General features: G+C 31.4%; 5 protein-coding genes and 1 pseudogene across 7 annotated transcripts; 4 read left to right on the top strand and 2 right to left on the bottom strand.

Moving 5' to 3' along the window:
- The first annotated feature begins 9,908 nt into the window (after positions 1–9,908).
- Positions 9,909–13,611, top strand: LOC118058580 (universal stress protein PHOS34). 3 transcript variants are annotated; one of them, XR_012168986.1, is made up of 3 exons: positions 9,910–10,820; positions 13,094–13,141; positions 13,339–13,611. XR_012168986.1 is itself a non-coding variant. In XM_073407168.1 (2 exons), the coding sequence occupies exon 1, from the start codon at positions 10,075–10,077 to the stop codon at positions 10,783–10,785; it is 711 nt and encodes a 236-aa protein (XP_073263269.1). In that variant the 5' UTR covers positions 9,909–10,074; the 3' UTR covers positions 10,786–10,820; positions 13,339–13,611. The 3 variants fall into 3 exon arrangements, 2 of the variants coding, with proteins under 2 accessions (XP_073263269.1, XP_073263270.1); XM_073407168.1 differs by lacking the exon at positions 13,094–13,141 and having other exon boundaries at positions 9,909–10,820; XM_073407169.1 differs by lacking the exons at positions 13,094–13,141; positions 13,339–13,611 and adding an exon at positions 11,002–13,087 and having other exon boundaries at positions 9,909–10,820.
- A 4,260-nt stretch (positions 13,612–17,871) lies between these two features.
- LOC118058618 (uncharacterized) lies at positions 17,872–19,341 on the bottom strand. The gene is made up of 2 exons (XM_035071342.2): positions 18,496–19,341; positions 17,872–18,318 (listed from the first exon to the last, which is right to left on the bottom strand). The coding sequence occupies exons 1-2, from the start codon at positions 19,054–19,056 to the stop codon at positions 18,058–18,060; spliced, it is 822 nt and encodes a 273-aa protein (XP_034927233.1). The 5' UTR covers positions 19,057–19,341; the 3' UTR covers positions 17,872–18,057.
- A 10,423-nt stretch (positions 19,342–29,764) lies between these two features.
- On the bottom strand, positions 29,765–30,109 carry LOC118058575 (calcium-binding protein PBP1). The gene has a single exon (XM_035071288.1). The coding sequence runs from the start codon at positions 30,107–30,109 to the stop codon at positions 29,765–29,767; it is 345 nt and encodes a 114-aa protein (XP_034927179.1).
- A 7,265-nt stretch (positions 30,110–37,374) lies between these two features.
- On the top strand, positions 37,375–43,861 carry LOC118058576 (G-type lectin S-receptor-like serine/threonine-protein kinase SD1-1; annotated as a pseudogene).
- A 3,529-nt stretch (positions 43,862–47,390) lies between these two features.
- On the top strand, positions 47,391–51,085 carry LOC118058619 (G-type lectin S-receptor-like serine/threonine-protein kinase At4g27290). The gene is made up of 7 exons (XM_035071343.2): positions 47,391–48,809; positions 48,915–49,046; positions 49,446–49,606; positions 49,686–49,896; positions 50,000–50,237; positions 50,375–50,525; positions 50,618–51,085. Exons 1-7 carry the CDS (start codon positions 47,534–47,536, stop codon positions 50,921–50,923), a joined length of 2,475 nt encoding a protein of 824 aa, XP_034927234.1. The 5' UTR covers positions 47,391–47,533; the 3' UTR covers positions 50,924–51,085.
- A 2,541-nt stretch (positions 51,086–53,626) lies between these two features.
- Positions 53,627–57,290, top strand: LOC118058577 (G-type lectin S-receptor-like serine/threonine-protein kinase At4g27290). The gene is made up of 7 exons (XM_035071291.2): positions 53,627–55,060; positions 55,265–55,399; positions 55,614–55,774; positions 55,846–56,056; positions 56,157–56,394; positions 56,514–56,664; positions 56,860–57,290. The coding sequence occupies exons 1-7, from the start codon at positions 53,782–53,784 to the stop codon at positions 57,163–57,165; spliced, it is 2,481 nt and encodes an 826-aa protein (XP_034927182.1). The 5' UTR covers positions 53,627–53,781; the 3' UTR covers positions 57,166–57,290.
- The last annotated feature ends 14,799 nt before the right edge of the window (positions 57,291–72,089 follow it).

The raw sequence follows: 72,089 nt of genomic DNA on the forward strand, positions 1-72,089 counted from the left end.
TTTTCATTTTTCATATAATAATGGTTTTGATTTGGATCACAATGGATTTTCTTAACTGCTCTCAAACATTTCTCCATGAATTTGGAAGGAAAGAAAATGTGGTAATGGTTATAAATAAACACACACAAAATATGAGTTTTTTTTTTTTGTACTATTATATATTAACAATTAGATGATTCACTAACCTATGAAATTTATAATCGAAAATAGGATATTGAAAAAAAAAAAAGTGTTTAACTTCAACAAATGTTTCTTCGTAAAGAAGTAATTCACACTATATGACACCATGTAAAGAAATTAAAGAAAAACATCAAAACAATAATTAGGACATTTAGTTTCCGGTTTTTTTGTTGAATATTTACATGTGTTTTAAATCATGTGGTCAATTTTTTATCTTGTAATTAAAAAAATTAAGCTTTAGTGGTATTTGAATTTTGAAATAACAATAATTGATGATGTTGTCTATAAAAAATTACTAAATTGAATCTACATGAGAATATAAGAGAAAATACTTTAAAACTATACAATGATAAAATTGACATACTAGATAAAAATTCTTAATTCATCATAGATAAATAATACATAATTATATGCTTGACGAACCTTTTTAAGTGGATCCATCATTATAACATATTTATGGCAGAACTTTACACACACACACACTTCACACACAAACATCTAATTTTGTTTTTTTTTTTTTTTAAATTAGAAAGTACAAAAATTTATAAAGCTCTCAACCTCTTGAATTAGATAATCTTGCATTTACAACCCTTAAGGTGCATTTTGATACATTCAAGAACGATCATAAATTACTTATAAACTTATATACAATATTGATAATAGTTTTTATTATTAATGTAACTATCAATTAAAAATTTAAATTTCTATTAAAAACGAGTTCATCACAATCAAATAATCAATTATCATTTCTAGATAAATACAATGTAAGGTTCAAATATAAACTTAAAAATCAAATTAATTAACAACAAATAATTGGTACCCAAACTAATTATCTATTATTTGTTCAATTCAAATTTCTTTAACCTAAATTATTACCCTTTAATTATTATCAATTCTACTTAAAAATCAATTTTCTTCAAATTTTTCTAAATTTTTTACTTAACAATAAAATTGACAAAATATAATTGATAACCATTAAATTACTCATCACTTCTTCAATTATAACACACTTAAATTATAATATCAAATTCAATTTGATAGCAAGGTGAATAAATTCAATTTTCTCTAAATATCAAACAAACCTTAACATAAAAATTATACATTATACAATAAAATTATCTAGAAAAAAGTTGAAAAATATTTAAATATACAAGCAAATTACAAATACTATATAAAAATTTCAATAAATTAATCTAAACCATTAATGGGTTATAAAAAAAAGAAGGTAAGTTTGCTTACTTGGTGTAGTGATATTTCATGAAAAATCAAACCAAGAGAGAGATATGCTGACAATACGGATAGATGTATGTTGACATTGATGAGTTGGATTTGTGAGGATGGGGGAGGATTTTTTAGGTTGGGCCACTATGTTTTTGGCTGAAAGAATAAGAAAAAAAATAAACGAGAGGCGAGGGGAATTGTTGGTTATTAACTCCTTTAAATTTGCTGACTAAAAATTTTCATTAGCAATTCAGACTGAATGTACTAACGTGTTACATTACCGATTGAATTTTTATTCCATTAGAAATTACCAATAAAATATATTCCATCATGATGGAATTTTTATTTAATTTTTATTCTGTTAAATTTCCATTAGTAATTCAGACAGAATATACTGACATGTCATATTATAGTTGAAATTTTTATTCTGTTAAAAAATATCAATGAAATATATTCCATCATGATTTTTGTGGAAACTGAATATTGATTTGAAATTATATTTTTAGACATGGGCTGACACATGTCATCATATAATTGGATAAACGTTAATTAATTTATAGGATTTGATCAATCGAACATAACTGGCAAACGAGAGGCCAAACAGAATAACAAAAGGGATGTCTTGTGCTATTCAACTAAAAAAAAAACACTTGTATAGTTAGGCATGGATTATAGATATTTAAAAAATAATTAATTGCTACAAAAAAAACACTTGTATAGTTAGGCATGGATTGTAGATATTTAAAAAATAATTAATTGCTACAAAAAAAACACTTGTATAGTTAGGCATGGAATATTAATTGCTACAAAAATTAATAATTAAGCATTAGTTAAACTTAAACATCACGAGATAGTATTATTTATTAAAAGAAGCTACCTCATGGAGTCAGCTTTTTGATATTTCCAAATATGAAGAATCATATATAGGCATATACATGCATGCATCCATCCATCCATCCTCACACACACACACACACACACACACACACACACACACACATATATCTTACTCTGCATGATTGCCCAAAGACTGCTCTTTTAATGTTCTTGATCGGGTGGACCAATTAGAATTGTTGAAGGTCACACCACCATTACCTGGTGAGTCCGAACCCTAGCTAGCTGCACCATGATCAGAAGATCATAACCATGGAAGTATATCAGGCAAGAATTAAATGTGGAAGAAACACAGCGAACTGGTATATATATTTTTAATTGTTCTTTACAAAAGCAATGTTTATTGTTCTTTTTTCAAGAGATTTAAATGACAGTAATGATTTTTTGCTATTTTTGATAAAACTGACATAGGGCTGCGTCCACCTGTTTTGCTCTTCTTAACATCTTCTCCACAGGACAATACCTTTTAGCTCCGACCATGCCTGATGCAATCGGCTAAGTTTTCTCAGATCTTGATACGTGTTCGTGGGACCATGTGTATGATTCGGAGAGCTCTTTTATCTGCCTTTTCCACTCCACGCATCTCCTTCTGTGTTTACAGTTTACACAGTGATGAAAGAGGGAGGATTTTTTAGGTTAATCATCAAACTAAGATGGAGCTAAAATCCAAGAAGAAAGAAGGAAAATATGCTTTCGTTTTTCCTTGAGTTTCTCTTTCTATATATCATACATGCACACTCAGCACTCTTGCATCTTATCTTTGAAATCCATGATGTTTGTTGATTTATTTTAAATTAAAATTCCTTAATTTGTGGTGTCACATGGCAACACCCTGGTTAATCAAAACCCTAAATCAACTAATGGTGTACTGGAGATGGTAAAAGTTAAAGCAGAGAGTTCCAAGGAAAAGCAAAGGGAAAGCTATTTTTATTTTCCACACCCATGCTTGACTAGCTCCAAGGACTATGGATCGACTTGGTTGGCTTGTGTTGGATCAGTTTGAGCAATGATCTCCTTCATATGATTATTTATTTATGTCCATATTATAGACTAGAAAAAAGGTGTAAATAACGAGAAAAAAAAAAAAACTAGCTAGCAAAGAAATCGCCCCGCAGACAAGACAAATATTGGCAAACCCAACAAACATCCACACAATTGCATAGACATGGCCATGTCCTTTTGGCATTTCACCCTGCTTCACAGTTCACACTGCTACTTCTGTCCTCTCCCTCTCTCACTCTCTTCTCTTAAGAACACAACAAAACTCGTATCCAACATTCTTTTTCAATCTCAAACCCCAAATCCTCTGTTCATCATCTCCACAAGAAGCTATCTAGCTACCTGCCTAGCTCTCACCACTCTTTATAAACCCATCTAATTCTCTCTCTTTTATATATATATATATATATATAGGTCTATGCTTCCAATGTAACAGTACCTTTTCTCTCTCTATAGATTACCATCAGTTACCTTTTCTCTTTTAAGACCCACCATTCTTTCATAACCCCCTTCAAACTCATTTTTCTTTGATCTTTCTCGAACAAAAAAACCTCTCAATGGCTACCTCACTTTCACTTTTTCTCATGCCTAGCGATGATAGAAAACAAGAGTCCACCCTGGCCATGAGTACCAAACCAGCTGAACCCACAAGAACTACTACTACTACTCGGACCAGAAAGCCTACTGCCAATAAATGTCAAACTCGCAAGAAACAACCTCGAAGAGGAATGGGAGTAGCTCAACTTGAGAATTTGAGGATTCAAGAAAGATGGAAGGCAATTACTGAGACTAACCAGATTGGGTCTCCCAATCTCCAGCCCACCAAGCAGCTGCACGTTTTTGACCCGTTTAATAATAATGATGATGATAATCAAATGGCGCAGTATGGTACTACAGTTAACTATGGTGTGCCAATGAGAAGTAATGGTGTTGTTTTTAATGGGTTCTTGGGTTGGGATCACCAGGGTGGTGTGGTGGTTAGGAGGGTTGATGAGTTTACTGCAAATAACAATGGTGGGTTTGGGTAGGGCCAGGTTTTGGTTAACCCGTACATGGTTGGATCAGGTCCGGTTCATCAGGTTGGGCCTCCAGCTCCTTCTGCTGCTGCGCTTGAGGCTTCGAAAGAGCTCTCTTCAATCCCAAAAGTAATGCAGCAGCAGAAGCAATTATATGAGCCTACTCGTTGTGATCTTTGCTTTAAGGTTTGTGTTTTTTAGGGTTCTTGATTTTCTTGATGCTATATGCACGCTTGCCTTTGTTTTTTTTCCCTGTTCGTTTCTTGAGGAATAATATAAGAAGGAAATAAATTAATTATAGGCTAACAAGGTATTTTAGCAGTCTGGAATTTCAATCTTCTTAAACACTGTGATTAAAATCTTAAATTTTTACTATTTTAATTTCTATGGACAGATGGGAGGATTCAGTGCCAGAGCTGCAACGAGTGCTTTCTATGCCAAGTATCACAACCACAACAACAACGAGGTAAATCTCCATCTTTCTTTCAAGTGGTATGTATAATATTTTGGAACCATGCTTCTTATAAATACTATATCTAATAATTTGTTTGAGTCTTGATTGGTCGGTAATTCATGTGGATTATGTAGGGTGTAGAGGCGATGGAAGCACACAGGAAGGGTAATAACGCAATGGGTAGAAAAGTTATCATGGAATATGAACTTTTCCCTGTAAAAAATGGTAAAAGCACCTGTTTCAAGGATATGGAATTTCCTACTGCAGAAGCTTCAGTTGCAGTGGGTACTGGTGAAGCTTCTTGTGTCACAACTTATTCTGATAACAGTGCATCTGATGCTTCTAATTCTATTGATTTGTCTCTGAAGCTTTCATATTAGAACCAAGAAACATGTCTAGTTTTGGTTTTGATGTCTTTTCTTGATATATGTGTGATTGCCTGAACCTAAACACAGCTTCTTATAATTTCCCTTTTGTTCTTAAACTAATTAATTAATAGCAATGCGAAAACAGTGCAGTACATACTCTTGCTTTATTTAATCTATCTCTGATCAGTGTCAGTGCTTTAACATTATTTCCCTGCTTTTATGATCTTGACATTGTTTTGCGCTGCACTTTTGCTTATGATCTATCTTGTTCCTTGTCAAGAATTGAGAAGCATAGCCACAAACGAATTGGGTTATTTCGAGGCATTTGGTCATTACAATACTAGCAACAATTATGCAGTTGTCACACTCTGCTGGCTTGTTCTAACTGTGTAATAAAGTGGGACAGACCATGATCTGTGTATATTTTGATCTGCTTAACCTCTAACGAATTCTACAATTGATGTTTACAATTGTCATATAGAAAACATTTAATTACAAATCTTTCTGTATAACCTGCTAAAATGACTTCACAAGGAGGCTCAAAACCCTAGCAAGGAGCATCTCTCTCTCTCTCTCTCTCTCTCTCACTTCTCTTTATTGTTCATGCTAGAGGACAGGTGAGAGATTTCTCTTCTAAACATTGGTTACACAAGGAGGGCATCTCTGCATTACTGTTTATGGGAGTCGAGCAACCTTTTAGGATGTGCTTTGAAAAACGTGAAAAAGATAGATGAAAAGCAAGCTATAAAAATGCTAGCCTTCCTTCCTCCTTGGCAGACACCTTGTGGTCGCTGCTGTATATATATGTGGTCAGTGAGTGGCTGCGGCCTGCGAGTCAGGACAGACCCAGCTACAAACACAATATTTTAACAATAATACAAAATCTGCAATAAGTATGTGTGTGTGTGTGTGTGTGTAGAGAGAGAGAGAGAGAGAGAGAGGGAGAGAGAGAAGGAGACTGCTAGTCTGTATTAGTCTCGGTGTTAAGTACTAGGACCGTGGAAGCTTTTTTCCAACTACTACTAACCAGCTTTTCCTTTTTCTTCCTCTCTTTCTTGTTTTTGCATTTTGGGCAAAAAGCAATAATTTTAATTAAGGAATGAGAAATTTTGTTTCTGAAAGTAAAAAATCCATTTTCTAATTAATTTATTTTTTTTAGAAGAGAAAAATATTTAATTTAATTTGTAGCTTGTTCCTAATTTAAACAAAAACTTATCTTCAAATAAAAGGGAATTTTTAAGAAAAACATATGATTATAATTTTTATGTGGCTATATTAAAAAAAATCAAAGAGTAATTATTCATTAAAACTATATAAAAATATAAAAGAATACTTAATTATTCTCATATCCATGTGCAATTTGTTTACAATTTATTATATGTTAGGATCATATATAATTATTAAAAAAAGCTATTATTAATGTCACATAGAAAGCTCTAGCCTCATTTAAAAAGTATGGACTAATCACATAATTATTTGAATAGCATTGTAATTACTAATTTAAAATGTATTTATTAAATTAAAAAAATATTTCCAGGCCTAAAGGCCAGGCTTGCACAGCTGGGCTCTAAAGAGGAAAGCCCATGTATGCACGTGCCTAGCCTAGCTTATCTAAGCCAACTCCTTTAGCAATTTTTTTTATACTAAGCGAACAAAGTATCGTTCGCTTACCATAAAAGAATAATACACATCGTCTACTTCACGAATTTTTCAGCCATCGAAAACTTGAGCTCAAAGTTTTTCCCCCCCGCTTAATTTTCAATCTGTTTCGTTCAGAAAACATTATATAAATCCAAATTAACCTATTTATAAGTATAAAACACCTGAAGAACAAACTAAATTCAAAATATCTTTAAGAGCTTTGATTTATTTTTTTTCAATATTATCGATGGACATTTATCGTTAGAGGTGATTATTTTAGATTTGGTTTTTATATGAAAAAATTAACTAAACTAAAATTATTATTTTTAAAAATTTAAAACCAAAACCAATTCAAACTAATTAATTTTGATTCAATTCAGTTCGGTTTTTATTATTGAAAAACCGATAAAACCAAAAAACAAAACTAGTTTCTATTGTTTAGAAACTTGTTTCAGTTTACATGATCAAGACACCATTCGATTCTATTTAAAATACAAACAAAACTTGAATTACAAATTACAACATAATATAAAAGGCAAAAACCTCAAAAATACCCCCACAAAGTATCAAGAAAAATATAAGTTGGAGATCAATCAAGACGGGAAGGGAAAAAAACCTGCATGGTTGATGTACTAGGGAAAGCAGGACTCCTTAAAGAGGTAGAAGAGCTAATAAGAAGCATGCCAGTAAACCCATATGCCATTATATGGGGGTCTTTACTCTCCTCTTGCAGGGAGTATGAAAACATTGAGATGATAAAATGAGCACTGAAGCTCGTGAATGAGTTGGATCTAAATGATATCTCAAGTTGTGTACTTTTGTCAAATGTTTATGTTGCCCATAATCATTTTGAAAAAGAATTGAGCAAAGGCCATCTTTAGAAGAGAAGATGATGGACAAAGAATTTGGATGGAGTTTGATTGAAGTGAATGACGAAGTTCATGATCAATTTGTTGTTGGAGGGAGAGAAGAGAGCGTGATGGAAAAGATAAGATGCATGGATTTGGTTTAGGTTGTTTAATTATTTATAGTCTTTTTTATTTTTTCAAAGTGATGGTTGAATCAATTCGATTTGGTTCAATCTGTTTTAGATATTTAAAATCGAAATCAAACTGAATTGTTTTTAGATTTTCTAATTAGTTAATTTAATTTTTTTTTCTTGTTTTGATTTTCTCGGATATGTTTTTTGTTTTCTCAATTTAATTAATTTTTCAGGGTTTTTGTTTATCCCTAACTACCATTGATCTCTCATCTTTATGGGAATTTATTGACATCAAGATTTGTTTTTTTAGTAGTAGGACCTTTTCTTTTTCTTTCCTCTCAAATTTTTAACTAACTTATCTTTTATCTCTTAAAATTAAGAGGTTAAAAAATAAAAAATAAATAAAGTTTAAGGATTGGAATATAAAGCTATAAATTCTTAAAAATTATTTTTAGAAAATGAAAAATCAAGATACAAAGACTAAAGGACAATTTGGACACAGTACTGTTCTGCTATAGTGTCGGGAATTGCATGGTTGAGAGAATGTTGCCTTAAAAATATTGAATTTAATATGATTTACAGTTAACATTATAACTGGATTTAGAATTTGATTTCAATTGAGGCCTTGACCAAGGTGGGGTTAATGAAAATACCCAGTGTTTTTATTGATATAAAAAATTTTCTTCAAGGATTTTTTTTATTAAAAAAATTTAAATATTGTCCATGTCAATTACATCTTGTAACTATAGATATCCACACTCCGAACTTGCGCAAGCAAAACCCACATGGTTTCTGGTCACACTCGATAGCCACTCCGGTATTTTCATGAGCTTAAATCTATATGTTAAGGATGTATTTGAGAACGCAGTATAAAAATTTTAAAATTTGTTTTGCTTAAAATGAAAAAATAATAATTATATTTTCAGATTGTTTTGATGTGTTAAAATTAAAAATAATTTTTTAAAAATAAAAAAAATATTTTAATATATTTCTAAATAAATAATATTTTAAACTGTAATCTTAAATAGAAACCAAATTCACTAAAAAGGAACATTAAGGAAGCTGTTACCTTTATCTCTCGTCCTTGAAATTGGCTCTGGACTTGAGAATTAAGCTCCGAACTTCTGTTGGGCTAATCTTGGATCAAGTGTTGGGCTTTTGGGACAGAGATTCACAAGTACTCCAAATACTTCGGTTGTTTGACTTTTGAGGCCCATGAGTTTTTCCCATATCATCTTCCCTTGAATTTAATACTTTTGTGTTGGAATTTCCAATTTCTATCAATTTCAAAGTTATTATCATGGCTATATATAAATTTTACATTTCTACTTGAATCCTTGAATAAAAGACCAATAAAATAATATTCTCTTTCTTTCTTATTTTTTCTTAAACAGACCTTCAAATAAATAAAGTTTTTGTGTGTAGGAGTGTATTTTGAATATAATAAAACATTTTAGTATATGATTTCTTGTATTTGAAAGTATTATGATAATTATTGTTTTTTGAAGTATTTTTGTTAGAAAATATATTAAAATAATATTTTTTAAAAAATTTATTTTTAACCTCAACAACATCGAAACAATTTTAAATAAAAAAATAAAATTATAAAAAAACACAGTTTTTATCGTGTTCACAAATACTACCCTAACCTGATTTAACCGAATTAACATATATTAAAGAATCAATGTTTATAAGAATTTATTTAAAAATTTTAAATTTATATAAAAAAAAAAACAAAACTTCCATTAAGAGATTTTTAGTCTCGATCATCCATGTGAGAATATTGAAATTAAAAAAAAAAAAACTATCTGTTAGATATCTTGTATTTGAAATGGTCATACAAATAGTCTAATTACCACCGCATTTTGGGTACCATCTCTCCAAATCAAAATCAATTGAAAACAACCTTTATTCCCATGAAAAGCACACCAAACCCCACAATTATCTTACCTATTTTTGGTGCATGTTTGTAGCTGAGTTACATTAGTTATTTATTTATTAAATTTTAGTTTTTTTTTAATTTAAATTAATTAAATTTTTTATTTTTATATCATTTTAATGATTCAATATTAAAATTTTAAAATAAATAAATTATTTTCATGTATTTATAATAAATAAAAAAACTTTATATCTCTAATATAATAATAATAAATCTCATATACTGTCCCCACACCCCTCAGCTCTCCTCCCCTTCCGACACTCATCACCATTTCCCTTCCCTCCAAACAAAGGAACAAAGACAATTGACAAATCCAATTTTCATTCTCAGTCAAGAAATCAACAACTACACAAGCAAACATCAAAACCTTAGCAGCGGCCATGAATTCTCAACAACAACAACAACAAAACCCGGTAGATCCTGACCAGCCGCTACTCCCGACAATTAAGATCAACCACCACCCTTCTCCCCCACGCCACCCTCACCCACCCTCCGCCACTCCTACTCTCACCCCCACCACTCGCCGCAAGATTGGTGTCGCCGTCGACCTCTCTGACGAATCAGCCTACGCTGTCCGCTGGTCTGTCCACCACTACATCCGTCCTGGCGACTCTGTCATCCTCCTCCACGTCAGCCCTACCTCCGTCCTCCTCGGCGCTGACTGGGGCCCACTCCCACTCTCCACTCCCACGCAATCGCAACTCGATCTCTTGAACAATAATAGTAAATTTAATAGTGAAATTGATAGTAAAACTAAAAATGAGAATAGTGAGAAGCCACAGCCCCGGCAAGAGGATGATTTCGATGCTTTCACGGCTTCGAAAGCGGCGGATATTGCGAGGCCTTTGAAGGAAGCGCAGATTCCGTATAAGATTCATATTGTGAAAGATCATGATATGAAGGAAAGGTTGTGTTTGGAAATTGAGAGGTTAGGGTTGAGTGCGGTTATTATGGGGAGTAGAGGGTTTGGTGCGGCGATAAGAGGGAGCGATGAGAGATTGGGTAGTGTGAGTGATTATTGTGTTCATCATTGTTTTTGTCCTGTCGTTGTTGTTAGATATCCTGAGGATAAGGATTGTGGTTGGGACTGAGCCGGAGGCAGCTGTTAATGTGAAGGGAACTAAAGGTTAGGATTTGTAATGTGACCGTTCATTTTTGCTATTGGTGATTTTGATTGTGGTTTGAAGTTTTGATTTTTTTTCTTACTTTAATGATTGATGATCTTTGTTTATGATGTTTTTTTTTTTTTTTTTTTTTTTTTAAATCTTATAAGTTTGCTAGTGTATGCTAATGATGGCAATGTACAGGAGGAGGATCGTTGTCTCGAAAGGAAAACGTAGAGATAGTTATGCACATGATTAGGATGCATTATCTAATCGTAATGCTCTGGACTGTATCATAATGTAAAACCTAATATAGATGTAAAAGAAATGTGTACATCATGTCTTAGGTTCTAGAGCATTTTATAAGTGGTCAAAGTTGCATATAAATAGGATGCACCGGGTTAATTTTGATTTTGGATGCTATTAATCTTCTGATGAATCTTGAAATTGTTGGATTCTGGAGAGTTGCTGAAATATTGCAATAAAGATGCATTAAATAGCTGAGTTGGTTTATGAATCCTGAGCGGAAAATCTGAATGGTGCTTGTAAAATAACAAGCTGTGGTGATGAAAGTAGGGTTGATTTGAGTTGGAGTCAGCATCTAAAATGTGCAGGTTACTTTGCTATAATTAAATGTAAATGGGTATTGGCCATTTCATTACTATAGAAAGATGACTCTGCTTATTTGGTGCGACAGGCTTCATTGTGCTCTTCTAATTTTAATCTATATTGATTAGTGGGTAAAGTTTTACCTCAACTAGCTGGTTTGATTGGTGCTTGCGTTTTGTTATGTTAGATGGTGGAATTTGTCATTGCTGGTAATGATTATGCTTGCCAGGCCTTTTTTCTGCCTTGTGGGATATTGGCTAATGTGGTTATGTTTATTCCAATATGTGATGACCAGTAATGCATAATCATACTAGGTTTTGGAGTTTTTTATTTTATTTTGTTTTTTTTATGAGATCGACGGTGCAGATAATGGTTTGTGTGAATAAAGACACATCATCCTGAATTTTTCATTATCAGCAGAGTGAATTGATCATAGTTAAAACAATATGTAGGAGCCTGTGCAGCAAAAGAAATTCGGAAATTACAATCGGTTTCGATAGCATTTATTTAGTGGTTGATGTTGTGTATAAATAGTACAAAATGGATCACTTGTGAATATGTGAGATTCATCTTCTCATGGTTGACATGATATTTTACATGGCTTGATTTGAGAGAGTTGCTGTGATATTGCAGTAAAGATGCATTGAATAATTGAAATGTTTGCTGAATTGTAAGCATAGCTTTGGAGCCTTAGGTACTTGTAGAATTTTGTTAGAGATGTGGTTGATATGATCTAGAGAGATATATGTCATATGAAATGTAAAGTGCAAGCAGTGGTGAGTCCGTTGCAACTGTGTAGCTATTGGTTCTTATTACCACGGAGCTTGATAGTGATTTGACCAAGTTATTGATGCCAATTGATAAGGCTTATTGATGAAAATTAAGTACTAAAATCGATATATGATGCTTGTTGAAACACTATTGCATCTCATTGATGCAATATGATGGAGGTTTTTAGGGCTTTGGATTGATGGATCCTTAGTTGTTTTTGTTTTTTATTGCAATTTTGATGGTCTTACTGGAGCAGATGCAGTAGCAATAACACAATTATTCGAGTATTAGACATTTTAGTTGGATCCATGATATTAGCGTTTAGCTTACATTGTGTTTCTTGAAGGCTACATTGGAGTGTATTGTTGCAACAATGGTTTGACTTTCATTGGCCTTGCATAGCTTTGACAGCGCATGAACAAGACAGTGCATAAATCGACTGTCTAGAAAATTGTTTTCCACTCCCTATCACAGTCTATTTATTGCTCCTCCCTTGGCTTAGTGAGGTTATGGGTTAGCTCCTCCCTTGGCTTAGTGAGGTTAAAGGCTAGCTCCTCAACGTTGTTTGAAATAAGATTTTTTGCTATGTTTTGTAATACTTCTTCTACCCATTCAGAATAAGTAATTTAACACTTATTTGTCAACACAATTGACAAATTTTTGTTTCATAGTTTCTCTTGTTTAACATAGCTGAAAGAAAACAGGTATGCTGTATTTGGCCCATGATTTTTGCCTTTTACTCTGAATGATCATGCTAGCTGTGCTGTTTCTGTTCAAGAATTGATTTCCTTAGACTGAATGCTGATGGCTGAATTGCTGTTCTTGCTATTGTCACTTGTGTTGTTTCACAGCTGTTTTAGTAAATAGTGGAAAATTTTTAAATGATGTCTCTATTTGTTTGCTTGTTGCCTGACAGATGCCTAGTTTGAACTACTATATCGTGACTGATCCATCTCCACAGCAGGTATGCAGCCGGATCTTGGTTTTTGTTCTTCAGTTTGCATTTATCTGTGTAATGTTGTCTCGTCATGCCCCTTCATTCCACTGTAATCATAGCCGCTGTTATTTCCTCTATTTTTGTGTGTGCGCATTTTCCATGATGTTCTACACTTCAATTGTCACGTGGATCCAATTTTGCTATTTGGCCGTCTTTCTTTGTAGATCTGATGGAGGAGGTGTCACAGTCAGCAGGGATTAGGTGAACATGCGGAGGAGTTAATATGATGTTCTTGTCACGTGGGTCTCCTGTTTGTGCTTAATAGACAGATTGTAGGATGATCTTTTCTCCCTTGCGACTCTTGTCAGAAGTTTCTCATATATGAAAACTTGGGAGGATTTGTACGGCTGATCAATGGTGTTAGGTTTCTGGATATTCTTGTAGGCTTTTGGAAATATGTTTTAATGGATTATAATGTCCATCGTTTTGGTGTTGAAGATTGCTTCTCTCTACCCTTTTGTTCCCAGTTACGAAGTTGGTTATTTGCTCTTTAAAAATGAGTTAATCATAACTGAACTTGTAAATTGAAATCAAGCAACCCAATAAAGCTAAAGTACAATTTGTGTGTAAAGAAGAATCGACGACAGGTTCCCAGTTTGCGGGCAAAAATATTCGGGTTTTTCTCGGCGCATGGTTGACTTGAGAGCTCCGGGTTTTGTAATGGTTGACAATGTTGGACAGTTGCCGGCGGCGACAACTAGTTGGGTTACCTTTGCAAGTGGGTGTTTGTAATGATGAGAACAGATGTTGCTGACATGTTGAAATCTTGACTGGGATTTAAGGGTGATGGAAACATGTCAATGTTCGTACCAGAAACTAAGAGATTAATTGATGCCCTTCTTGTTTTTCTCATGTTTTCTTAGATTGTGTTCCTCGTGCCACGCAAGGCCACCTCATGAATTTCTGACTAGATATCCTGAGCTCCCCACGGTGAAAGGAAAAGGAGATGGTCAAACTATTCACACAAACCACAAAATCGTTGAGAAGCTCCTAACAAATTGATACTGAGCCTATGAAATATCGTTGACTTTCAATGGGGGCCAAATTTTGAGGCTTTCTTTTCTCATGGGATTTGAGAGATTCTTACTGCAGTAAATATCTAATCTTGAAAATGGGATATTAATTTAATTATATTTATTAAATTTATATATTAAAATAATTTTTTTATTTAATCAAATAATAATAAAAATAGATATATATTAAATTGATTGAATAGCATAAAATAAAATAAAAATATTATGCACATATTAAAAATATTATTTGAAAAAAAAAATTATACAAAGGATAAAAAAACTTATGGATGAATTAGAAAAATCTCTTAAAAGATTAAATGCTTAACGAAAAAAATAATAGTCAATTAAAAGAGACTCTAAATAAAATAAAAGAGAATGGATATTAATCTAAATATAAATATTTTTTTTGAAAATAAAAAGCATATAAAAAGAAGTATGAATTAAAAAAAAAAAAAAGGGTTAGGCACAACTGGGCCTAGCAAGCTAGGCCATCCCACCTCGCAAGCCGGGCTAGTCTACGTCGCCCATTTGTTAGGTCCCACGCACTAGCCTACTCGGGCAATTGGGTCCCTTTTTTTTTTTGGCATTTGAGGCACACCACATGTTGCCTGCCCAAAAGTTTTTTGAAAAACAAATCATTTGACGTGTCGCTTGATTTTGCCTTGATTTTGGCTACTATAGTGACTGGAAAGCCAGAGCTTAATGTTGTCTGACCCATATACTTGTTTTTCAATCTAAAAACACCTTAGAAATCATGATAAATCTATATATGGTCTAAAGAACAAAAAAAAATCCCAAAAACAAAAATCAATCAGAAATAAAAAATTAACCAGAATTCAGATATGTTTTTTCATGAATTTTATAGATACAAAACATCTAATATGAACTATCCTTATAACATGGAATCATTTGAAACAAATATTGAATGTTTTGGTAACATAAATTGGTGTTAACAACACCTTTTTTTCTCTACCAAGAAAATCCAGCAACCTCTCACTTTGTCTTTCTCCTTTCTCAACTAGGGACCAAACAATAATAAAAAATAAACTTTTATATCAAAATTGAATTGAAAAATATTGAGATACCAAAATTGTATAATTTGCATTATTTTTAAAGTGCAAGGACCAAAGTATATCTTTCCTGAAACTTCTCGCACGCTATGTCTTTTTCATTTTAGTTTATTTTCTTCCAATTTGGTCTTAGTTAGGATCAAATTGTCCAAAATTAAACTTTGATTACCAAAATAAATTATTAAAAAATACACAACAAATCCATAATATTTTGTGTGCGTGTGAATAGTGCTGGCTTTACAGCTAAAATCACACGTCTTTTAGATTTTTACTTGGGGGTGTTTGAGAATATGGAAGCAGTTGTTTTTTAAAGTGTTTTTCACTCGAAAATACATCAATATAATATTTTTTATTTTGAAAAAATTATTTGATATCAACACATAAAAATAATCTAAAAACACTAAAAATATATATTAATTTGAAGTAAAGAAAAAAATAATTTTTTAAAAAAACACTTTTAAAATGCAAAAATAAATGATTTTAACCTTTCTTGTTCTTGTTTATCTAATATTTTCTTGTCAAACTTGATGGTCCTTTCCAGCTATTCAAAGTGTAAAATTGGTCTATAACTTCAAAGGCAGAATACAATATTCATATCATATCGTAGGACACAATATACTTGCTTCCTCGATCGATTCAACTAGATGGGAAGGGCCATACGCTTTAATTTGCCCTATTTACTAATACAATGTTTGTCTACGTAGGTGGAACCATGTTTTCTTGTAAAATTAGAATTTGGTTTCTTCAAATTGATTTTTTAAATATTTTTATGTTGTTTTGATGTATTGATATCAAAAATATATTTTTTTAAAAATAAAATAAAAATATTATTTTAATATATTTTTAAATGAAAAACACTTTAAACAATGACATACACTATCTAAGAAAATATCTTCATTAAAATATACATAATTAGTCTTTTAATCTTATTTAAGCTTAGTTTACGGTAATGTTTGAGTTTGTGGTATGAGTTTCTTTTCAAAATAATTTTTTATATTAAAAAAAATTATTTTAATACCAGCTTATTAAAATAATTTAAAAATATTAAAAAATTAATTAAAAAAATAATCTGACTGATAGTGAGAACAAACACTACCACCTAGATGACAAAGCAAAACCAAGATATTAATTTTCAACCAGGTAAAACTCGACACGAAAAATAAAAAAATTATTTTAATACCATCTTATTAAAATAATTTAAAAATATTAAAAAAATTAATTAAAAAAAAATAATGTGACTAACAGCGAGAACAAACACTACCACCTAGATGACAAAGCAAAACCAAGATATTAATTTTCAATTATGTAAAACTCGACATGAAAAATAAAAAAATTATTTTAATATCTATTTATTAAAATAATTTAAAAATATTAAAAAATTAATTAAAAAAAAATAATCCGACCGACAGCGAGAATAAACACTACCATCTAGATAACAAAGCAAAACCTAGATATTAATTTTCAACCAGGTAACAATCGACACGAAAAATAACTTCCACAGTAATGAAGATAAGAAATCAAACATCGTCGAATCAAGACCACAGATGAAATCAAAGTTCAAAGGCCTCTATTATAAATTAAGGGAAATTATCTCCAAAACCGTATAAAGCCACGCAAGTGGACTTCTTCTTTTACATATTTTATGCTAAATTCTAGTGGGGTTTTGTTTCATACCAGCCACACACTCTATTCTCATCTGTAGCCCACGTTCATGGCGTGCTACCACAAAAACCAGACGCTCTTGACTTCAAGAACATCTGGTCCACTCAAAACCACATATTAACTTTCTCGTTCTGGGCATCTTCCGCTAGCTGCTACTGTTCATTTCATCCTCAGCTACAATGTCATCATCCCATTTATCTTCAAAGAGAGAGCATGGAGTATGGACTCTGCCAGTTGATACGTGACAGCTGCTGACCTTTTTTGCTTGGCATGCAACGATATGTGGTCGGAAGGAGAAGTAGCCCGTAATATGGTCTATACCACAGGTTCCTCCGGCGATGGATGGTCCTGAATTTTGCAGCGTAATGGCCAGACAACCTCCCCTACGTCCCATTCTGTTCCTCGTCAATTTCTCCATGAACCTTAGCTGGTACATGTACATCCGTTATGAACTAGATAACTGGGAATCCCATATTACGTTATCTTCGAAAAAAGAGAGTAAATTTACATGTTTAATTATGTCAAATTTATCTTTAAAAAGTTGTGTTCTTAATATTCTATCATTTCGACAAATCTTTACCATAAAATATAACAAAGGGTGTAGTAATGTATTCTTGTAAATTCTGATCAGTAAATGGATCATCGAATACAAGCTACTGATAATCTTTTCTTCATATAAGCGAGATGTAACTAACATTTACAATAAAGAATTGAGTTCATAGCCTCAGTCGGCATCGGTCGAGACTCACGGCTTGAAATTTACATGGATCAGGGACGAATTCTTTCTTATTTCTCTAGTAGTTATAAGAATGGGGGAATTAATGGCGAATCATCTACCATTTCCACTCATAAATAATTGACAATAGCAAGGTAGCAAGTCCAGAATGTTAGGAGTAGCACACAGAAAATCACTTTTTCCATGGGTAAATCAAGAAAAACAAAGAAGAACAAATATCATAAGGTAATATAGCATTAACCATTGAACCAAAAACCATCTCATGTACAAAACCATGAAGACAAGCACAACCAGCTACTAAAACAAGCTTCAAAATGAAATGAAATACTAAATAGTTATGGTTCAAAAACTATATGGTTATTAATTAATTAATCATATAAAAAAAGTTAGTAGGGGCAGAAATCAAAGGCTCTGATCTCGGCTCAATTTGCAGATCCCAAGAATAGCAGCAGACGCGTTTTCTCCATTCGCGACCAAGTCTTTCTGCAGTCTCTTCAGGGAGTCTATGATAGCCGATGATCTTGACATTGCTTGACCATCTTCTTCTACATGAACGCTTGTTCTTGCTTGCTTCCATGGCCTTGATGAACTCGAAGAATTCCCTTCCTCGGTGCTCATGCTTCCACCTCTTAAATTATGCGAAGAGGAACATCCAGTTTCATCCTGCATTTATCCAACATTAAATGTATTAACCAAACCCAAAGTTTGTAACCTAAAAAGGAAGAGGAAGAAGACCCAATATTTCCTAAGATCCACAAATTCAATTATTAAAATGTGCCCTCTAAAAACTAATATAAAAAAAATGGCAAAGAAATGAAAGAACAAGAAAAGGAGACTTACATCAGAATCAAGATCAACATTACTGTCTCGCATCCGTTTCAAGAACCCATTTCCACCAGCACAGGGAATCTCCTCTTCACTGCTAGAAGAACTAGCCACAGGTGGCGCAATTGATGGCGAAGACGATGCAGTAGGACCTGACCATGGCACCACCTGGTTGTCTCCTTCTTCCTCCTCGTCTTCCTCCTCTTCATATTCATCACTATCATCATCAGAGTCGTCGTCGTCGAATTCTCGATCATTTTCAGACTCGTCAAAATCATTTCCGGCTTCTCGGCTTTCTTGATCACTAGCCATGACGTTCAGATCTTGGAGTTGTTTTTTATTATTTTTGTGGACAGTAAAACAGGATTCACATACAGAAACAGTAGGGGCAAGTTTGGACCCTGAGGATTTCCAAGGAGTTGGAGATTGACATGCTTGACAAAGAAGGGTTCTGCAATGCTTTGCAACAAGAAAGTTGGCAGAGTGTACTTTCTCATCACAATCCCAACATAAACTAGCTTGGTCTGATTCACAGAACATTCTTGCTGAACTCCCACATAGCTCACACCCTTTCATTCTCTCCTTTTGCTTCTCTGTCTATGTCCTTGTTGGGTTTGGTGGTTTTTTAGGGAAGGGGAAAGGAGTTTTGAGAGAGGAGAGAAAGGGCAGGCGTGCAGGATGTAGTAAATAACGGAAACTACCCTAATTTTTTGCATTTAATTATGGGATATTTTTTCCACGGGGGGTGTTTTGGGAATTTAGGGTTGATGTGAGATTAAAAATAAAAAAGATCTAGCTGGCTGCTGCTTTAGCAGCATCCATGGAAAAAGACCTTGCTTTTTATTAGGGTTGGAATTTGCTTTGCCAATGAGGCAAATAAGATGTTTAATCTACTTTAATATATGCCATTTCTCGGAAGAAGCATGTCCACACAACTTCTGCTTCAATATTCAAGTGTGAACTAGACCGGAAGTATAATAAATTACGAGTTATATTCAAAAGTCTCCCTTGATTCCTAGAAATTGACTATTCAGATCAAAACGCTTGGCTCGAAGTCACCTGTGAGGGGTTTCTTGCCACGAAGAAAAGAAAGCTCGCAAATTTTTTATTTTGTTTTTTAAAATTTATATTTGATTTTCTTTTTAATTTTATTCCTTGATATTCCCTATTTTAATTTTTGTAAAGTGATCTTGCTCTCATGGCACAGGTCACGAGTTTCAAAGATTAACCTGACTTAATTAATTTTCTAAATTTTTATTTTAAAAATAATTTTTTTTCTCAATTTTATCATTCTACATTACTTTATTAGGGTTTTGAGTTTCGTGATTTTTTTGTTTTTTCTTTTTATGGGGTTATCCCGATCTTGTGTTTCGGATCATGTGAGTTAGTTAAGTTAACAAAAGTTTAATCATGTTTTTTTTTTTTTTTAATTTCACCTTTTATTATCTCAAATAAAATAAATAACAATCAAAATAATAGAGATCGAATCTAATAAATAAAAAAGATGAAAGATGATGAAATTAAAAAAAAAAATTTTATAAATTATTTCAAATAAAATAAATAACAATTAAAAGAACGATGACCAAATCTGATAGATAAAAAATTCAATTAAAAAAATAACAAGAGAAAAGAAAATAACAATTATAAAAATAAGGATTAAAGTTGATATAAAAATCAAATTAAATTAAATTCTAAGGGATGAAGATTGAAAAAAAATTCCAAACAAAATATATAACAATCAAAAGTTTGAGAACTAAATTTGATATAATCAGCAAATAACATGACATTTAAAAATTTTTCACAACTTTTTAAAAAGAGTTCTCTCCTGAAAATAAAAGGAAAACATTTCTTGAAAATCAAGTCAAAATTTTATTTGACTGAAATGTGTTTTCTGTTGACCAACTTTTTTAATTACAAACAATCACAAAAAAATTTAAAAAAATAGTTTGCAGGAAACAAACAGGCCTAAGCTTTAATTTTTTTCTTTTTTTGCAAAGTTATTCTTTTCTCATTTAATTTTTTTATTTAATTAAATAAGATTTTTGAGAAATTTTAAAAATATTTAGAGATTATTGTTTTATTAGTAATTGTGTTTTTTTTTTAATTTATATATATATATAATTATATTATTAAATTATCTGAGTTTATCATAATCCTAATATTTAGAGATTATTGTTTTATTAGTAATTGTGTTTTTTTTTTAATTTATATATATATATATAATTATATTATTAAATTATCTGAGTTTATCATAATCCTAATTTTCTTTGAATTTGTTTTATATATTAGAAAATAAATTTGACATGCTCAACGATGTACAACGAGACACTTATCTAGTATAGGAATTATGCCCGAAGCTTAATCTTAAATTACTGATATAAATATATCGAGCCTACTTGCGTGCCACGTGTCACAAGAATTACGGAGCTAAAATATAGGTTGGTTTTGCAGGGGCAATTAAGTAAGAGAATTAAAATTTTAGTTTAGTCCCCCGAGATATTTTTCTGGTTTAAGGATGAGACACTTAGGGGCCTGCAGATTCCAATCTATCCTACGTGGACAAACCTGGTCCATGATAACTACTAACCCACGTGATGCCCACCTGCCCTTTTCATATGCTACGGCCTAAGTTTCATGTGGGCCCATACTCTGTTTATCCAATCCCTCTACTTTTCTCATCGGACATTCTATTTTCTATTTCTTTCCTCGTCTTCCCTCCCCTCTTTTTTTCCCGTCCTTGAAACGCAACACTACTTTCAAGAATATTTTTTTATTATTACGATCTTCTCACAAATATAAAACCAAATTTATATATTTTTTTTTGTTTTCTCTCCATTTCGTCACTAGCTAGTTTAGTAACACATTTTCTTCGTTAAAAAACTTTATGTTAACCCTATTTGCTTCTAGAAAATGAGATTCACCGGCATGTTATCAAATTGTTTTATACATAGGGAGTCATTTATAGCGAAATCAACTCTCCGACGTACATCTTATGTTAATAATATATATTATATATATATATATATATATATATTATATATATATATATTTATTAATATAAATATCCGAGACAGCTTGTATATATCTCAATTAATTTTATAGTTTTTGAAAATCAATGATCATATAAAATATCAGTGACTATTATATTAACCATTATAAAATTTAAATCTAAAATAACAAAATAAATAAATTTTTTAATCTTCAGCTTTTATTTTTGGATTCTTACTAGATGGTGGTTTTGTACACATTTGTTTTGATATTATAAAGAAATGCAGAGGCCCAAGAAATGTATGGGCAGGAAGTGATCTTATTATGGGGCGTCGTTGATGCATGGTCGTGGCACAACCATGACCACGTCTTGTGCAATGTGATAAACTCTTTCTTATTTGTTAGCTTTTTTTTTTTAATTAAATAAAAATAAATTATAAAAACCTCAAAAATATAATGAAATTACAAGAAATATCTAAAAGCCCAAAGCTGCTATAAAACCTCTCTTAATAATTGAAGTTAATATTACAGAGAGGTCAACGTTCATATTCAAAATATCATTAATATTTTATTAATAAAATATTAGTTTAATGTTTAAGATATTATTATATTTTTGTAATAATAAAAACACAAGTTCAATTCTTTAAAAAAAACACTTATTAAAAAAACCAGTCATGAACTCCAAAAAAAATAATCTTATCCTTTAAAAAATGTATAAGGATATCCGGGTTAATACAAAAAAATCATTAATATTTTGAATATATAAAAAGATTCTTAAATTTTTATATAGTTGTTGTAATCATGTAATACTTCATAAGATTATTGTAATTTATTAAAAACATTATAAGATTATGTTGACATGGAAATAACCCAAATGAAATATCTAACGTGATATACAGTAGAGTGAGAAAATTAAGAATTTTTTTTTTTAATCTTTTTGCTTACTTCCAGTTTTAAGTTGGCATGGAGCTTGTAGTTGCCTTTAAATATGTTTTAAAAATATATTTATCATGAAACTATATTAATTTGATATTTTTTAATTTTTATTAATTTGTTTTTGAAATATCTTGAAATAGTTATTATAATCTTGTAATATCTCAAGGGATTATGGAGAATTAATATTATATATGGAAAAAGATCTTGTAAGATTATGTCGACATGGCAAAAATCCAACGTGGCAGATGGTGGAGCGAATGAAATCTATATCTTTTCGCTTACTTGCAGCCACAAGGGGGGGAATGTCAAATGTGTGGAGGAGAAAGAAAGGATTTAGGGTTCTCTGTATTGAGACTTTGTTTATTTGGAGGAGGAGGTGAGGTTTCTAGAGATGTTCTGTGAGCCCCACACAGCAGCCCTCATCCAAATGTGTCTGTCAAAACGAGAGCATAAGGAATAAGTGGGGGGAGGAGCTAGGAGGAATCATATGATCAATTAAATTAATTAAGTTACGTCATGATTTTATTTACCATTATAAATTTAAAAGGGTTCTCATCAACCATTTCTTAAGTTTGGATAGGTAAGATCAGCATTAATGTTTAGTGATAATCAATTTATGTTTTTTTATTTTATTTTATTATTGTTGTTGTGTGAGCTTGGTACTGAATGCTTGTGTTAGTTTTTTTTTTTTTTTTTTTTTTTAAATCTTTGTTTTGAGTTTTTATGAATAAAGTGTTTCAAGATTAGGTTTTATATGTGTTTTTTTTTTTAAATTTATGATTTACATATATAATTTCTCGAAAAATAATTCATTTATACTTGTGTTGTTGTATATCATCTATGTTTGTTTTCATTGATTTTTTTGGAAAAAAAAACTCTGCAACTATTAAAAAAATTAAATTTAAAAGAAATTAATTAATTAACTCTAGAAAAATAGTTATTTTTCAAATATTTTTAAAAACTTGAAAGCCAATAAAAACCCACGCAGTATAAAACATTTAAGATCAACCTAAAAAACCCTATTTAGAAATTTTAAAAACTTTGGAAAATCTAATAAGAAATGATCAATATCTAAGAAGAATTTGTTCTTAAGAAAAAACTTTGTTTTTTCAGTTGATGTGCAAAATATTAGATTTATTCAAGGTTAATATGATCCAAGATATAATAATAAGAACCTGTAACCTTTCAAGGGGGCACTTTGAGTTGAGTAATTATGCTTTGTTTCAGTGAATAATAAATATATTTATGGGAATGGAAAGTCGAAAATCATAACCAAAGATTCTCAAGCTTTTCATATGGCTTCAGAATTCATTGTCGACAGCAAGAAAAAAAGAATATGTGTAAAGTTTTTAAATAATTACTAATCATTTCTGTGAGGCTAAAGTTTTTAAAATATGTGTATCCTTTACTGATTTTCGTATTTACTAGCTACTAGCCCACCAAACTTATCGAGAAGTTGATATTATACACCACATAGGGCATTAAAAGGCTCTTAATTACTTGTCCTTTTTGAAGGCGGGCCAAACCTCATTAACTGGTTAATTTTCACCATTGAAGACAGCAGATAACGAACTCCTTTATTTCATCGAAGAAGGTGGTGGTGGTGGTGGTGGAAGAAGATGGTGGTGGCGGTGGTGGAAGAAGGTGGAGGTTAGCTTCAAGTCTTACAGCGATGAACGAAGGTCATCGATTGAAGAAGTCACACAGCCGAAAGCCACTGAAAAAGCAGAATGGCATGTTGCAGGATAACATCAACATGCCATGCAGCAAAAGACATGTACAGAAACGATCATACGATTGAAATGAAAATCTGACTTATTTATTTACATTCTTTATTTGAAAAGCAAGCTTCAATAAAAAATAAAAAAAATCATGACTTAATAATTTTAAGGTGCAATATAAAAAAATAAAAATAAAAGAACAATGAATTTGAAAAAATTAAATAAAAAATAAATCAATACTTAAAATAAAAAATAGATCTTTTATTCTTATCGATATTCATGTGCATAAATATTTTTAAAACAATTCTATTTATTAAGTTTATATATAATTAATTATAAAACAATTATTAATATTACCTTCAATCACTCTGGTTTTATTTGAAAATTATGACATCATTGAATAACTTTTATTTTTATATTTTTATTTTAAGAGTTTTATATTAAAACATATGAAAAAAAAAAGTTGATGGATGACAAGCACGCACACCTGGTCTCATGAAGAAAGCCTAGGCGTGCCTTTTTTTTTTTTTTTGCTTTTTTTCTTGAATGATTGATGGTCTTTTCCTTAATGAACAAACAACGCATAAATCGTAGATGAACGAATCCTGGCACAACAAACAACAAACAAGAACCGGAAAAAGAAAAAAAATTCTCGCAACATGTCATGCTACTCAATATCTTTGTTTAATTATTTGTTAGTATTTTTATGTCAGAAAAAAATAATAAAAACTCAACAGAAAAAATAACATGTTATCACAATTCACTAGTTACATGATTTGCATGATGCCGTTGGTTATTTTTTTATATAAAAAAAATTAAAAAATTAAAAATTAAAAGTTTTAGATTTTTCTGCAAAGCTATACCCAAGAGTCTTAGGTTTGCCTACAACACCTGATCTAAGAGTAATATTTATAATATTAATAATAACATTAAACTTGCATGAATATTGGAAGTTTAAGTGAATCTGGCTGTAACACCGGACCCAAGAATATTGGATGTGGGTTTAGACTATAAGATCATGTCATAAAAGTGTAATAATTAAATAGATTAATTAAAAAAAAAAAATAAAGAAAAAAAAACCAACAGGAAGAAAAAAACTAACGAAGAAAAAGAAAAAAAATCTGAATTAATTGAGTTAACTCTTCAAACCAAGTTAACCCGTAAAACCTAGGATTCACATCATAAAAGTTTGATAACTAAATAGAAAAAAAAATTGACGGGTTTACCCATAATTAACTGGGTTAACCCATTAAACCAAGTTAACTCGTTAAGTCTAGGATACATGTCATGAAAGTCTGATAATTAAATATAAAAAAATTTAGCATTAACAAACTAAATTAAATGAAAAAAATTAATTAAAAAGAAAAAAAATCTAGGTTAACTCATCAAACCAAGTTAACCTATTAAACCCGGGATTTGTAACATGAAAATCTGATAACTAAATAAAAAAATTTAATATTAACAAACTAAATCAAACAAAAAAATTGATTAAAAGAAAGACAGTTGTATAATATATATATAATAATAATAATAATAATAATAATATAATAATAATTAATAAGTGAAAGGCACGTCTGGAAACTACAGTGCTTTCTAGTGCCTTTTAGAGTATTACTTAATGTGATTCTTATTTATCCAAGTTTGCATCATATCATGCTCGCTTGCATTCAGAGGTGAAATCAGAGGAGGCAAGCAGCAGCCGAGCTTGGCCTTACAAAATATTTTAATTTTTTTAATATTTAAAAATAAAATAAAATAATATTTTTATTTTAAATAAACAATTTTGTTAATAATATATATTGTTATATTAATTTTGATCTCCTCTATCAAATGCTACCAACTCTGCCCCTGTTTACATGGTTAAGATAAATGAAATACAACTAGGTTATTTTATTCAAAATCCAATCTGGATCTCAAAAAAAAAAACTAAGTGCTCTATTATTTTAGCCGTTGTCTATTCTGATTGAGTTCAACCGTGAAAGAATGAAATAATAAAAGATATATAAAAAAAAAGGTTAAGAGATTAAAATAAAGAGACAACATCATATTGAATGGATCATGTTTAATTCCAATTAACCTACTAAATTTATAATTTAGGTCATGATAAGACCAAAATAATCCATCCTATTCATTTCCCTCACCTTCTTTTTTCTTCTGGTTGGGTTTTTATTGGGCTAGTGTGGGATGAATTCCAGAACTAGTTTGAAGATACTTAAAATTTATCAAAATAAAATAAAAAAATTAATTGATTAAAAAAAAAAAAAAAAAACCTAGCCCTTGCAATAAAATGCGAGAGCTAGTGTGTGAAGTTGCCCCGCCACAATCAAGTGGGGATGTGTGGGGGCTCCTTTCACGGCTTTTCCGGGCAGTGTTGGAATCATCACTCTTATGGCGGCATGTATAATTGGTGGGTCTATGGCGTGGCTTCAATTGCTTTTCTCCCTCCCTCCCTCTTGATTTGCGTGCAACCCTAAAATAAAAACACGGTTCCATCCATGTTAATATGTGAGCGAGTGTACAATAAATCTCCAATTGGAATTAGTTTTTTTAATACCTTTTCGTGAGTTGCAAGGAAATCTACTCTAAATTCATTGCTATACATATCAAGCCTTGAACAGTATTATATATCTCTCACTTTTATTTATTTATTTCACTTTGTATATTTTTAACATAAAATGGCTCCAGATACCCTTAATCTTCCAATAAAAACAAAGTAATGAGTTGACCTTAATATATTTTATAATAAGAAAATGATGTTTAGATGATATAAATGTTTTTTTTTTAAAGAAAAACTTGAGATGCAAGTCACTTATTTAATTGTAATCCATAAACTCAATTAATTTAATAATATAGATTTTTTAAAAAACCATCATGGACAATAAATATAGTGAACATATTCTTTGTAGCAATAGATATAGAAAATAAGCTTCTCATATCATACTCGATTGGAAGGAGAAGAAAAAAAATGCTTGTCGAAGATCAACTGTTGCTTTACCATGAATACCTCTTTATTATCAGAAAACTAACACTATTATAAAACACAACAAAAAAACATAAAAGATGCCACACGCGGTATCAAGAAAACAACTCGAAGTCATTGATTTTTTTTTTCCCTTTAAAATACACTATTAGCGTCTGAATATATATTTTTTTAATGTAAAAAATTAAGTACCCGTAAATATCTAGTATAAAACTGTATATAGTCACTATCTCTATGTTATCCCCAACTTCGAGGTTAAAAAGGTTCCCCATCCCACTAACGAGACCATGATTGGATGGAAAGAGAACATCTATGATCTATATATTACCAGTCTCGACAGTTGTCACAAACTTTTTTCGTTTCCAATGTGATGATATCGTCAATTGAAGCTCCAATAATGGAGGAAACAAATAAATTAAATGATCTTACTACACCCTCCAAGTTAAAGCATATGTCAAAAAACCATCTCAACCCTATAGCTTAAACTATCAGGTAAGGTTTCAGGATATGATTTATATTATTTTCTAACACATCCCCTTAAATGAAAGCTTTTTGGGCTTGAAACTTGCATAGGCCAACGTTACCTTGTGCTTAATTTTTATCAAATAAATAGGGATGGTGGGATTCAAACTCGTGACCACTTGGTCATCAAGGCTCTGATACCATGTCAAAGAACCATCTCAATCCAATAGCTTAAACTGTTAGGTGAGGTTATAGAATGTGATTTATATTATTCTCTAACATGAATTACTAATAAATAATCAAAATGGTTGCCAAATTCCATTAAAGAAAAGGGTTTCTTTTTCTCAAGCTCTCCACAGCACTCCTGGCCTGTCTCAAGACTCTCGGCAACGAAGTGCTCATTCTAGCTAGAATTCGATGAACACTGTACAGAAGACAAAGCTGAGATTCAGAATCAACACCGAATTTATCTATATATCAGTTCGAGGGCTATCTCTCTCTTTAAAACAAAAAAGAAAGATAGAATTAAAAAAGAAAGAATTTCACTCCAGCAATTAAAAAAGGGGCCCATCAGTCTTGCGATGAGGGTTTCTACAAGAAATATTAGGCCTACGCCCGGACCACTGGTCCTTCCCTGGTCGGGCTGTCAGTAACTTCTCGACGTTAATTGTCGTTTCCCAGATGCTCAAAACGACTCTGTATCTGTTGTTCAGTGATGGAAACAAATATTCATGGCTACAAGCTGCTATATATATATGAGTTAATATTGTATAATAAAGTTATTAAACATAATAATTAAAGAGAGAGTAGTTTCTCACGTTGTACTAATCGCATTTACTAGAAAATGTTAAACATGAAAAGCACTTCATTTTTTCGGAGATCCCATTCCCTTAATTTAGTAGTTTTTTTAGTATGTGTTTGATAATATAATTAAAATGTTTTTATATTTTTTATATTGATTTATTAAAATCATAAAAATATTAATTTAACACTATTTCAAGGAAAAAATAGTTTGGATCATAAAGAATATAAAGAATATACTAAATTGCAAACTAAACTTGATAAAGTGCACACACACTCTATAGGGATTTTATGAAAGAGTAATAAAAAGAATCTACATGGAACATATTTTTAATAAAATAGGTTGACTGAATAATTATCTGAAATTTCCTTAAATATAATAGAGTGAGTAAGTAGAAAAAGGATGCAAGACATATTATTAATACACAATAACTAAATAAAATAACAATAGCAATTGCTCTACAATTCAATCAAGTTCATGTTCACATAATTTTTGAAGTTTATTTATCAAAGAAATATGTAATTGTAAGCTGGTAACAATAGACTTATTAACAACAAGCTTTTAAATATAAAACAATAACAATAAACTTGTAATTTCAATAAGGTTATAATTATAAACTTGAAGTTTTTAATATTGTAATTTAGTAGATTTATAATTTTCATTACCAAAAAAACTAAAAAAAAAAAAAAAATATTCTCTCGAGTCAAGAACAACTCTATAATTAATTTGAAGTTCTTTCATTTGAGATTGATACAAGAAAACCCTAAACATGTTTTTTTTTTAGTTTTCTATGTTTAATCCGACATAGAAGATCAAGAAGCACTCTCATATAACTGCACGGGGTTGTGGCGAGCAGGAATTCAAGAAATGCACGATGAAATGTACCATGTTAACTTTCATGATGCCAGAAATTAAGAAATCGTCAATCAATCTTTAAATATTTGATGTATTCATCATCTACCACAGATTTTAAGAATCCTTTTGTCTGCCTAGCGAGGTAGTTTCCTAGAAATTGCAAGCCCTATTTAACAGTAAATTTTTCGTGGTAGAGAGGGAAACGGTGAAACTTGACTCCGTTGTACCAGTACCGAATCAAGCATCAATGATAATTTTGAAGGCTGGTGAGTTTCCTCGTGAGGTACTTGCAATACAGAAAATATGCACAGCCTTTTTCCAGATAATTTTGTCATGTATATGTATACTTGTATGATAGAGAAAATCTAACCCAAAATCGACCTTGATATCTCTTCTTAACAATAGAATTAATCTTAAATTATTATTCATAAGAGGTTATTCATAGTACAACTGATTAAAGCTTCATTTCCATTACAATATCAGCATTAATGCTTAACGATATAGTAAGAACATGAAATTAAGGATAGCACAGATAGATGCCTACATTTCATTTGCAGAAAGTTCTTCCATCCATTGCTTTGATCCGTCCATAAACCCTGGACTCAATCTGAACATGAGAATACAGAATTCCATCTGATTTATAGCCCCATCTCCATCCAAATCACCTTCCATTAACATGCACACGAGCTCATCATCCCTCATCTCTTGCAACCCTAGTAGCACAATATTTCTCTTCAAGCTCTCGAACGTGATTAGCCCCTTATCACTATCCATTAGCAAACGAAACCCATTACACAGCTCCAACATAAATCCTTGTGTTCCCAGTCCCTCCAACATGGAAGGGAAGGAGTCCTGAAACTCAACTGCATGACCTATTGATGCCATTGATGGTTAAGAAGATGTACAAAAAAAAAGAAAAGAACTCGAATGTATTGATAGCTAATTATGTATAAAAGCCAACGTGTGAAAGAAATCGAATGGCAAAACAAATGGCGAAAGCTTGAGAGAGTTATGTGACTAATGGGATGGTGGATAAATCAGCGAGGAGGGTGGGGTTATATAAGAGAATTAGGGAGGAGAGAGAGACAGAAAGAGAGAGGTCTTCGTGGAAAGAGTGAGCCTTAAAGTAAAGAACTAGGGAACAAATTAATAAAACAGCAGCGAAACTTTTATGGTTAGCAGCGAGCTTCTTGCTTCGTTCTTTTTCAATGCTTACGTGAAAACTCTTCTTCCTGGAAGCTGCAAGGATCACAGGATCTTCCTGAAGGTTCTTAAAAGTAATGTTTGTTTGATAGAGAACTATAGCTTGTTTGCAACCTAGACATGGTGAGACAAACGAGAGAGCAGGAAAATTAATAAAAGTAGAAGCTTTTGTAATTGTGCCAAAACCATACAGTAATTGACAATTGCATCAACCTATAAATACAAGTACGTACTCGGATTGACTATCAAAGCACTTGACATCAACGCCGAAATTCCAAATTTATAGACCAATATCTGTTGGATCGCTTTAATGGTTGATTATCGTCTTTGTGCTACGCATATTTCAACTCACTTCTGTACGCACATATACATACAATTCAGTGTCCCTCAGTGTCCGGTGCGTGTACTTAAGATGGTGAAATGAAAGGGAAATGGGGCACTATGCAGGCTTTTCAAGTGCTGATTAATGAGATGAAACAGACAGGGAGAATCCATACATAAACATTTATCTTTGATATAAAACGTGTAGCTGCAAATGGAGGAGTTGATGGCGATGCAACATGGAAAATTTTCTTTGAAATTTGTGGCATCGCTCCAACTGAAAGGAAATTTCACTGAAGTTTCCTTCCTCCCTCTTTGTACGCGCGCATGTTAGAATGTGGCCTCTTATCTACTCCAGCTTATAATGGTTAGAATATTGAATAGTAAGGACCAGAAGAGAGAGACTAGCCAGTACTGCTCCTAAGTTAATTAATTGATTAATGCTCCTTAGCTACTTTGAGTGCCAGTGATGTTTCTAACACAGCAGTAGCGATAGAAGAAAGGGACGCATGCTTCCTGCACGATCATTAGCTTTAATTTTCAGAGAAAATCTTGAAACCGCGTATGGTCTATAAGTTAGTTGCATAATTTTCAGCGAAGGGTTAATACTGAAAAATTAATGGTGTTTCTTTAGCTTAGTGATGATAAAATTAAGAAATAATACAGCTAGAAGCAGTGCATGGTTTCATGTCTTACGAACATACCTATATAGGGAAAAAAAAAAAACAACTCCCACTGATGATTTCTTCACTTCTATGGAGCTCACTTCGCTTATCAGAGATTCTGATTTTCATAAGGTGCAGAGAATGTATGTTTTTTTTATTTTAAAAAGTGTTTTTTTTTAAATATATTTTTTATTTGTTTATTTTAAATTAATTTTGTTTTGGTGTTTTTAAATCATTTTAATATATTAATATCAAAATAATTTTTTAAAAATAAAAAAATTATTTAAATATATTTTCGAGATAATTTTTTTTTTTATCAAAACAACTATTACTATAATCCTAAATAACCCATTAATATTTAGACAACTGCTATATATGACATTAATTAAATATTAAAACTCAATTGTTGTTCATTGGATAATAATAATTAAAGTACATGAACATGTAATATCTCATGCCTCTCCAATTTCATGTGTTTTTGAATTCAATAGTAAATAATAATATGGGCATTTATATTCAATTAACATGTTTAACGTTATGCATTCTTTTATGCATGAGACTATTGACTAGAAAACCTTTTTTTTTTTTTCTTTAATGAAAAGACAATTCATATTAATAATTTTTTTTTTATTGAATAAGATTTAATAATATAAGTTGATTAAAATATAACCTTTATCATCAAATAAAAAATATAATAAAATCAAATTAGTGTCAATTTGAATTTAATGACGTCAAGCAAGCATCATAGACCGTTCCTTTATGATAAGACACAACCTTTTGGTAATGGAGTAATCAAACTGGATCTGTTGTCTCCAAGTGAAGATATCATGTCGATGATTTGAGTTTCAAATTCTAAGAGATTTTGAAATCCAAAAAAAGTAGACGTGAGAGGCATGGATGGAGACGCTAAGCATGCTTTTGCAAACATAAGCTCACAATTCACACTCAAAAGGTACGGACACAAATGCGTCTATTTCCCACAAAGATGCGTCAATTCTTAAAATTTAAGGACGTGATACGTTATTAGAAAGCTATGCTTGCAATTTATTTGTTTTTTTTTCTTTCATATTTATATTATTTTTCTATTGCAAATTCAAGAAGTTAAAATATTGCGAAAATAACTATACATTAAGTTCGAACAGAAAACAAGGATGTTAAATTCACATTTTATATTTCCTTTAATGATATTAATCAAATTTCATAGTAAGTATGAAAAAAATGTTTTGATATGGTAAAACTAAGATATGCATGATCTATTGTAAAAGATTGTTTTCTTAATGATGTGCAAAATGAAAACAACGCTTGTGGAGTATGTTCGAGATATAAGATAACTATTTCCAAAATATCTCCAAAAAAAAAAATATTATTTAAAAATACTTTATCAGAGATATTCCGATACATTTCTTAACGTATCAAATTAATTATCTCATGAGACACGAACTTAATTAGAGTGGATATGTGAGGTTTTTGAAGGATTATTTGTGATTCGTAGATGTAGAACAAAGATTTTGGAATCCCTCCTTTCTATTGCACATTAGTATAAGAGATAAATGCTTGTCCACTATATATATATATATATATATATATATATATATATATATAGAAAGAAAGAGAACTAAAAAATAATTGAAAATTATTTTTTATTTTATTTTATTAATGAAAATGTTTGAACTAGTTTGTGTATATCTTTATTAAATTCATGAATTTTAAAATTGATGATTATATAACTCTTTAGTGAATGTTTGAATTCATAATTATTATAAAATAAACTTAATATCTGAATTAATCCTTAGCATTAGGAAAAGAAAAGAAAAGAAAAATCTTTGATCCTTGTCCATGGGCCTTAAATGCTGACCAGGCATGACCAGTTCTTACGTCATTTCAAGTTTAGTTTTTCTCTTTTCCTTTAGATGGTTTTCATATGAAATATACAAGTGAATAGACAAGGGCGACTCTCACTTATTTATAATTTATTTACAAGGAAATCTAAATGGCTGGGGAGATTTATTGTGTAAAATGTATTGTGGATTTCCTTATAAAATAGTGTAGATTTATTGTTTTCAGTTTTATTTCATCTCTTGTTTTATTTAGATCTTATAGGACTAAATTGTAGGTTAATATAGGCTAATATATTAGGAGATGGAAAAATTAAAATATAAGGGATCGAACAAAAAAAAAGAAAGAAATTAGTGGCTTTTTTGGACTTTAATATGAAATACCCCTTTTAACCTTAAAAAAATAAAAATAAAAAAACATATTATTAGAGATAATTTTCACAACAACCCATTTGTAATTGCCAAACTTAAAAGGGGTAATTAAATCTTTTTTTTTTTTTATAATATACAATAAAATGATCATTATATCTTTAGATTCAAATTTTTTTAAAGCTTATATTCAGCTGTTTTTTCATCTTTTATATTTTCAGAGAATACTAAAATAACTTCCATGCCTATAAAAGTGGATTTTATATAGCTTATGTCCTTACATTTTTGTATTTGTACTTATGATTTGTTTTTTTTTTTATTAATATCAAATTGGTTTAGAGATAATTTTATAATTCAATGTATACAAATATTATTAAAAAAAGTTATGCATTAGCACATGGGCGACTGATAGGTGTAGAGTTGTTCGATAACCAAACACTGTTTTTAATGGATGAGTTTGAATTATCTCAACTTTTTCTTTTTGAGAAGGTGGTGAGTATGACCAATGACTTCCTAGTTTAGCATCAATGATTTTTTTTTACACCTTATTTTCTCTCCCCTCAATTTTCATGCTTGTTCTTTTAAAATGTCAAAGCAATCTGCTAATTTTTAATTCCTTAGGCTTTGGTCTTTGTTTTTTTTTTTTTTTACTGTTTTTTTATTTGGATTAATTTATAAAATTAAGTTTTGTTTTTAATTTCAAATCTTTTTTTTTTATTTTTATCTTTCAAATTTGGTCTCAATTCTTTTAATTTCAATATGTTTTATCTATGATCATTTTTTTTTTTATAATTTCTTTCTCATATTTGTTTCATATTAAACTTGATCTTCATTCTTTTAATTGCTATTTTTTTACTTGATAATCTTTCCACTTTGATTTTTTTTTTGTTTCATCCTTAACATTAAGTTAATTTGGAGTTGAGCTTTTTGATTGAGCCAAGGTTTAAGATCTCGATGAGATGCGAGTTTCATCTATTAACCCGAGTTTAAGAGGTTCGTCCAAGTTGTCTTGTTTTTTTTCTTCCTTTTTTTTATGCTTATTTGTTTTAGTTTCATACTTCATTATTTATTCAAATGGAGGTCGAGCTCCATTATCTTTATTTATTTGTTTTATATAGATTTTTTTTATTAATTTAAAAAATATCCTGAGTTATCTTAATTCTTTTTATTTATTATTCTTTGTTGAGTTTACTTTGATAATTTTTTAGATTAATGTTTTTTTTTTTAATTTCATTATTCAACATTAGATTAGTTTTAAATTTTTTTTTTTTAATTTTACCATTCAACATTGAATTGTTTAAACTTTTTTTTTAATTTTTTACTAGCATGGATAATTATTTGATTAAATAAAAAAATTATTCTAAGAAATAAAATTATTAAACACAACCGAGTATATAAACTGTGTTGCAAGATAAATATCTCTTGATCAGAGATGTCGATTAATTAATTTGAGGTGTATTAAAATATTTCAATTTATGATTATTTTTTATATAAAAAATACCTGGAAAAATCTATATATTTATGTTTTCAACAAAAAAAAAAAAAAATAAATCTGATACACAGTAAACACAAGTAAAAAAATTTAGTATTATTATAAACGTTGACAATATAATTGTGTTGTCTTATCGAATTCTTCTAGGAGCAGTCCTCGTCAAAAAGAAAAAAGAAACGAAAAGACCCTCCTGATTTAAAATCCTTGGGCTTGTGCTTGAGGTTTATCTCTTGCTACCATAAATATAAATAATTTCGGGTATGTTACCATTCCTATTCAGCTCATTTTCTTACTTATATAGTTTAGGTCTTAGATTAAAATCTTTCTTTGGACTGTTCGATATATAATTCCAATACAAAACTTTCTTAAGTTCTTATCCCTATAATTTATCTTCTGCAATTTACTTTCTATAAGTTTATTTTCAGCTCAATTATGCTTTATCTTTATATTCAATTTATTGTTTTTTTTATATGCTTTCTTTATGGTTTTATGCTTTATCTTTCATGCATTTATTTGTCACATAATTTACTTTTTATGAAATTTACTTATTGAAAAAAAAAAACTATGTAGAAAAACACTGTAATAATCTATAGTGTTTTATGAAAAAATATATAAACATAATTTTCAACCAGTTCAATATAAAAAAAATAAAATTGACAAGGATAATTTTAAAAAAAGTCATAAAAAAACCACGTGGGGAATGATCGTAATAATCCATAATATTTTAAAGAAAAAAAGTACAAAGCTAAGTTTTCAATCAACTTAATATTAAAAAAATAGAAGCAACAATGATAATTTTGAAAAAAATCATAAAAAAAAGAAAAAAAAAACCCATGTAGGGAAACACTATAACAATCCACAATATTTTGTGAGGAAAGCTACAGTTGTAATTCTCAACCAGCTCAATATTAAAAAAATAAATCGACAAAGATAATTTTGAAAAAAATCATAAAAAAACATAAAAACCATGTGGGGAAACACTATAGCAATCAATAATATTTTAAAGAAAAAAACTACAAAGCTAAATTCTTAACCATCTCAATATTAAAAAAATAAATTGGACAAAGATAATTTTAGAAAAATACATGTGGAAAAACACTGTAACAAAACAAAAATCATGTGGGGAAACACTATAGTAATCGATAATATTTCAACAAAAAAACTATAAAGCTAAATTCTCAACCAGTTTAATAGTAAAAAAAATAAAATTAAAGATAATTTTGAAAAAAAAAATTAAAATTAAAAATAAAAAAAATAAAAAAACAAAAATAATATGGGAAAATACTATAGTAATCGATAATGTTTCAAAGAAAAAAACTATAAAGCTAAATTCTCAACCAGTTTAATAGTAAAAAAAATAAAATCAAAGATAATTTTGAAAAAAAAATAAAAAATAAAAAAATAAAAAAATGGAAAAAAGAAGAAGATAATTTAAAAAAACTAAAAAATGAAAAAAACAAAAGAAAGAAGAAAAAACATGCGAGGAATGGAAAAAAACAAAAAAGCAAAGAAAAAATAAAAAAGAAAAAAAAACATGTAAGAAAAGCCAGTACTTTCCCTACACCATTTATAGTATTAGTTAACAAACCTCATGTTTATTGATCGATTTTTATCAACGTAAACCTTGATGTTTACATGCTTAAATGTTGGGCAAGTACTGGGCAAGTACTGGGAATCATGGAATATTGGTGATGTTCAAGGAAATCTCTTTTTTTTTTAATTATCTGTTTGAGATTATAATAGCAGTTATAATTTAAAGTGTACTTTATTTAAAAATATATTAAAATAATATATATATATATATTTATTTTTTATTTTTAAAAATTAATTTTAAGATCAGCACATTAAAATAATATGAGAATATAAAAAAAATAATTTTTAATAAAACATAAAAAAATTTAAAATTTAAAAACACACGACTTACACCATATTTTTAAACAAACTTTTAATCTTTAAAGGAGTCTTATCAATTGGAGGGACGGAAAGGAAGGACTCAAACATTTAGTATTTGTAACTTAAAAAATATATATTAACCAAATAATGAGAAAATAAATTAAACATAAACAATTTCCCATTTCCTTTTAGATTATAAGAACAAATTAAATTGTATGGTTAGTGTAATCCTCCAAATTCAATTCCCTGCATTGCTGCTAGAGTGCTCCAATGCAACAGGTCAACAGCTCTGGCTTTCTTGGAAAGAAAAATGAAAATTGTTCATTTTATTTAGTGAGAAAGCAAGCCAATCAGAAATTTAATAAAGGAAAAATGACATGGGCTTCTAACAGTGGCAATCAAAAGAAGACTACAGTAGCTGATCAGTTCAGCACCGTTTTTTAACCAAGAAACAATAATGAAGAGCCTTCCCTTCTTAACATTCTGATTATTATTTCTTTTATATTTGCTAAAATCTTCATTTCTGCTGATTTTATTACTCCAAAGCTACCTCTTAGAGATGGTGAGACTTTAATCTCTGCATCTCGAAGTCTTGAGCTTGGTTTCTTCTCTCGTGGAAACTCAAAGAACAGGTACCTGGGAATATGGTATAAGAAGAGCCCTGAGACAGCTGCGTGGGTTGCAAACAGGAACAGCCCTATCACTGATCTCTATGGAGTTTTAACAATCGGAAATGTTGGGAACATTGTCCTTCTCAACCAATAAAAGAACGTTATCTGGTCTTCAAATGTGTCGGCAATCATAGCAGATCATCCTGAGGCACAGCTCTTGGATTCTGGAAACCTTGTTCTGAGGGACCATAATAACGGCACAAGTAGGGAAAGCTATCAGTGGCAGAGTTTTGATCACCCATCAGATACACTCTTACCAGAATGAAGCTGGGATGGGACTTGAAGATACCCAACATCATGGAGAACTACGAAGGACCCTTCCCTGGGGATTGGACTGTTTTTAAAAAAAGAAAGATAGGGTATGCTAGCTAATTTATAAGAATAAACATACGAATAAAGCTAAAGAACAAGAAAAAGAATGAGAAGAATGATATTTTATTAAGAGTTTTCTAAAAAGATATACCTTACTAGGTTTTCTCTCTATCTTTCTCAACTTGTGTATTATGCTTAAGATTACAAGCATGTTTATAGGACTCAAGTCCTAGACAATTAAAGAATTAAACTATTTAAAGAAAATTTTAATCTAATAAGGAATCGAACTTTCTAATTAAATAAAAATTCTAATAAACTAGTTTATTAAAAATCCTTCCTCATCAAGGATTCATATATTAACTAGGATTCCTCCTTTAGTTAATATTAAAACTCTTATAAAATCTAAATCTTATTAGCCTAAATCCTAGTTGATAATGAACTTCAACACTCCCCCTCAATATCAGCTGTCATTATTCTCTCATCTTTTCTTTCTCTTCACGATGTCCTGCTTTAATAGCATTGATTTTGTTTGCATTCCATCATTACCAAAAATCGATGAAGGTAGTTTCACCATTGTACTTAACATTAATTTTATTTTTCCAAATCATGTTTGTGTTTTTAAACCTTTAACCGGATTCGTGACTTTTCCAAATGAGATTAACTTTCAAGCTTGCATGTCTTCAATTTCTTGTAGCTTACCTTTAGTGTTATTGATTAAAGCAAAAACTTTATTGGAATCAATTCCTTGCATATGACTATAGCTTTTTTCTGCCAATCTCGCCTTGTAACTGTCTTCTTCTCTTTTGACATTTTTCTTTTCTTTGTAGATCAATTTAACACCTATTAGCTTTTTTTTTTTTTGTTCTAGAAACCAATTTCCACGTGTTATTTTTTTCAATCAATGCAATCTCCTCATCCATAACAATTCTTCACTTTTCATCATTTATTGCTTCTTCAAACACTATAGGATCACATGTAGCAAGGTGGCAATATAGTGTTACATCGTTATCAATAGGATTAGTTAACTCGTATAAGTCATTAAGGTTCCTTATCTTTCTTGGTGGACTTGGTGGAATACCACTACTTGAGCTTTCACTAGAAGAAGAAGAAGTTGAGTTCATTGATGTTTGTGGAGGTGTGACTATAGGTTCTTGATGATCTTTATATCTTTCCTCCTCTTCATCAAGAATTGGCAAGAAATCATATTTCTCACCATCATTTACCTTTCAATCCCATGATCCTTCTTCATTGAACTCAATATCTGTACCAATCACCATCTTTCCTTCATTAGGGTTGGAAAGCTTATATCCTTTAGACTTTTGGTCATAGCCCACAAAGATCATCTTTTTGCTTTTGTCATCTAGCTTGGTCCTTACTTTGATCATTTACATGCACACAACTAATGTTTCCAAAAACTTTCAAGTGAGAAACACTTGGTTTTCTTCTACTCCATGCTTATTGTTGAGTCATGCCATTTAAGCTTTTAATAGGACATCTATTTTACAAGTAGATAACACAATCTATAGCTTCAGCCTAAAACTCTTTACGCATCTTCTTCGTTTTGAGCATGCTTCTCGTTATGTTAAGGATGCTTCTATTCTCTCTCCATCACACCATTTTGTTATGGGGATCTGAGCACTATTAGGAGTCTCTTTATACCATGATCTTTACAAAACTCATTAAAATTATTAGAACAAAATTCACCCCTTTATTTGTCTTAAGTGATTTTATAAAATAACAACTTTTTTTTTCTCCCAGCTAGTGCTTTAAACTTCTTAAAACAATTAAAAACATTAGACTTTTCTCTTAAGAAATATACCCAAATCTTTCTACTATAATCATCAATAAAAAGTAGAAAATATGAATTTTTACCAAACAAACATGGTTTGATAGGACCACAAACATTGACATGTATTTCTTGTAGGGGTTGATTTGCTCTTGATGTAGACTCATTCGAAAAACTCTTGCAAAATTGCTTGCCCACTAAACATCCTTCTTATAACTGATTTAGATGTATAATGGATGGTAGACCCTTCAACATCTCCTTTTCTATCATCATCTTTAAGCTATCAAAGTTTGCATCCCCAAGTCTCATATGACAAAGCCAAGTTTCATCTTTCACATGTGCATTTAGGCATATCCGTCTCTATGTTTAGCAAGAGCATTTTATTCTTTGTCATGACTACCTATGCAATCATATGTCTTTTAATGTCAAGTAACGTCAAAGTATGATATTTCATCTTAATCTTATACCCCTTCTCTAGCAATTGTCCCTAGCTTAATATGTTGCTTTTCACTGTTGGTATATAATAGACATCATTAATAAATCGATGACTTCCATATTTCAATTTAATCATAATCATACCTATTTCTTTGATGGCAACCATTGAATGATTTGCAAAGGTGAAATTACCACTAATTGCTTCATCAAGCTCTATAAACTTGTCTTTGTCTCCACACAAGTGGTTACATGCTCCATTGTCTAGGTACCATATGATCTCTTTATCTTGCATTATATCATTATGCACTAGTAGTAGAGTGGCTTCCTTCTCTTCTTTTATCATAAGATTTGCATTCTCTTTAACCTTCTTGTTAGATTCTAGCAATCCCTAGCATAATGACCTATCTTTTGATAATCATAACATTTAACTTTTGATTTGTCAAACCTGTTATCAAATTTGGATCTTAGATTGCTACTGCTAATCAACCAGTCAACCAATTCCCTTTATTTGTTTGACTATTTAATCTGTTGGGGCTGCCTCAATCCCCTCTTCCTCCTAGAGAATATCCAGAACCATCTTACTTTTAAAAAAGTGCTTGTACACCCCCATCCTCTTGAATCTCATTGACTCTTTTCGCATGAGCTTGTAATTTTCTCATGAGATCTTGTTTTGAAAGAAAATCTATATTTTATGACTCCTCTATCGTGAACACTACATAATGGAACTTCTTTTGCAGCGAGCGTAGGATCTTCTCTACTACACATGTCTCCTCCATTATCCCCAATAATCAACCATATAACATTCAAATTAATTCATCAATAAACCCTAAACATAATCTTCAAAACCCTAACATTAATCAAAACCGAAATTTAAAGTTCAAATAACATATTATACACACCCTTTTAACTTATTTCCTTCAACTCCTTTCTATTTCCCTTCTAATTTCCCTCCTTTCTCTTCTTCTTCTTCTTCTTCCCATTTTCTTCTCTTTTCCCGCAAGTTTTTTACTCTTAATTTCAGCTCTCTCTTTGTTTTTTTTTTTCTATTTATATTTATCAACTATTGTTCAATTACCACAATACCCCTCAATTAATTATACTTACTCTTTAAGCCTTCAAGGGCTTTATTGCCTTTTCCTACTCTTAAATTCAAAACATTACAATATCTCTGAAGGAATGTGAGACAGAGCGTATGAACACTTCTCTTGCAGTGCTTACACAAATTTGAATATCAGTGGAGGCAAAGTCTGTTTAATGTGCTTCCAGGACCTAATTGATATCATGGAGCAACCGAAAATGGTATAAGGAGAGGATATCTATATCCATGTTAGAGAATAATATAAATCATATCCTGGATCCTTACATAACAACTTCAGCTTTTGAGTTGAATTTATTCTTTGATATGATATCAGAGTCTTGATGAACAAGCGATCACGAGTTCAAATTTCACCATCCTTATTTATTTGATAAAAATTAAGCACAAGGTAATGTGAGTTTGTGCAAGTTTCAAATTCCAAAGGCTTTCACTTGAGGGGGTGTGTTGGAGAATAATATAAATCATATCTTGGAGCCTTACCTAACAGTTTAAGCTATTGGGTTAAGATGGTTTTTTCATAATATGAGTGCAAATTTCAAAATTCGGTAAGCTATAAGATGCTAACTCCTTGCATTCCAAAGCTATTTAAAGAGTAGAAGCATAAAACAAATGCAAAGCACAAGTAATCTGCTTGATTTTACTTGTCACCTGTCTCCCCTGTTGAAATAGAGTTTTTGACAAATGAAACCAGAAATTAACTATAAATAGATAAAGAAAGAAGAATAATTTCTTTTTACAAATGTTTTTTCTTTTCCATTCTTTTTATAGAATCGGCCGACAGCTCAAATAAGACGAGAAGGCTGAAGATAATTATAGGGGTTTCATTTCCACCACCTCTGCAGTATTTTTTTGGGCTTGGTATTCTGCATAAGTAGGAAGAAAACAAAAACATTTATGCAACCTTAGTCATTTTCTACTCTTCCAATAGCTTCCTTTGACAGAGGAACATTTTGGAAAGTAGTTTCTTACTTCTCTCTCTCTCTCTCTCTCTCTCTCTTCAATCTTAATGTCACCTATCCATTCTATAGTCGGGGAAAGCCAAAGGAGGAAGTAGACGTACCTCTGTTTGAATTGGCTACAATCGCTAATGCCACGAATAATTTTTCTCAAGCTAATGTACTTGGAGAAGGTGGATTCGGTCATGTTTATAAGGTAAACAAGCTTATACATGCACACTAGCAAACATAAACAAGCTATACATGCACTCTAGCAAGCAGTAAACAAAAGGGATGCCTTGTGAAATTCAAAAGTAGAAAAATAAACATGAATTTTCCTTTTTGAATTTGCAGGGTCAACCTTTATCAGGGCAAGAAATAGCAGTGAAGAAGGTGTCAAAGAATTCAAAGCAGGGTGCTGAAGAGTTCAGGAGTGAAGTAGTTTTAATTGCCAAACTCCAACATCGGAATCTTGAAGGGCTCTTGGGAATCTGCATACAAGTAGAAGAAAGGATGCTAATCTACGAGTATATGGCCAATAAGAGCTTGGATTACTTTATATTTGGTTCGTGCCTGTTGACCCTTTCGCTGTCTGTCAAGTCACAAATATCTTCCATGAGCATATATAATACTATTCGTGAATCTAAACTAACATGATCATGTGATTTAATAGGGGTGAAATTCCAATCCTCGATCCTTTAGGTGTGAAATTCTTATCCTCGACCCTTTCTCTGTTTATTTGATCTTAACTCTTAATGCTTCCAAAGCTATAGCGTATATGATTCAGTATCTTACAGGGGTGGAAATGATGTGCAGATCATACTAGAAGCGCATTATTGGGCATGGAAAGAGCGTTTCAACGTTGTTTTGGGTATAGCGAGAGGACTTCTGTATCTCCATCAAGATTCAAAACTTCAAATTGTTCACAGGGATCTCAAGCCCAACAATATTTTGCTAGACACCAAATTGAATGCCAAAATATCAGATTTGGGCTTGGCAAGAATTTCTGGTGACGATCAAGAAGGAAAAACAAAGAGAGAAGTTGGAACATAGTAAGTTCTGTTGTTATTCATCTCATGCTTGCTTTATTGACAAAAACTTACATTTGATTTTTTCTTGCAGTGGCTATATGTCTCGTTAATATGCCATTGATGGCACCTTCTCCGTGAAGTCGGACATTTTTAGCTTGGCATGCTTCTGTTAGAGATAGCAAGCGGGAAAAGAAATCGAACATCTACTCACTCGGATCACAGCCACAATCTCCTAGGACATGCAAGTAGGAAAAGTTCTTATGAGCTCTCCCTCTCATAATTTCATGTTAAATGACTAAATACATTGTAATGATTCAAGCATGGTTGCTATGGCCTTGGAACTAATGGATACATGTTTCGTAGATTTATGTGTCGAATCTCACGTACTAGGGTGTATTCAGGTGGGCGTAATGTGTGTCCAAAAGCTCACTGAAGACAGGCCAGCAATGTCATTTGTGATTTTCATGTTGGAAAGTGAGGGAGGTGTCCTGCCTCAATCCAAGCAGCCTGGTTTCTTCATAGAACGAAGTTTTGGTATGGAAGAACATTATACAGAAAATGCACTTTCCATAGCCGAGCTTGAAGCTAGATAGATAATTCTTAAGTTATATGTGAAAAATTGTTTCTGGATACTGTGCTAAAGCCAGGATTATTATATATATTTGATCCAATATATTAGAAACTCAATGGTTTACGGTTAAACTGAAATGATTAATCAAGTATAACTCGATTATAAATAAATTTTAGAAATTGAATACTAGAATGTAATTAATAAAGAAAATTACAATTTTAAATATAAAAAAAAATCAAGAAGGGACTTAATTAAATAAAATTTTAAAACTATCTTGAAATAATATGTAATATTATTGAGAGGACAAAGTGATATTTTACCATTTATAGAGTTACCAAGTTTTTCCTATAAAGAGAATGTTACACCTCATATTTTCTACATATAACATATATATATATATATATATATATATATATATATATATATATATATATAGTCCACCTATATAGATAGCTAGAGTAGAGAAAAGAAACAAATAGCATTTAAGACATAACGATCTCTTTCTCTTTTAAAAGGGTTCTATAAGATTTGCATATATTATTATTAGAGGTTTGACACTTGAAATACTTGTAATTTGTAATAACTTAGTTTTGAAGAAGTTAATCAAACATTATAAAAAAAAATCTGAACTTTAAGTAATTTTTAATTAGACCCTAAACAACTTTGATTGTTTAACATGATCTTTGAAACTCTAAAATAACACACTTTAAATTAGGGGTGTGCAAAAATACCAGAAAACCGAATAAACCGAGAAAAAATTAACCGAAAAAACCGAACCGAAAAAAAACCCGATTAGAATAGTTAGAAAAAATCCCGGTTCGGTTCGGTTTTTGATTTTGTAATGCAGGAACCGGTTAACTCGGACCGAACCGAACCGATTAAAAAAAAAGCACTATAAATAGAAAAATTATCCCCTCCTCTCACTCTTTCTCTCCAACCCTAGCCGCAACCCCCTCTCCTCTCCCCCTCCCCCTCCCAGCAGCCCCCTCTCCCCTCCCCCTCTCCCTCTCCCTCTTTCTCTCCCTCTCCAGTAACCCTAGCCGCAGCCCCCTCTCCCTCTTTCTCTCCCTCTCCCTCCCAGCAGCCCCCTCTCACCTCTTTCTCTCCCTCCCCCTCTCCCTCCCCCTGATATAGAACTGGTTTGAGTTTTGATTTTTTTTATATATAAAAACATGGGTTTTGTTTTTTTGCTTCTGGATTTTCTTTTAATTGCAGGGAAGATAAGATTTATTTGTATAAGAAGATTTGGGGTTTTGATTTTAAAAAATCAGGTTTGGATTTTTAGCATTTGAGTATTTGAAAAATATAGGAAAAACCATGTTTATTTTGCAAGAAATTTTGGGTTTTGATTTATAGCAGAGTTTTGGATTTGGAATGAAATCAATGGTGTTGGTTTTTGGCTTTTAATTCGTTTGCATATAGGTTGTCTCGGTTTTTTGAAATGAAAAACTGAACCGGACAGGATCGAAACCGGTCGGTTTGACTCGGTTTTGGTTTTTTTTTTTTTTAAAAAAGAGAGAACCAGTTTGGTTGTTTTTTTCAGTTCAAAACCGAACCGAACCAAAAATGCTCACCCCTACTTTAAATTACTTTTTTCCTTGTGTCTACAAGTTTTGGTAAATCCAATAATAACAACTTAGCTTACAACCTACACACACCACTCCCCTCCTAAGTATACTCTTGCGCACTTTCCCCCTCCTATATACACTTTGCTACATCTCTTGTTCCATACATTATTCATCTCCTACACCTAATAACTTAAACGTTGGAGGGTCTTTTATTTCCATAGAAAACTTGTTTTCTGTAGGAAAGCGTGCAAGTCACTTCGTAAACTCATCAACTAGTAGCCAAGTCTAATCATCTTGTCAAACTATTAACAAGTCGTGGAAAGGCTCAAACAATCACGTAGAAATAAGTAAAAAATTGATTAAATTGAGAAAACTAAAAAGAATAACAAAAAAAACTAAATTGAAAAACAAAACTAAAAAAATCAATCAGGAAAAAAAAATTAGGGCTACATTTGTTTCTAGAAAAGTAGTTTCCGGAAAAATTCTTTCCAAACTTTCTTATGTTTGTTTGCTATTAGAAAAGTTGGTCAACAGAAAACTCTTTCAAGTCAAATGAAAATTTAGCTTGGTTTTCAGGAAAGTGTTTTCCTTTTATTTGGGCGGAAAACACTTTTCGGAACTTGTGAAAAATTTAAAAATATCATATTATTTGCTGATTATATCAAATTTGGTCCTCAAACTTTTGATTGCTATATATATTTATATTGTTTTGAATATTTATTTTTTAATTTCATCCCTTAGAATTTAATTTTTATATTAATTTTAGTCCTCATTTTTATAATTGTTATTTGCTTTTCCCTTATCATTTTTTAATTGAATTTTTTTATCTATCAAATTTGGTCCTCATTCTTTTGATTGTTACTTATTTTATTTGAAATAATTTATGAAATATTAATTATTATTACTTTAATTTCTTCATCTTTTATTATTTTTTTTATTTTTTAGATTTGATCATCTCTATTATTTTGATTATTATTTATTTTATTTGAGAAATTATATTTTTTTTCAATTTCATTCTCATTCAACTTATTAATTTGTAAGATTTGTTCATCATTATTTTATTAAATTTGAAAAAAAAAACATTAATAAGTTATTTTTCAGTTCATTTTTTATGATATAACCAACTATTGGAAAGTGTTTTTTAACTTATTTTTCATTATATTACCAAACATCAGAAAATAATTTACTTTCCAAAAGAAAACTGCTTTCCAGTAAACAAACGGGACCGAGTTTGGTTCGATTTCTGTTTAAGGCTTCTAAAATTAATTGAATTGAACCGAATCCTCATTAACAATATAAAAAAATGTTTTTTATAATATGATTTCTTAATAAAAATCAACCCTCATGAATATGTTTTTTATAAAATAATTTTTTATAATATAAAAGATGTTTGAATAAGTTCAAATCTTCTTCAACTTTTTTATTTTGTTTCTGTGATTGTATTTATATATGTTATTGAATATCTAAAATTAAAACCCCAACAAACTCACTAAAAAACAAATAGGTCTTGTTGATTATTCTCTTTAAAAAATTGAACCGAACTAAACCTGAATTGGTTTTTTTTTATTTTTTTTTATTTTTTTTATCAAAAACTATACCGAAATGAAAATACTCACCTCTACAATCATGCATTATGAGCTTTCATGCCTGGCAGCAAGGTTGATACCAGTGATCCACATGAGATCAAAATACACCTATGGAAAGATGATGAATTAATTATTGGACTTTTCTTTCTGGAAATTTAGGTGTCGTATAATTCTGGGAACCTCATTATAACAGGTTCGCTGTTAATGTGTATGGTCCCTAGTAGCATGGACGGAAATGTCTTCAATGATGTTAACAATTCTTAATTATTTCCAAGCTTGTTAAGGAATCCCAGATATTTTAAATCATGTTGACTGCTAGAACAAATGACTCTTTGGCCCTGGAAAATTGGTAAGGGTATATTGATCATTGACAAACTGCAATTCCTCCGGAAAATTTGGAAATATTAATTATCAAATACTTGTGCCAAGTCTAACTACGAAGACGCACTCTATATCCTTTCTTACCTGACCCCATGGCCTTGCCTGCTCTTCTACTCTTCCGTACAAGATGCCTGTAATAATATAATAAGAAGCAAGAGCATGGGAAAATCAATATCTGGCTTTAGAATTCTCTTTGTTCATACATTTCTATTGATTTCTGCCATAAGAGCATCTACAGATACTCTTACTCCTGGTCAGTCCATTCGAGATGGAGATCTTTTAGTCTCAGCAGATGGAAGTTTTGAACTGGGATTTTTTAGTCCAGGTATTTCAAAAGGTCGATACGTGGGGATATGGTACCAAAAAATATCTGCTGGGACTGTTGTTTGGGTAGCCAACAGAGAAACACCACTCAACGATAGCTCAGGAGCTTTGATTATCACTGGCCAAGGCATTCTTAGTCTTCTTAATAGCTCCAAGGATGCTATTTGGTCTTCCAATGCTTCCAGAACTGCCCAGAACCCAGTCATGAAGCTCCTGGATTCTGGCAATCTTGTCGTAAAAGACATAAATGACAACTCGGAGAACTTTTTGTGGCAGAGTTTTGATTATCCAGGTGACACCTTACTTCCAGGCATGAAGTGGGGAAGAAATACGGTAACTGGTCTTGATAGGTATTTATCATCATGGAAGAGTTCAAATGACCCTGCTCAAGGAGAATTCACATTCCGTATAGATCCTCGAGGGAATGCACAAATGTTGCTTATGAGAGGGCCTACAATACTTTATCGAACAGGAACATGGAATGGCTACAGATGGACAGGAACTCCTCAACTGGAACCTAATATGTTATACACATATGGATTCGTTTCAACTGCAACAGAGATGTATTACAAGTTTGATCTGATAAACAGTTCAGTCGCATCCAGAATTGTGATGAGCAGTTCAGGTATAGCACAGCGCTTCACATGGATCACTCGAACAAATAGTTGGGCTCGTTTCTCTGCAGTTCTTCTCGACCAGTGTGATGATTATGCTTTGTGTGGTGCCTATGGAAGTTGCAACGTCAATAAACAACCTGTTTGTGCATGCTTGGAAGGGTTCATACCCAAATCTCCAAAAGATTGGAGTATACAAGAGTGGTCTGACGGATGTGTTAGAAGGACTAAACTAGACTGCGATAAAGGAGATCGATTTCTGCCGCACGGGGGAGTGAAATTGCCAGACATGATCAAATCCTGGGAGGATACTAGCAAAGCCCTCAAGGAATGTGAGGATTTATGTTTGAAGAACTGCTCCTGTGTGGCTTATGCAAATTCAGATATTAGAGGAGGAGGGAGGGGCTGCTTGCTTTGGTTCGACGAGCTGATTGACACAAGAGAACTCACTACAGGCGGGCAAGATCTCTATATACGAATAGCTGCTTCGGAGATGTGTACTTCTTCTTCTTCTGCCTCCGCTCTGCTACTACTTTTACTACTACTTATTCCATTCACACTTTCATAAAATGTTTTAATTTGAAGTTCTTTATATGAAACAGATAATATTGAAAAAAACAGAAGCTCCGACAAGAAGCAAGTGGGAATAATAGTTGGCACCATAATTACCATCGTGGGAGTCCTCGTACTAGCATTTATCCTGTATGCAAGGAGAAAGAAACTTAGAAAGCAAGGTAAATTATCTCAATCAAATTTTTTTTTATATATTTATTTGTGTTGTATAAACTGGACAGTATTTTCAGACAGGAAATGGAAGATATTATAAATAACAAATACAAAAAAATTAATCCCAAAGGACCTGGTGGTTAAGGAGCTACGCTCCCTTCCTCAACTTCTTGGATTCCAATCTTGAGGCCAGCAAGTTGATGTGGGGGTGGCGCCCCCAGGGAAGGGATGTAGTCTTTGTTGATGCCCAAGCTAAGGATAACCCTTACCCTTCGGGGAAAAAAAAAAACAAATACAAACAAATAAATAAAGTCACTGCTTCACTGTGATTATATGCACATAGAGTTAAGAATCTTTTCTCTGAAATAGTTGATCTGCCAAGGCCTAATGAATCTCCAACTATTTAGCAAACATGAAAACCAGCCACCTGCAGAATTACGAAGATGAAGATCAGAGGAAAGAAGACATGGAGTTGCCAACATTTGATCTTAGCACTATAGCAAATGCCACAGATTACTTTTCAATCCGGAATAAGCTGGGAGAAGGTGGTTTTGGATCTGTATACAAGGTAAAAGTTACAGTGTCTTCTAGTTCTAAGTGCAGTCATTCATAGCAGGTTGTAGTAACTTTGTTATGATGATTTGCAGGGAACGTTGATAGAAGGGCAAGAAGTAGCAGTGAAGAGGCTCTCAAAGAATTCAGGACAAGGGCTTACAGAGTTCAAAAATGAAGTTATATTGATTGCTAAACTCCAGCATCGCAATCTTGTAAAGCTTCTTGGTTGCTGTATTGAGGGAGATGAAAGAATATTAATTTATGAATACATGCCGAATAAAAGCTTGGACTACTTCATTTTCGGTCTGCTCTACTATAAACTCGGATATTTAATTATTCTCTTGGAATTACATTTTTTTATAAATTTAATACAACATCGAACTAACATTGTAAAGGGATTGATCAGATAAAAAAACTAGAAATTCATCAGATTGGCGCATTTGGATCAATATTGTTGGCGGAATTGCTAGAGGGCTTCTTTATCTTCATCAAGACTCTAGGTTGAGGATTATCCATAGGGATCTCAAGGCCGGCAATGTGCTACTAGATAATGATATGAACCCGAAAATTGCAGATTTTGGTATGGCCAGAACATTTGGTGGAGATCAAACAGAGGCCAACACAAACAAAATTGTGGGAACATAGTGAGTATATGCAGACATTATTTTTTTCTGCAGATATCTTATTCTGTGCTGATATAAACACCTCTTTTTGTCACCAAATGTAAAACAGGAAATGCTAATTTGCACTCTACTTCCTGTTTTTCTTTCTTCTTTTTCAGTGGCTATATGTCTCCTGAATACGCAGTTGATGGGCTCTTCTCAGTTAAATCAGATGTCTTCAGCTTCGGTGTTTTAGTACTTGAGATCGTCAGTGGGAAGAAAAACAGAGGTTTTAACCATCCTGATCATCACCACAACCTTCTTGGACATGTGAGTTACAATAAATGAAGTTTAGAAAAAGTAGAAGAAGAAGCTTGAAGTGTTTAAGATCAGTCTAACAAACTGGTTTTGATGTTTTGCAGGCATGGAGATTATGGAATGAAGGGAGGCCTCTGGAGCTAATCAATGAACCAGAACAAGATTCTTCTACTTTATCTGAAATTATAAGATGCATTCATGTCGGCCTTTTATGTGTTCAGAAACGACCTGAAGACAGACCAAACATGTCATCTGTGATTGTAATGTTGAGCAGTGGGATTTCGTTGCCTCAACCAAAGCAACCTGGTTTTTTCACAGAAAGGAATCTACCTGAATTAGAGTCTTCAACAAGCAACCAAAAATCATTTTGCACAAATGAAATCACTGTTTCATTTCTGGGACCACGGTAGAAGATCATCGCTTGCTAGACTAATGGAGATGTTTCTTGTGCAAACATCTTTTATTGAACTGAGAAATGTTTTAGCATGATGTGTGTATTAGTGTACCCTAGAGATGTTTTTGTGCCGAAATTCCTAATTTGATATCATTTCCATTTTCTATTTTCTTTTTCAGATTCTGCTGTGCAAACTGTTTGATTTCATTTCTTTGGTTGAAAACCACTTTATTTGTTTCCTGAAATTAATAGGTTCCTGGATTGCATTTGCAGTCTGGTAGGAAAAAGTGCAGTAAAATTAGATTCTTAGTCTCTATTTGGGATAGTGTTTTAACTGGAACTTTTTTTTTAAAAATTAATTTTTTTCTTTAAATTAATTTTTTATTGTTTTTGAATAATTTGAAAACCACTTTATTTATTTCCTGAAATTAACAGGTTCCTGAATTTCATTTTGCAGTCGTAATTTCTTTCTGGTAGGAACAAGTGTAGTAAAATTAGATTCTTAGTCTATATTTGGGATAATGTTTTAACTTGAATTTCTTTAAAAATTATTTTTTTAAAAATATTTTTGAATCATTTTAAAAAATCTCTTTATTTATTTCCTGGAATTAATAAGTTCCTGATTGCATTTGCATTTGCAATTGTAATTTCGGGTAGAAAAAAGTGCAGTAAAATTAATCTGGGGACAGTGCTTTAATTGAATTGTTTTTAAAAAACTTAATATTTTTTTTAGTGTTTTTAAATTATTTTAATGTAAGGATATAAAAAATAAATATAAAAATATTTTTTTTAATATATATATGTATATATTTTTTAAAAAATTTTAAAAACAATAATTTGGCTATATATCTCAGACATCACCTTTAAAGTATTCAAGGCCTAATTCCATAGCATGGCACAAGTCAGGTGCATGAAATAAGGTTGCCAATTCTATTTTGGTAGATGTTTCATTTTATTAATTGGAATGGAATGTTTCAGTTTCAAAGTATTTTGGCGTGCTATTTCGAGGTTGTACTTTATATATATATATATATATATATCCAACAAACATAATTCAAATTCAAGATAAATTAATTATAAATTATGTAAATAAATTATGCAATACAAACATAATGGCAAATAAATATAATTTTAAAATTTAAAATATTTCTAAATAGTCAAGATTAAACAGATCTTTAACTTAAATAAAATATCAAAATATTATGAAACTAAAATGTTTTTAACATAAATATTTTAAATATAAAGTTAGGTCAATGTTATCAAGGTTAATGAAATGTAAAGCATCTCTTGTTTTGCTCAAATTCCTACAAAGTATAAACATGAAAAAAACAACACGAATATAAATCATATATATTAGTGATAAATCTAATTTTTTTAAAAAATAATATCATTGTTAATGAAAATAGTAATAATAATTTTTAATATTATTATTAATATCATTGTTATTGGAAATACTTGGGTGATTTAATTAATTAAATTGAATACGGTTCAATTTGATTCAATGGCTTTTCAAGAATGGAATGAAACATGTGAAATAAAACCGGAACGTTCCAGTTAAAATTTAGCCGAAAAATCCGGAACGGATCGAGATTTAAAATGAAATGAAAATTATTCCATTTTATTTTATTTTTTAAATTGATATATAATATTTCTTCTATTTCAGACAAAACAAAATAAAATTGACAATCTTGACATAACCGTTAATGCAGTAAGATATTAGGTTTTCAAAAGACTTAAGAATTGAAGGCCCGCCTAGTTGGAAATGTGCATTGGGAGGGACTGTCATTTGATTCGGACCACCCCCTCCAGTTAATTTTCCATGTTCCCTTCAGAGAAGGAAAGAAAAAAAAAAAAAAATCTAAACAACAAAGAAAATGAAAAAAAGAAGATTTTAAAATAAATGTTTTATATTACACATTCTATGTAAATTGACGTGCCAGCCAATAAGTGATAACTATGAATCTCATCAATTTTAAATGATTGATTCCTATATAAAAAATAATAATTATCATGTATGTTTGTACGAAGAATTTATAATTTTTTTATACAGCATTACAATTGTTTTTTATATCTCTATATAGAAATAATAAAATTATTTTTAATTGAACAAATAGGGTAGGTAGGCCATCCACCACACAAATTATTAATAGATTAATTGAGTAATTTCTGTAGTTATGTAGCTATCAATAGAGTACAATAAAATTTCTACAGTCACAACCCTAATCATTGCTTGCAGGAAAGCGTTGAAAATGTCAAAACAAGACTTTGCAGACTATGCCACAAGCCTATGGTCGGCTGCAGACACCGAGTTTTTTATTATCCTAACAAGCAATAGAAAAGTATTTTATGGCGGGTAGCAACTGCTAACATCATCATCCTTAATTTGTTAAGCAACAGAACTCATCCCATGGAATTAATACAAGAGGAAAACTTGTTTTTTATATCAACTCTTTTATCGGATGTCTTGTGTCTCCGCTATCTAGTCTGGAATTTCAGCTTGAGGTATCGGGTCAATAAGGAAACCTGGTGCAAGAAGTTTGAATTTCAACATATATAATAGTCAATGTATGATTATATGCTTCGTTAACATTACAGGGAAGAGTAATATATTTCTGACATATTGATGGTCAAGTCAATCTATGGGGCGCAGAAACCGTGTTTTTGTCTTGCATTTTTCAGCATAATGATTTTAGTGTTCATGATGAGGCCAGGTTTAGCTGTTCCTTAAAAGGGAAAAGGTATATTACATTGCAAGTTGTGTAAAATACACTAGGATATTTCTAGGTGAAAGCTTAGTTGGTCTATGTCCTAGTCCTTATCATGTGTACAATAGAAAAGGTTGGAAGAAAATGAACAAACCTACTGGGAAAATCTATGGAAAGATTTAGAGTTGTCTTTGTTTGCATCTTTCTTTTGATTTCCCCTGTAAGAATCTCTGCCATATCGGCGACTCTTACCCCTGGTCAGTCGATAAGAGATGGAGAAACTTTGGTTTCAGCTGAGGGAAATTTTGAACTGGGATTTTTTAGCCCAGGTAGTTCAAATAATAGGTACCTGGGGATATGGTACAAACAAACAACCCCTGGAACTTCTGTATGGGTGGCCAACAGAGAAAAACCAATCGTGGATCGGCTAGGAGTGTTAAATGTAACTGCTCAAGGAGTTCTTGTGCTGTTCAATAGCACTAATTATGCTGTTTGGTCATCTAATGTCTCAAGAACTGCCCAGAACCCTGTTGTACAGCTCTTGGATTCGGGAAATCTTGCTGTAAAAGATGGGAATGACAGCAACCCGGATAACTTTTTGTGGCAGAGTTTTGATTATCCGAGTGAAACCTTACTTCCAGGGATGAAGTGGGGAAAAAATTTGGTGACTGGTCTTGATAGGTATATATCACCTTGGAAGAGTTCAGATGATCCTGCTCGAGGTGATTTTGCATTTCGGTTGGATCCTCGTGGTCGTGGATATAGCCAAATGCTGCTTATGAGGGGGCTTGCAATTCTGTTTAGAACCGGTACCTGGAATGGTTTCCGTTGGGGGGGAGTCCCTGACACGGTATCGAATACTGTGTACAGAGAACAATTTGTTTCAACTGCCAATGAGTCCTATTACAGGTTTGATCTTCTAAACAGTTCAATTCCATCAAGGTTGGTGATAAGTCCAGCAGGCATACCACAGCGCCTCACATGGATACCTCAAACGAATCTTTGGGCACCTTACTCTGTAGTGCAGATCGATCAGTGTGACACTTACACCTTGTGTGGTGTCAATGGTATCTGCAGCATCAATGACCAAGCTGTTTGTTCTTGCTTGGAAAGTTTCGTACCCAAGACTCCTGACAGATGGAACAGTCAAGATTGGTCTGGTGGTTGTGTTAGACGAACTCAATTAGGTTGTAATAATGGAGATGGATTTCTGAAGCACACTGGTGTCAAATTGCCAGACATGTCTGATTCCTGGGTGAACACTAGCATGAGCCTAAATGAATGTGGGGATATGTGCCTTTCAAACTGTTCGTGTGTGGCCTACTCAAATTCAGATATTAGAGGAGGAGGAAGTGGCTGCTACCTTTGGTTCAGTGAGCTCAAGGACACTAAACAACTACCGCAGGGTGGGGAAGATCTCTACATACGAATGGCTGCTTCAGAACTACGTATGCTTCCTTCCTTCTTCATGTTTTAGGTTTTTCTTCTTTTGCTTCATTTTCTTCTTTCGAATTACTTATGATGTGAATATCTGAAACTAATTAGAAACGATGTTGAAAGAGATCGATTTTGCAAGTTCAGAGTCATCCAGTGACACAGCTTATATTCGAACTTGTCAGGCTGTCTACTCACTAGTCTTCCCAATCTTTCAGGTAGTTATGAAAAGAAAAGAAGTTCGAGCAGGAGGAAGCTTAGGAGAATCATTGTTGGCATATTAATACCTTCTGTGGTCGTGCTTTTACTAGGATTGATCCTGTTCATGAGGAGAAGGAATCCTAGAAGACAAGGTATAATAATAGCTCCATAAAAAAAAATGCTGTTAATTTTGCTGTTGAGTTAAACAGAATTAGTGTGCAACCAAGGATTGAATGTGATCAGATGCCAATCAGAAAACAAAATCAGTTGTTGCTTGACTGTGGATACTGGATCTATTTAGAGATTTAAATATTCTTGTTTCAAATAATTTATCTGTTAATGGCTAACTAATCATGAACTATTTAGCCTTCACGCCAAGCATCCGCATTGAGAATTACAAGGATGAAAGCGATAGGAACGATGGCATGGAGTTACCGGCGTTCGATTTTACCACCATAGAATACGCCACAGATTGCTTTTCATTCAAAAACAAACTGGGAGAAGGTGGTTTTGGATCTGTATACAAGGTAAAATCGCAATATTCTGCTAATACAAGTTAATTCACGAGAGGGTTTGTTGACTTTTGCTGATCATTCAGGGAACATTGAGCGACGGACAAGAAATAGCGGTGAAAAGGCTTTCAAAGGATTCTGGACAAGGACTAACAGAGTTCAAAAATGAAGTTATATTGATTGCAAAGCTTCAGCACCGCAACCTTGTCAAGCTTCTTGGTTGTTGCATCGAAGGAAATGAAAGAATTTTGATCTATGAGTACATGCCTAATAAAAGCTTGGACAACTTTATATTCGGTTTGTTCTGCTATAAACATCTCGATACATTTGTTTCTTATCCCAGGATTACATTTTCAAGAAGTCATGATTTGACTAACTTTGCAGAGGAATTTTTCAGATCAAACAAATACAAACATACTTGATTGGCAAGCACGCCTCAACATAATTGGTGGCATTGCCAGAGGGCTTCTTTATCTTCACCAAGACTCTAGATTGAGGATTATACATAGGGATCTCAAGGCCAGCAATGTGCTTCTAGATGATTCTATGAACCCTAAAATTTCAGACTTCGGCATGGCCAGAACATTCGGGGGAGATCAAATAGAGGCGAATACTAGTAGGATTGTTGGAACATAGTATGTGTACTGGGACTTCGTTTTTTTTAGTTCTTCTGTCTTCCTCTTCATTTCTGCAAAATTTTCCAAAGCCAAGAAAGAAAATGAAGTGTAATTTTACTTTTCAATGTTGTTTTCAGCGGCTATATGTCTCCCGAGTATGCGGTCGATGGGCTCTTCTCAATCAAATCTGATGTCTTTAGCTTTGGCGTTTTAGTACTTGAGATAGTGAGTGCGAAGAAAAACAGAGGATTTTTCCACCCTGATCACAACCATAACCTTCTTGGACATGTAAGTATAAAGAATGACATGCATGCAACATGTAAAGTTGCATTTCCTCTTCTGCTAAGACCTCAACATACATAATGGCGTAAAATTTTTGTAGTTTTGATCACTTTTTCTTGCAATCTCATGACCTTTACTTTGTTGCCGAATTGGCTCAATTCCATCTATAAGAACTTATTCTTCGGAATTGTACATGTGCAGGCATGGAGACTTTGGAATGAAGGGAGGCCACTGGAGCTCATGAATAAAAAGATTGATGACTCTTCCTCTTTGTCTGAAGTTATAAGATGCATTCAGGTCGGTCTTCTATGCGTGCAACAACGACCGGAAGACAGGCCAAGCATGTCAACTGTGGTTGTAATGTTGAGCAGTGAGATCTCATTGCCTCAGCCAAAACAGCCTGGTTTTTACACAGAGAGAAGTTTCTCTGAACAAGAAACTTCATCAAGCAGTATAAGATCAGCTTCTAGGAATAACATCAGCTTTACAGTGTTTGAACCGCGGTAGAACATCACTTGACAAAAGAAGGGTGTCGGATAAGAACACATCCTTTCCTGTAATGATCTTTACCGAAATACTGAATGTATCTAGTTTCTCTTTTCCATCAGTAAATTTTGAGGATTTTCTCATCATCTTCCTGAAACATTTTAATTGTTATGATCAAACAACTTGTTCTATTAATGCTGGTGTTAAGGATCTGGGGTTGGGGCATGACAATTGGATCTTAGGCTCCGTTTCTTCTACGTATAGATAAAAGTTAAAACCGCAGTTCTCTATCTTTGTTTATTTTACTATTTTGAAATTTTTATTATATTCATTTGCTGATTGTTGGCTCAAGTTGACTTTGGAAAAGTTCTGAGCATGTATCTTATTTTAAGCATTTGAAAAGTAATGACATATTTTCTCCACTTTAAAATGATTTCTCCCTTAATGTCTAAGCACTCCCACAAAGCAACTACCTAACACTAAATTCCATGTTGATTTAATGAACCAAACTGACCACAAAACATTCTAGATTTCTAATTAGTCAAAATCTGGGGTATTAATTATCTTAATACATGCATTTCTTCTTTAATTTTTTTTTTTACTGTTTTTATCAAAATAATAATCTTAAGGACTTTGAATTCCTGATGGCTGCACGTCTCCTTTCCAACATTCAATAATCTAGTCTCTAGAAGATTGTTAATCTGTTAGTTTGTTAACAGATAATGGCATGATACATTTCTATAAGTTAGCATTTCAATTTGTTTTATTTCTATATAAATGTAAAGATTGGTGTGACTATCAAGTTATTTATTCCTTTTATTTTTAATAAAACAGTAGCAATAAGTTGCTAGTTTAATTCACTTCTACGTTATCTCTACATTTAAACACTCAAACACTTAAAACACTTTCAATTGATATCAGAGCGATTTTCTTGAGGGACCTGTAATTGAGACTGAAGCAAGTTTTTCTCACATCTCTTCTCCTATCTTTAATGGAGAAACTATCAACTCTGGGCAATGAGAATGGAGATGTTTTTGGAGACTTTAGATTTATGGGAAGTCGTGGAAGAAGATTATGAAGTTCATCCGCTGCCAAACAATCCAACTGTGGCTCAGATCAAAAATCACAAAGAAAGAAAAACATGGAAATCAAAAGCAAAAGCATGCTTGTTTGCTGCTGTTTCAACAACCATTTTCACCAAAATTATGTCTCTTAAATCAACGAAAGATGTTTGAGATTATTTGAAGAAGGAATATGTAGGAGATGAACGAATTTGTGGAATGCAAAGTCTCAACTTCATACGAGAGTTTGAGCTGCAAATAATAAAGGAACCTGAGACTATAAAAGAATACTCAGATAGATTGTTTGGAATTGTAAACATAGTTAGCTTGCTGGGAACATCATTTACAGACTCTAGGATTGTTGAAAAAATTCTGGTTATAGTACTAGAAAAATATGAAGCTTCAATTACTACATTAGAGAATACAAAAGATTTGTCAAAAATTACATTGGCAGAAATTTTAAATGCCTTATAAGCTCAGGAGTAAAGAAGACTTATGAGACAAGACTGTGTTACATGAGGTGCTTTACAAGCCAAGTATCCTGATTATGAAAAGAAGTTCTTAAAAAAAAAAAAAAAAAACCAGGCTTCAAACAACAACAAGATTACTGCCAGTCAATTTCAAAGCAAAAGAAAATTTCTTAAGAGAAAGTTTCCACCATGTAAACATTGTAACAAGATAGGTCATCCACCATACAAGTGTTGGAAGAGACCTGGTGTAAGGTGTAGCAAATGTAACCAAATGGGACATGAAGCAATTATCTGCAGGACAAAACCTCAGAAATAAGAAGAAGATGCGCAAGTCCCCAATCAAGATGATGTAGATCAGATGTTTGTAGCCATGTGTTTTTCAGTTCAAACCTCCTCAGATCACTGACTAATTGATAGTGGTTGCACAAACCACATGACTTTTGATCTAGGTCTCTTCAGAAATTTGTAATCTACTAAAGTTGTTAAAGTTAGAATTGGCAATGGTGACTATATAGCAGCTAAAGGAAAAGGGACAGTTGCCATCACAACAAACTTAGGTACAAAAACAATTTTTGATGTTCTCTATGTACTTGATATAGATTAGAATTTGTTAAGTGTTGGGCAATTAATAGAGAAAGGTATGAAAGTAATTTTTGAAAATCAATTTTGTTATATCTTTGATGTTGTTAGATAAAAAATATTGCAAGCCAGGATAAGAGGCAAAAGTTTTTCATTTCTACTGTTTGAGGAGTAGCACACAACTTTTTCAACAAAGCTAAATGACATAGAAGTATGGCATAAGAGGTTGGGACATTGTCATCAACAACGAATGCTCAATATAAAAAAGCATGATGCTGTAAAAGGTGTGCCTCCATTCACTAATCCCTTACCAAATTGTAATGCTTTTCAGTTTGGTAAGCAAAATGAGAAATCATTTCCAAAATCAACTTGGAGGTCTACACAAAAGCTTCAATTAATTCATACTAATGTTGCCGGTCCTCTAAGCACTCCTTCACTAGAAGGTAGTCGATATTACATTCTTTTTATTGATGATTTCACTAGAATGTGTTGGATTTTCTTTATGAAATTCAAGTAAGAAGTTGCCAGGATTTTTTGGAGATTCAAGAAGAATGTGGAGAATCAAAGCAGTTGCAGAATTCAAGCCATTCGTTTATATAATGGTAAAGAATATACTTCATCAAAATTTAATCTTTACCGTGAAGATGATGGCATTGAACATCAACTCACTACTCTTTACACTCCATAACAAAATGGAGTTAGTGAGAGGAGAAACCAATACATTATGGAGATGGTTAGATGCATACTACATGAAAAGAATTTGCCAAAGACGTTTTGGGTAGAAGCAGCTAGCACAACCGTTTTTCTTTAAAATTGATTTCCAACAAAATTGTTGGAAGAAAAGACACCTTTTGAAGTTCTGTATAATTACAAAACTTCACTAAGCTTTCTTAAAATCTTTAGCAGTATATGTTTTGTTCATGTTCCACAGATCAAGAGGGACAAGCTTGATAAGAAGGCTATGCTGGGTATCTTTATTGCTTATAGTACTGTTTCTAAAGCTTACAAAGTATACCATCCTCAGACTTAGAAAATGGCCATTACCAGGTATGTTCATTTCCATGAAGAAGAACAATAGGGCTTGGGAGACTCACAAAGAAATGAGCTGCTTGCAAATCAAATTAAACCTCAATTGTAGGCTGAATCATTTAATAATTCACCAATTAGAGGCACCCAATCTCTTGAGGACATTTATCAAAGGAGTAATATAGCAGTCTGCGAACCAGAAGGCTATAAAGAAGCTTAACCGAACCTAGAATGGCAGAAAGTAATGCAAGAGGAGATATCCATGATTGAAAAGAACTGCACATGGGAACTAGTTGACAGACCACCAGTCAAAAATATCATTGGTGTGAAGTGGATATTCAGGACCAAACTGAATGCAGACAACACCATCAACAAACATAAAGCTAGGCTGGTTGTTAAGGGGTATGCTCAAATTTATGGTGTTGATTATTCATATACATTTGCAATTGTAGCAAGTATGGACACCATTAGATTTTTGTTTGCTATTGCTCACACAAGAACTGGAAAGTATTCCAGTTAGATGTTAAATCAGCTTTCTTAAATGGCATTCTACAAGATGAAATTTATGTTAAACAGCCAGCTGAGTTTGTGATTCAAGGAAAAGAAGACAAAGTTTATATGGTAAAGAAGGCTCTTTATGGGTTGAAGCAAGCACCTAGAGCCTGGTATGCTAGAATTGATGACTATTTGACAAGTTCTAGCTTTCAGAAAAGCTTATATGAAGCAACTCTTTATGTGAAAAAGATTCATAATGATGTTCTTATAATATCAATCTATGTTGATGATCTTTTAGTGATGGGAAGCAATACACAACAGGTTGAAGAATTCAAGCAGAATATGATGTAAGTTTTTAAAATGACCGATCTTGGTCTTATGAGTTTTGTTTTTTTTTTTTTTTTTTTTTCTGGGAATGGAAATCAAGCGAACCAAAAAAGAATATTCATCTATCATAAGAAATATTCAAAGGAAATCATGAGCATATGAAGAATTGCAAATCAATAGCTACTCTAATGAATCAAAAAGACAAATTCATCAAAGAAGATGGAACTGCCAAAGTTGATGATAAAAATTTCAAAAGCTTGATTGGTTGTTTGCTATATCTAACAACAACCAAACCTGATATACTTCATGTAACAAGCCTTCTATCCTGTTTTATGCATTTTCCAAGTGAAATACATATGAGAGAAGCCAAAAGAATTCTGAGATACATCAAAGGGGCATGCAGTTTTGGTGTTAAAATTTTAAAGTGTGAAGAGTTAAGATTGCTTAGTTTCTCTGATAGTGATTGTGGTGGATTCATTGATGACATGAAAAGCACTTCTAAATTCTGTTTTAATCTAGGATCAACAATATTTTTGTTGTCATCCAAGAAGCAAGATATTGTAGCACGATCTACTGTAGAGGCAGAGTTCATTGTAGCCACAACAATAGTAAATCAAGCACTATGGCTTCAGAAGTATTACGTGATTTGCACGTGGAGGAAGAAGAAGCAACAAAAATCTCAGTTGACAATCAAACAACCATATCAATCTCTCACAATCCAGTGTTTCATGGAAAAACCAAACACTTTAACATCAAACTTTATATTTTACGTGAGGTGCAGAGAAATGGTGATGTTAAGTTGATTTACTGCAGGTTTAAAGATCAATTAGCAGATTTATTTACTAAACCACTTCCAGTAAGCATATTTGAGTTTCTAAGACAAATGATAGGAGTATGTAGCTTTTAAAGCAAGGATGAGTGTTGAAGTTTTCTTCAAGATTGCTGTTAAAGACTCTGTTTATTTCTTCTTTTTTTCTTCTTATTTTCTACAATAATAAAGAGTTTTCCTAGTCTCTAAGAGATTGTTAGTCTATTAGTTTGTTAACAGATCATGGCATGATATATTGCTATAAGTTAGCATTTCAGTTTTTTTTATTTCTATATAAATGTAAATATTGTTATGACTATCAAGCAATCTATTCCTTTCATTCTTAATAAAATAGTAGAAATAAGTTGCTGGTTTAATTCACTTTTACATTCTCTCTTCATTTAAACACTCAAACACTTAAAAAACTTTCACTTTGCACACTAGGATAAGAGATTGTTGCCAAAAAAGATGCATTAACCAATGGTTGATCTCTAGTGGTAAGACACCCTGTACAATCTACATTGAGAAAGCAAAAAATCAAGTGCAATGCTAGAAGTGAAGTGCAATGCATATTGAAGCGAGCAAACATGCTTTGGGTGTTAGGGTTAAGCCATTCCTGGTCATTGTTCCATAAATAGTCATTGCTCCATAAATATATCTTTTGAGATGCATTCATGCATTTTTTATGTCAAGTTGAGGAATGGACCATTTGTGAACAAGTGCTATATTGATTATCATGTTGATGGTTCATGGTTTCACTACTGGAGAAAATGTTTCAATTGAAAATTGTTCCATCAATTTGGTGATTGCCTTTGGTGACAACACGTGCTTTTAGACGATCCAATGTACAATCTGTTTGAGATTTGTCTGAAATACCCATTTGAAGCCAATGACATGCATGTCAGGTGTACGAGGAACAAATACCCTAATGTGCTTTCGATGGATAGTAGTTAATTCTTTATTCATTGCTATTGTCCAACCTGGATGATCTAAAGCATCCTGAATCGTTTATGGTTTTCATGGAACATCATGAGAGTATATCGAGCTTAAGGCATATTTGGGACTTGGTTTAAAAATTCTATGTTGAGACCATGTAGTCGTTAAGGGAGGAAGTGGTGATAGAACAAGTTGACTTTAAGAAGGTTGTGCCCCCTCTTTTACTGATGATGTTAGATGGATAAGGTCAACCTCAGCTGGTTGTAGTACGGGTGATTCTGACTCATAAATGGATGAATGAGAGGATGATTCGGGTACTGAAGAATGGATGTCATCTTGCAACACAAGTGAGGATTGGTCTTCCTCTTGATATACTAGCAGTTGTGATGGAATAACCTCTGAAGGTGTAGACGAGGTATATATACCAAAAGTAGTAGGAATTGTGAGAAGAATCAAGTCTGTGTTGCCAAAAGAGGAGGATTGTGACATTAAGTTATGGATGATTTTGTGGGCAATGAATTTAGACATGGTGAAGGTGTTGTTGGCACAAGAATTTTGCAAAAAAAAAAAAAAAAATAGGGTTATTACGAGGAACTTATAAGTCAAATATACTTATAACATGTTGTGATGAAGGAATGGACACGGGGTTGCTACTAGACTTACATGGGAAGACTTGTTCATAAAAAAATGACATGACGTGAGATAAAAAATTTCTTGCTTTTAGGATGAAAGAATTTGTATCCTTTACATGTGTCACTATATCCTACAAAAGTATAGAGTATAATTTTGGGATCAATTATTTTAAGTCATGTGTCCCATGTGTAAGGGAAACATTTGGAACCAAAGATACAAAGTTGTTAATTAAGAAGAACACAATTGCTCATATCAATTAAGGTTCAGAACTATAATGTGCATAAAGAATAACATTACCTTGTTAGTATAAATATTCTGACTAGTATATCATAGGGTCATAATTAAACAAAACATAATCATTTCTTAAAAGCTCAACCCATACAATCAATCAAATGAGAAGTTGTCAATTCATAAGAACACAATTGCTCATATCAAGAAATTAGTTTGAAAAAAATGATCATGTTTTATCATAGATAAGTGATAATAAGCAATATATAAATTACCAAGAAGCATGATCAATTTTATATTAATAATTAAAATATTTATACTACTCTTTTAGCGTTTGGAATATTATTCACTCACCTGACTCAAAAGTAATTAGGACTCAGAAGCAAATATCGATGGAAGTCCCATTGATGCTTAACAGGTAGAGTATTAGGAGTATCTGAATATAAAAGAAGATGTACTAAAAAATGAATCGAAACATAAAACATAAGAGATTACATTTCTAAGATTTGAGACCAAACATAAATATAAAAGTGAAATAGATATACCCGATCGATCTCAAACTTTTCCTAAACTTTTGAGCAAAAAAGAACTGATTAACCCTTTGTGTTTGATCAACTAGTCAACCAAAATTTACCAACAATTCGACCGAAACTAGTCAGGCAAACCAGTCAACTGAAATTCACCAACCAATAAACTAAAGTCAAAAAGCCTACTAGTCAACCGGTTGATCAGGATTTTAGATTTCCGATCCACTGGCCTCCTAACAATGACAATTTTTTTTAACTCAAAACCCAACATAATCAACCCATAACAGTTTAACACATAAAAATTAACCTATAACACTTCAATTAATGCATCAATCTAACTCTAAAACATAAATTTCAAAACCCTAAACATTAACAAAACCAAAATCAAAGCTAATTACCACAATTACACATTAAAACATAAATTTTACCTTAAACATTTAGTTTCTCCAATCCTTTTCCCTTTTCATTATTTCTTCTTTTTTCTTTCTTTCTCTCATTTTGGTTTTCTCTCTCTAATTTCATATTCTTTTTTTTTTTTCTTTAACCGATCCTATTTATACTTGTCAATTGGGTATGTAATTACATCAATGCCCCTCATTTCTTTATACCTCAAATCTAACCCTTGGAATTCTCTTAGGATTATGTTGTATGAATGAGCGAAGAAACAATTAAATACAAATTATATCTTGATCATTGTGATCAAGAGTGATCTTTTATTGTAATTTCTATAATTGGTGTCTGTTGGAAGAAACAAATTTAACATTTCAGTAACTATAAGTTTTCTTTTTGTTTAGTAAAAATGCAAAGATGTTGAGGTCATTTTTATGGTTAAGAGGCCAGGCTATGGAAATTGAAGATCAAACTTTCCAATTACATGATGAAAAATTTTCCATGTGATTTAAAATACATGTAAGTATTTAATAATTCATAACTCATAAGAAAAGATTTACTTATGTTTTGACTGTACCCATTAATGGTCATTAATTAATGTTAACTAGGCTTTCAAATTAGAGGCAATGCTGGTCAACTGAAGTTCCTTTCTCTAGGTCCTCAAAGAAAGGTCTAGTGTTATAATGAATAATTCATCAATGAGATATCTTTCATACTGGAGTAAGGTGAGGGTCAAAAAACATATAAGAGAAAGCTATATATATTGGCTTTTTAATGCTTATTTTACATGCTCCAAGGAGAGTGCTAATTTTTTTTTTTAGCATTTCCCTAAAAAAACAATACTATTCCTACATATCTTGCAAAAATGTTAAATCACTATTCATTGTAATAATATTTTTTTTGCACTAGTTTTTTTTCCTTTGATTTTTTTTACATCTGTGTTTTTTTAGTTTGTTTTTTTATGAGATTATCCTGGTCTCATGACCCGTATCATGAGTTTTTGCGAGTTCACCTAGATTTACTCAGGTCATTTTTTTTTTGTTTTTTCTTTTCTTTTTAATTTCATTCTTTAATATTGAGTTGATTGAGAATTTTTCGGGTTATTTTTAGACTTATCAAGTGAACTAGATCATATTCGATTGTTAAAATAGTTGTGTATCAAATATATTAAAATATAATTGTCTCTTCTAAATGGTTTTTTTTACAACTGGAGTGCACATAAGCAAAAAAAAAAAACTATATTTACACTATTTAAAAAGTCACATTGCCAATTTGGCTCTTCTAAATAGCATCTCTCATTAGAGATGCTCTGATATTGGGGTTTGTGTAAAGGGTTCAACTTCCAATAAAATTAATGTTGATTATTATGGTATGTTACAAAAGGTTATTGAATTGTGATATCATAGTGAACAATATATAATAGCTTTATTTAGAAATGTTAATGGTATAATATCGATGGAGGAATTAGCGTAGATCCTCAACATGGTATGGTCAAACTAAATAAAAGAGATTGATTATGCAACATCAATGGTGTTTTTATTTTTTCTAAACAATGGTAACAAGTGTATTATACATACACTCCTTTATTTGGAAATGATCATAATAGAGTTGATTGGTTTTTCATTGTGAAAACTAAACTTAGCAGTTGAAGTTGAAGTTATTGAAGATGATAACAATGAAGTATCTAAGTGAGATGATGTATTTCAAATAGATGATATAGTTAATTTATATCGAGTTGCTCTTTCTACCAAGTTAGAAAATATAAATTTTCATGTCTTTGAGAATACTTATATTGATATTGACGAGTGAAATGATATATTGAGTACTAGTAGATATAATGAAGTAGAGGAAGATCATGAGATCAACAAACTTTGAATTCAACAAAGAAGATGATAAAAATGAAAAAGGAGGATTCTAATTAAACAATATTACATTGATTTAGATGTAATGCAATCATTATATAAATTTTTTGCAACTTTATAATGCATTGTTTTTTTTATATTTGTTGTGGTTTTGGGTTTAATGTTGGCAATCATTGGCTTTAAAATGCTTGGTATTGTAGCTATTGTGTATTTAGGTGGGCTAAGCTACTATAACAAGAAATTTCTTTTTAAAAAAATAGTGATGGAATTGCCAATAGAATTGTGCACGGTGAAGAAATCACCAATAGACATGCAATTTCATCAAAAATTCCAAAAGGGTTTAGCAGTAGATGTGCAATTTTATTGAAAAATTCTAGGAGGTTTAAGAAATGGTGATGGAATCGCTAATAAATGCAATTTTGTAAAAAATGTCTTTAGGTTTTAGAAATGGTGACAAAATTGCCAACGTAATTGAAAAATATTAAAAAATAATAATTAAATTTGCATTAGTGATTATGTCAATATATGTTAACATGTTAATATGCCGACGGAATCAACAATGAAAATTTCATTGGTGATTTTAGGTTATAATTTGATCCCTTTTTCTCTCATTTTTGTCTTTGTTGTTATAATTATCCTAAAAGTTGTTGCCCTCTCTCTCTCTCTCTCTCTCTCTCTCTACATACTTAATGCACTCATCACTGACAAAGTCATCATCACCCACCCCCGTTGGTCATTGCCCATCCTTAATCTCTTTAAGGTAAGTCTCTCAGTCTCTAAAGTGTTTGTTGTTGCCAAGAGAATATTATTATTGCATATGTATGCTTTTAATTTTGTGTTGTGCATTAAATTATTTGTAATTATTGTTTTTGTTGTTATGTGTGCATTTTTCCTACAATAAACATACTAAAATTTGAGTAATTATTATTGTTGTTAGCAATTGTGTTGTGCATTATATAAAAGTTTAAACGTGATTCTATAATTTTAATATTTATTTTGATTTTTGTTATGTAATTTTTCTAGCAATTAATATAATTTGTTTTATTGTTGTTGTTGTTATAAACTTAAACATAATTGTTATATTAAATGTTTAAATCCTAGATGATAATGATGATGACGACAACGATGATGATATTGGTAGTAGTATAAAGTATTAAATAATTGGAATAGCTTGTTAGACTTAGAAAGTGCATTTTTAAAATGTAGATATTTTTGGGATGTGTACTGCATTATTCAATATAGAATGTAGATTTATTATATTGAAATTGAAAATTAACTAATATAATATTTAGAAATATCAAGAAAAAGTTCAAAGAGATCTATTGTTGTTGTTGATTTAATCAGTAGTATTGTTGGTGATGTCAATAATCATGTTATTAATTCAGGTGTCAATGATGAAGAGACACCTAATACACATAATATCAACCGAGGCTCATCCACTTCGGGCTGTAGAATTGAAGTCCCTTATTTAAGAGATTCAAACATTATCATGCTCCTTATTCCAGTTCTTTTGGCTCATGATTTTACTTCGCTCCACCTCTATCTGTGTAGTGGTGTATATATTGTTGTAAAATTAATATTCTAATGAACATTAAAATTAATAAAATTTTGATGTTTAATAAAATTAATAATAATAATTGGTTTTATTGTGATTTTTATTGGTTTTTAATTTAACAACTATAAAAAAATTTAGTAATTTTCTGATGGATTCATCGACAAACAAAAAACATTATCAGTGATTCCATCAACGATAAAAACCCTATTTCATTAGAAAGTTATAAAATGATTGAGAAGTTTTAGAATCTCCGATAAAGTGTAGCGATGAATTTTTTTTGCCATTATTACCACTTAATTTGTTAGCAATATTTTGATTTCACCTATGGAATTTGCAACAAAACATTTCATTGGTAATTGATTTACTAATAGAATAACCGACAAAATCTAGTCACCGCATTTTATTTTTTTTAGGGCAAATATTTCATCAGTATTTTTGTCTATAATTTGTAATGTTGACATATAACAAATCTATGAAAAAACTTTGACTGGCAAAATGTTTTTGTTGGTAACTCTGTTGGCAATATAAATGGCTGATGGAAAGGTGTTTCGTTGCTAATAGAATATTTTGTCATTATTTTTTCAATTTTCTAGAGGTGATAGAGAGAACAAAAGGAATAAAACTATAAAATATTATTTATCATTTAAAATCAATAAATTTTAAATCTAAACCTACTTTTATGTATTTTTTTATTATTATTATAACATATACTAAAACTGAGCTATATTTTTTTTTTTGTTAATGTTAAATTTTTTTTCTATTTAGTTATTAAACTTTTATAACACAAATTCCAGGTTTGAAGGGTTAACCTAAACTATTTTTAATGATTTTTCTTTTTAATTATTTTTTTGTTTAATTTTTTTTGTAATGTTAAATTTTTTTTATTTAGTTATCAAACTTTTATTTCTATTTAGTTGATTTTGATTTTTTTTTCTTTTTCTTCATTAGTTTTTTTCTTCCAATTTCATTTTTTAATATTATAATTAACCCATAGTGAAAAGGCTGAGCAATTTTTTTTGTTTTTTTTTAATGAATATTTTTTTGTTTAATTTAATTTGTTAATGTTAAATTTTTTTCTATTTAGTTATCAAACTTTCATGATATGGAGTCCGGGTTTGATAGGGTTAACCCATATTTTTTTTTGGTTTTTCTTTTTAATAATTTTTTTTTTTAATTTAGTTTGTTAATGTTAAATTTTTTTATATTTTGTTATCAAATTTTCATGACACGGATCCTGGGCTTGACGGGTTAACTCAGCTAATTCTATTCAGTTATCAAACTTTCATGACTCGAATTCCAGGTTTGACTGGTTAACCTAGTTTGAAGGGTTAACATGTTTAATTTAGAATTTTTTTTCTATTTCTTCATTAGTTTTTTTCTTCATGTAGGTTTTTTTTTCTTTGTTTTTTTCTTTTAAATTAATCTTTTTTTATTAGTATTTTTTTTCTTTTTTGCTTTTTAATATATTTTTAAATTTTTTTTGTTAATATTAAATTTTTTTCTATTTATTTATCAAACTTTCATGACACAGATCCCAGGTTTAATGAGTTAACTTGATTTGACGGGTTAACCCAGTTAATTTAGATTTTTTTTTCTTTTTCTTCATTATTTTTTTTTCTTCCTTTAGGTTTTTTTTTTCCTTTGTTTTTCCTTTTTAATTTGTCCTTTTTTTTTGTTTAATTTAGTTCATTAATGTTAATTTTTTTTTTCTATTTAGTTATTACACTCTCATGATACAAATTTCAGAACCTGATTTGGTGGATTAACCTAGTTGATTCAGATTTTTTTTTTTCTTTTTCTTCATTGGTTTTTTTCTCCCAATTTCATCTATAAATATTATAATTAACTATAATAAAAGGCATCAACCTTTTTTCTTTTAATTTCATGACACAAATTCTAGGTTTGACGGGTTAAACCAGTTGATTCAGATAGTTTTTCTTTTTCTTAAGTAGTATTTTTCTTTCAATTTCATCTTTTAATATCGATATGATTATTAATTAAACTCTATGATTTGTTTTGTTTATTGTTCATTGGATTATTGTGATCTCATGAGGGGATTTTAATATACCCGTCCTTGCAATGCACTATTAATCGGAATAATGCTTTGCTTTATTGTTTTTTTTTTTCTTTTTAATTATCACACTTTTATAACACGACCTTGCAGCAAAATCCATATCAAAGGCTCTGGGTTTGATGTTGCAACTAAACTCAATTAAACTTGACTCATGTAAGTTTAATATTATTATTAATATTATAAATATAACTTTTAGGTTAGGCATAGCAGACAGACCTAATGCTCTTAATTAGGTATAGGTTTAGAGAAAGATCTAACACTCTTAGATGTTAACTTTGTTTTGATATTTTTATGCAAAAAAAAAAAAAAATGACCCCTGGCGTATCGCGGGTCACGTTTCTAATATATATTTAAATTTGGTTATGCTTTAAGAATATCATGATTTATTCCTGGCCCTATAAATAAAACAAACATTAAACTTGAATTTGGAATGGAATGATTCATATAAGTTGTAAAGATCTAGCATGATCTTCAACCAAGTCTTCTTCTCTACTAGCCTAAGTGTTGCCGTTTAATACCCTTCGTTGCACATGTCGACCCTCAAAGAACACAAGTAATCCACATTCTCCTTATCTAATCCTCACCGTTCATTGTGTCAACCCTAGCCTTAACATCCCTCTCTCCATTATCTAAGAGAGAGGAAAAAGATCTTTCTATACCATAATATATTTAACATATATTGTAAGATTTGACTTGGTCACCATTGAAAGGTCAGGAAGAGTATGTTGAAGAACATAATTTGAAAAAAATATATGATTGGTTAAAACTGTGGTTGAAATTGAGATTGAACAAAAAGTAGTTTAATGTGTTTGGTTAAAAAAATGTTTTTCAAATTGAGGTTATATATATATATATATTAAATTTAAATATTGTAGATTTAACTATTGTTATTACATCATGAAATAAATAATATTGATATCAAATATATTTTATTATTCCATTAAACAATGTGCAATTTCATCACGTACGAAATCTATTCAATAAGGACTATATTTTCCATGGTTTATTAAGCGCGCAACAACATCAAGTAAAAATATCATCAAGAACAGAATTTAGATTGCAATCAAATTCTGCAAATGCTACGTCATCAAACAATTTCCTTCTAATTTTTTAAATAAAACACAATTAAAAATAAAAAATTAAATTTTTTTAACCAGATCCAACCCGGTTCAATATATTTAGCTTTGGACCGGGCTCGGTCAGTTCGAAACAATAACAAGAACAATGGAGAGTGACTCCATTATTCACTCAAGTGAACAGTGGATAGTGAATTATAATTCACTCTCCACTGCATAGAGAAGCAGTAAAATACTGTTTTTGATCAACCTGCAGTGCAACTTTAAGAAAATAGTGGGTCCTACCAAAAAAAGTTGTGTTTCTTACTTAACCAAACAAGAAAAAATGTAACTGCAGGAGAACCTCACTCGCAACCACAACATCAAACAACCATTAAAAAGTACAACTTGAAAAAGGTGAAGTTGTATTTTTAGGTTTAACAAGACAATCTTCAATACCAAGTAAGGAGGATCAATTTCATAGGATGGTGCAAGGGTAATCTCTATGCACTGGAACTATATTTTTCACATTGTTTTAAATTTAGCTCTACCGAAGTGTGCGCTTAGTAAATCCTTATTCTTCAACTCTACAATTACTTGAAAATAAAGGATTGATTAATGTCATTGGAGTTATGAAATCTAAACACCTCTATGATAATTATCAATTAGGAAAGCTTAGTCGATAACATTTTTCTAGTTCTGAACATTCAAATGCCTCTATGATAACTCTACTATATATTAAGAAAATTAGTTTATTTGAATATAAAGAGTAAATTATGTTTCATTTATGTTCTTATTCTATTTTTTTAATTCAATCCTTAATTTCTAAATAAAAATGTCAAATCACGTGATATAATTTTTATTACTTTATGAAGTGGAGTGTAATTAAGAATCGTAAATGAATATGCATTGAGTATAC

This window comes from Populus alba, chromosome 1, assembly GCF_005239225.2.
Source record: "Populus alba chromosome 1, ASM523922v2, whole genome shotgun sequence".
Lineage (NCBI taxonomy): Eukaryota > Viridiplantae > Streptophyta > Magnoliopsida > Malpighiales > Salicaceae > Populus > Populus alba.

Coding starts and splice junctions, on each gene's coding strand:
- LOC118058580 (XM_073407168.1), top strand. CDS start 10,075: ATGAATTCTCAACAACAACAACAACAAAACCCGGTAGATCCTGACCAG.
- LOC118058618 (XM_035071342.2), bottom strand. CDS start 19,056: ATGAAAGGGTGTGAGCTATGTGGGAGTTCAGCAAGAATGTTCTGTGAA. Junction 18,319..18,495: donor ATGTTGATCTTGATTCTGAT/GTAAGTCTCCTT, acceptor GGATAAATGCAG/GATGAAACTGGATGTTCCTC.
- LOC118058575 (XM_035071288.1), bottom strand. CDS start 30,109: ATGGCATCAATAGGTCATGCAGTTGAGTTTCAGGACTCCTTCCCTTCC.
- LOC118058619 (XM_035071343.2), top strand. CDS start 47,534: ATGGGAAAATCAATATCTGGCTTTAGAATTCTCTTTGTTCATACATTT. Junction 49,897..49,999: donor CTTGGACTACTTCATTTTCG/GTCTGCTCTACT, acceptor GGGATTGATCAG/ATAAAAAAACTAGAAATTCA. Junction 50,526..50,617: donor ACCACAACCTTCTTGGACAT/GTGAGTTACAAT, acceptor GATGTTTTGCAG/GCATGGAGATTATGGAATGA.
- LOC118058577 (XM_035071291.2), top strand. CDS start 53,782: ATGGAAAGATTTAGAGTTGTCTTTGTTTGCATCTTTCTTTTGATTTCC. Junction 55,775..55,845: donor GTTTTGGATCTGTATACAAG/GTAAAATCGCAA, acceptor CTGATCATTCAG/GGAACATTGAGCGACGGACA. Junction 56,057..56,156: donor CTTGGACAACTTTATATTCG/GTTTGTTCTGCT, acceptor GGAATTTTTCAG/ATCAAACAAATACAAACATA.